Source organism: Scomber scombrus, chromosome 8 (genome assembly GCF_963691925.1).
Source record: "Scomber scombrus chromosome 8, fScoSco1.1, whole genome shotgun sequence".
Classification (NCBI taxonomy): domain Eukaryota; kingdom Metazoa; phylum Chordata; class Actinopteri; order Scombriformes; family Scombridae; genus Scomber; species Scomber scombrus.
In genome coordinates, this window is record NC_084977.1 from 23,392,251 (window position 1) to 23,453,198 (window position 60,948).

The 60,948-nt window shown below is 38.3% G+C and overlaps 3 protein-coding genes across 3 annotated transcripts; 1 reads left to right on the top strand and 2 right to left on the bottom strand.

Annotated features, from left to right (window-relative positions):
- Positions 1-221: 221 nt before the first annotated feature.
- pdcb (phosducin b) lies at positions 222-1,654 on the bottom strand. Its single transcript, XM_062423637.1, has 3 exons — positions 1,609-1,654; positions 1,102-1,250; positions 222-737 (listed from the first exon to the last, which is right to left on the bottom strand). The coding sequence occupies exons 1-3, from the start codon at positions 1,652-1,654 to the stop codon at positions 222-224; spliced, it is 711 nt and encodes a 236-aa protein (XP_062279621.1).
- Positions 1,655-32,363: 30,709 nt separating this feature from the next.
- ptgs2b (prostaglandin-endoperoxide synthase 2b) lies at positions 32,364-37,403 on the bottom strand. The gene is made up of 10 exons (XM_062423635.1): positions 37,289-37,403; positions 36,923-37,039; positions 36,687-36,830; positions 36,404-36,547; positions 35,807-35,988; positions 35,604-35,687; positions 35,267-35,513; positions 34,231-34,517; positions 33,979-34,126; positions 32,364-33,290 (listed from the first exon to the last, which is right to left on the bottom strand). Exons 1-10 carry the CDS (start codon positions 37,347-37,349, stop codon positions 32,878-32,880), a joined length of 1,827 nt encoding a protein of 608 aa, XP_062279619.1. The 5' UTR covers positions 37,350-37,403; the 3' UTR covers positions 32,364-32,877.
- Positions 37,404-38,509: 1,106 nt separating this feature from the next.
- On the top strand, positions 38,510-60,394 carry pla2g4ab (phospholipase A2, group IVAb (cytosolic, calcium-dependent)). Its single transcript, XM_062424601.1, has 19 exons — positions 38,510-38,798; positions 40,354-40,458; positions 43,335-43,416; positions 43,656-43,804; positions 44,157-44,270; positions 44,772-44,809; positions 45,276-45,420; positions 46,755-46,891; positions 47,315-47,537; positions 47,921-48,035; positions 51,022-51,159; positions 51,250-51,339; positions 52,339-52,404; positions 52,879-53,009; positions 53,151-53,262; positions 55,432-55,616; positions 55,708-55,897; positions 57,010-57,167; positions 58,067-60,394. The coding sequence occupies exons 2-19, from the start codon at positions 40,441-40,443 to the stop codon at positions 58,217-58,219; spliced, it is 2,244 nt and encodes a 747-aa protein (XP_062280585.1). The 5' UTR covers positions 38,510-38,798; positions 40,354-40,440; the 3' UTR covers positions 58,220-60,394.
- Positions 60,395-60,948: the final 554 nt, after the last annotated feature.

The following is a 60,948-nucleotide window of genomic DNA, read 5'->3' on the forward strand; positions in this document are numbered from 1 at the left end:
ATTTGAGAGCTCCCATATCTGGGACACCTGAGGTTTCTTCATCAGCTGTATGTAACAATTTCTCCTTTAGATAACGGTCCTCAAACACTAGTGATCTAGTGGAGATGTAATGTTTCTTCTATTTGCCATAGCCCTAACTTATTTTATAAATTGTCTTTCACAGCTCTATATCCAACCCTCCAAGACAGCTTCCTTTCTTCCTCAGCACATAAACTCTTTGTTTACTCTACATCGTTTTCTTCTTCATCTTCCAACATAGGCATCTCTTTCTCTGGCAGCAGGCCATAGCTGTTGAGGAAGGCCTCCACATCAGTAGCGAAGAACTCCTCAGTTAGGTTCTGTGTGCAGGCCAGGAAGTTCCCCAGTAGTTCTCCAGCCTTGTAGACCAGTAGGGTAGGCAAAACCTCATCTGAGAACCGCTCGGAAGCACCAGATGCAACAGCATCAATCCTGCAGAATTTTACAGTGGGATACTCAGTGGCCAGGCAGTCAAGGCAGTTGTTAAGCTCCTCACAACCTTTGATCCCAACCTTATAGATGTGGACCACCACCACTGTGGTGTGGTGCTCCTTCTCAATGACTTGTAGGAATGCCTCTCCACTGTCCAGGTCATGCACACCTTCAAACTTGGGCCCAAAGCTGAGTTTATCATGCATCTCCTGCATGCACCGCCGTCTGTATTTCTTCAGACATCCTTCGTCCTCCTCCTTAAGCAGTTCATACTCTTGGACACTCATCTGAAAAAAAAATATTATTACAACAATTACAATCTTTATCGGCACAGTGTTGCAAAATGTACTATAACTTATAAGAACACAAGGGTATCCTTAAATAGATGCAAGGGTATCCTTAAATATATGCATTTGTTCTTAAAGCAATAATTTTCTGAAATTAGGTTGTAATTCTTAGAAGCTCTCATTGCCAACATACTTCCTTTTTCCATTGCTTGTGCTAGACTGCGCAAGAGATTTACAATGGTATCAGTCAACAGGTTTATTTGTATCTGTTACATATTGCCCAGTGTGCAAAGATCACAATTAAGAGCGCAGTGTTTGCTGCCCATCAAAGTCCTGTGTAAGTACTGTGATCTTTTGGTTATACCTTGCGATTAAGGTTTGCTCTGGAGTCGTCTTTTGGCCCACCTGGGGTCGACATCTGTCTCAGCAGTTCCCTTTTTGCAGGTGGCAAGTTTTCCTGTTCCATGCTTTCCAACTTAAACCTCCTCCAGTCATTGATAACTCCTTTAGGACCTGTGGACATGACAAATAGCATTTTGTATTCAGTTTTTGGCAGGCAGACACAATGTAATTCCAGTCCTGCGGGTTGTGGTTTCATGGAGCACTAGCCTCAAAATGTACTCTCAAGGCACAAGTTATCAATGATATTTGCAATGTCAGGCCAAATTACTACTTTACTCCTTTGTAAAATGACAATGTGCAGATATGAATCATTGGCTGGTATTAGGGTTTAAGGCTCTATCTCAACCTGCCAGAAAGGATACTGATTGCACATATGTTGCATAAGAAAAACAGGATTAGAGCATGACTTTGCCTTAGTCTTCCTGTTAGCTGTTCGGTAGTATTGTTTGAAAACACTGCCTTTACTCACCTGTGTGGGTCGCGGTCTCCTCCAAGTCAATAATTTTGTCAGACATGTTTCTGGTTAGCTACCTGTGAGACAAAAAATAGAGAATTAGACTGAATTAAAAGAAGTCATCCATTATTTGATGTGAATGTGCTGATGTTTGACTGAATAATCATTGTACTTTTTCATAACAGTTAATGACTTGTAACACTTGTTAGTTCTAATTAGATACTTGTACAGCTACAGATTTTAAATCTTTTGGCTGTGACAGAGCTACTGGACAGCAAGCGAATCCCATGATATTTAATTCATTTAATGCTGCCTAAGAGGATTACTGCACCGAAACAGATCTCTCTTGCTTGTTGTCAACGCTTGGAGATACTGTTTTAACGTGGAAATGATGTAACTGGCAACTAACAATATGAACATTTAAAGAAAACAACAACAACAACAATGTTCTAAAATGATTAACAATAGTATTTTAAAGTATATAACACAATTGATGAATTTATTACTACATTAAAAGGAGAACAGAACGAACAAAAAGGTCTCATGTTATATGTGATGTCAGGTGCAGAAAGGTTGTAATTGTGCAGCTTCTTGAAATGTCATGTACGATATATTGGCAATAGATGTAAATCTGTAGTCAGCTTTTGATATACTTTGGCTGTCATGCTATGTTATGCATCTGACACTTCATGAGCTTTGTAATGTGCATGATGTCAGTGTTTGGATCAGTCGATAGTGTGACGTAAGCAGAGCAGATATCTCATTGGATTAAATAGCCTTTCCCCAGAGTTTCAATTAGTGTGCACTGTGCAGTCATGATGCTGATCTGGTCTGATGATCTTTGCAGCCACTTCTTAACCCTCAAATCCACACGAAGAGATTTGTCTTGATTAGTTCTAGCATGAGCACACAAAGTCATGTGTAAATGTTGAATTACTTTATGTATACTGTATGTGTACAGGAAAACGAGTGATACAAAGTGAATGCTTGTAGACAGCTGATACTTTTAATTGACACAAACCCATGACTAAACACCGAACCAAAAGAAAGTCCTCTTTGTTCTTATCCTTTGCAGAAGCAGTTACTTTAAAACAACAAATAAACTTAATCCATATTGGTAAAATCTCTAATCCATGTTATAACAGTATAAATGAAAAACATGAATAATCAAAAGGGCTCCCCAAATCAGTGTGAAAAACATTTTAAAACACACAGACAAAATAACCTCTCTCAAATAACACCAATTCAAAACCAAATTGCTTATTTCTACACATTTCTACATATATTTTTAGTTGATTTGACTACATTATCTCCAGATAATAAAATAAGTTTCCTTACCTTTCACACTCACAGTGAAGTCCTCCTTGTATCAGTAGCTAACGTTGCACTGATCTACACTCGATCACTTCTCTGAGCTATCTGTTGCTGGATGGTGTGTGTTTTTGTGTGCATGCGTGTGTCTTTTCCAGCCAATGAGCTTGGTCTAATGGAGATTTCTAAAAAAGACCCTATAGACCAAACAGAAATAGAGCATAGATCCTAAGAGGATTTCACTGCAGGAATTAGAAGCCTCCAGTTGATAAAGGCCCAACTACCCACATGAAGAGAGTGATAGAAAGATACAGAGAGAGAGAGAGAAAGAGCAACAGAACTTTTTTTTTCAAAACATTGAAAGTTTCTGTTTTTTTAAACCAGAAATCTAACACATCACTTGATCAGGCTGTTGAAGAGAGTCTCTCCTATTCAAGAACGGTGCAAAAAAACTTACAGTGCAGTCTTTCACTATCTTCAACGGCACATAAAGAGTTAACTGAAGCAAAGGCATTATATCCCCGAGATGAACTCTCAAATAAAGTGCTCTTGTCTGGAATTCAAAGATCTTCCAGGCATAAAGCTTCACACGAAATGAACACATGATGGGAATCTTTCTAAACACAAAACACCGCTAGCTAAGGGCGCGGAATGTCTAGTGATGCTTTATCATGTGCTTCCTGATTATTTTCAACACAAAAATCACACTGTAGTCTCTTCTCACTTCTTAAACCAACATTTCCCCTTTCTTCCCCCCCCCCACGATTAGCTCTTAAGTTTTGTAAAATACTCTTGATAAATGAGTTAATAAGTAAAAATGTTAAGTGTCAATGTAAATTTACAGTTAATGGCTGCTTCTTAAAAAATAAGGTCAACACTGATTATTCTACAGCAGGGTTTTGTAAGTAAAAACACACCAATCAATAAGATTTACATTATGATTTCATAATGTCAAAAAAACAACACTTTCTGTTATAAATGCAAGCGATCTTACAGCACAAATGTACAGCTGTTTAGTAAAAGTATTTTTAAAATTAAATATTATAAGTGAATTGTTTAGTGCAACAAAAAAATTAAAATATAAAGTCAAATAACGGTGATTCTACAAATGTATTTTTACAAGATTGTGTTAGCAGTAAATACACTAAAAACACTACACTGAATTGTTTACTGTTAAATGCCATACTGGCAAAAGTGGCAAATCTTTCTCTTAAAAATAATGTGAATTGATGGTGATTCTATGACATTACTGCATTTTTACAAGGATATGTTAAGAAAAATAGACCAAATGTACAGAGAAAAGATTTGATATTGTTAGGCACTCAAGTTTGTTAAATTATGGAGGAAGGGTCCACAGATTAATGACAAGCTTATGTTAAAATTGTTATTCTTGTTATAGTCATTTAATAAGATGCAAGTTTTATTTCTCCATAACTTTTTTCTTCTACGCACACCTTGGAAGTAGGTGAAGTTGTGCCAGAAACCTCCATCCTGTTTCTACAGCATTTCTCCAAAACTTCTCATCACACCTACAAATATGTGTAAAAAAAAGGGGGGTTGTCAAATTTGTTGTTGTTTCTTTATGCAGGCAGACAACATAAAAGAATGGATTATGTGCCAACACAGCTTTATATTCAACCATGAAAGTGGTTATTAATAGTGCAAAAATGTAGGTATCACCTTAGAACAACATACACCCAGGCAATAAATTTGAAGTGGTGTATTCAGACAGTGTTAAAAGAAATACCTCAGTTACTCTCATTTCTTTGTCTTTCCCTACATGCCTTATTGTAAGATTTCAATAAGTGCTGAATCACCAGAGTGCAAATAGGAAAGGTAAATGCTTTTCACACCCACATGAAATTTCCTGGGAGAACTAAAGCACCTATGTTGACTTCTGTCCTTCGTCTCTTTGTCTATGTCCTGTATTTATTGGCTTAAAGGATTAGAAGACTTTTTTATTCAGGCACACTGAGAATGCGGGTCAGGTGGGGTTTCATTTTCCCAGTACCACGGTAAGTATAGGTTGCTTAAAATGGAATTTGGCAGATTATTTAGCACTTTTCGTTTCTAAAAATGTCTGTCAGCAATAGCTTAAAGTCCAATACTATTCCCCCCCCCTCTCTCTCTTTCCTTCTCTCTCTGTCTCTCTCAATTCTTGGGAAAATAATGTTACAAAACTATACCAAATTCACGTGACTATGTGACAATGCTGTAAGTGCTGTGGTTTATAAATGTACTCATTACGAAAATGGTTCCTTGTGCGTTGCACACTAAAACATGCTTACACACGACAGACACACATACGGTAAGGTGGAGAAGGCAAATATACAAATTGTCTTATTTCCCCTTTAAATTCTTTTTAAGAGGCTGAAAGGTGAGAAATGATCATTTTGGAACTTATCGTTGCTGAAAATACACACAGGATGGGAATAGACTGAATGTGAATTTTAAAATACAACAATTGTCAGATTTGATTGAATGCACAATACACATTAACAATAACAGTAAATGTATTTGTAAGGGCAACAGCCACAGAGGATCAAGGCCTAAACCAAATTCTATAAAAACCTTGAAGCATAAGGAGAACTTGAGAAACCTGGACAGATGGATTCCTGTCTTTGTGGATGCACAGGACTGTGTTTCTGTCACTCTCTTACATGATCATGGATCAAGGGATAACCCTTCCTGAGTGGATCACAGGGTGATCCTGGGTCAGCTCTTTCACACCTTTTTTAAACACTAGAGGTCAGCCTTCTGCCTTCATGCACTATAACTTAGCATAATCATGCTGCTTTGCAAAGACACAGCTATTTTAATAAAAGTGTGTATAATCAATGAACGTACAGGGTGTACAGTAAAAATATTGGACACTGTTGGATATTGTTTCATTTCTGTTATCCTTGCAGTATGTCTATTAAATATATTTAATATTACTGTTCTATTAATTTTAGTTGCCTCTGTCAGTCTTGTTTTTATTTTTTATTGTTCTTATTCTTGTTTTTATATTATTTTACATGATGTAAAGCACTATGAATGTCCTTGTGTATTAAATATACTGGATGAATAAAGTTGTCGGGTTTCCTTAATCTGTTGTAAAGGCAAACTGACATCAAACTGGTTGTTCAAACTTTAGCCTTAACAGAGAATATTTGAACACACCACATCGTGCAAACACAAGGGTTTGTTGGTTCCCCATTTCTTTATGACACATCAACACCAGCACTTGTCTGTTTGCTTTATAAATACTCATTTACGTCTACCAGCATGTCCCTGACACACAGGGGCTAGAGGGTACAGAGAGTGACTATAAACTCAAAAAACCATGGTAACCAGTCTAAATAAAACACATATATTTCTACACATTAGTGGACTCTCCTGTGCAAGTATTTCTTCACTTTGACGTGTAGGTAAGGTAAAAGTGTGTTTTTATGATATGCAGATGTAAAATCGTGTATTTTTTGTCTAAAATAAAAATTACTAAACAACTTAGTAACTTTAGTCACTAAAAAAATATTTATACCAGGAGAAACTTACCGTAAATTAAGTGTTTGCGGTTTAGTGTGTGTGCACATGTACATCAGCTTGCCTTCCCCTTTTAAATACTTAAAAGCACATATTTTCATATATGAACCATACGTTCCATGACGTCCTTATGTCTGGAACTGGGAGTATTGAGTTACCCCATGTCACAAAGCCTGCAATTACAACCAGTCATTTCTTCCCATACATCCATCCACCAAGTGTCTGACTATCATGGTTTTCTTATAAGTTAGCTTTGTGTCACACAGATGAGTATCAAAATCTGTGGAATGTAAATCTGACATGCTGCTGTGATGCACATGTGGGACAAAGATTCTTTAATAGATCAAAAAATGTGTTTTTCAATGTAATCTGTTAATAAAATAGTGTCAATCCTAGCATCCTGGTGTGCACTGGTATACTTTTGTGATTATTATAATTTGCCCTGCATTAGCTGGCAACTAGGAGAGATGCACTGCAGTGCATAGGGTGCCTTCAGTTTTTTATTCTTCAATAGATCTTTAGTGTTTCTCCCCCAGACTGTATTTGAATAACAGAGTGCTTTTGGCCTCAAGTGAGTCAGCCTGTGTGCATTCCAAAGATAAGCTGATGCCTTGAAGTTAAAAAACAGCTTTTCCTAAGGCTATTACTCATTCATAGTATAATGATAGTAGCAGGAAATCACAGAGACAAAAACAACAGTGTGGGGCACAGTGTCATTTTGCTCTTCACAGGGTAGTTTCATTCCAATGTCAAGGGCCACACATCAGGGAATTTACCTGGTTAATATGTATATTTGCACCAAAGTTAATGTTTTACATCTGCCACAGATTGGTGGCAAATGTCACAGTGAAGGATGTTGATACTGAAACAAGTAACTACTGCCATTTCTTATGACAACCAGCTTCTTCCGTAGCCTGTCTATTTGGGCATTTACCATTGACTAATGCATTCTGGCGGGGAGCGTGTCTATCTTCCCACAGCCCTATGTTCCCTCAGTTTAATAATAAAATAAATAATTTCACCTGTCTTTCAGGCATTTTCATAGATGAAAAAACAGGTTAAGGGGGGGCAACAACAACACGTTATGTGAAATAGGGAATGGCCATACCTGTGCTGTGGGAATGCAAGCCTGAGGAAACATTAGGCCTAATTTGGTGGAAAATCCTTGAGGGAACATAAGGCTAGGGGGACATAGTTCTGTGGGAACATTGGGCTGAGGGAACATAGGGCTGAGGGAACATAGGTCTGTGGGAACATTGGGCTGAGGGAACATAGGGCTGAGGGAACATAGTTCTGTGGGAACATAGGGCTGAAGGAACATAGGGCTGAGGGATCATAGGGCCTTATTTTGATGGGAGGAACATTTCTTAGAAATGGGGGAACATAGGGCTGTGGGAACATAGGGATGACCCTGTCTGGCCCACTAACGTTCACTACACCTTTCCATTGTCCCTGACAAAGTGCCTTATTTGAGGTAAGTTGGTCTGTAGTGTAAAAAGGAAAACAGTTATGTTTCTGTAATTTTCCTGTGGCCAGGCTCTAACCTAGTTGTGGTTTTTTTCTGACACTTTAATCACCCGTATGAACAGGAATTGAGATCTTTCCAACATTATGACAGCTGTAGGCTATTACAGTGTTATGAGAGGCTGTCTGAAAGTCCAGCCTTGCTTTATTTGAGGCCCACAGCCAGCAAATGTCTGCTGCTCTGACTCAGGAGTTTTCACTTCTAGTTCATTGAACCAGACATTATAAATTGGCAGTGAGGATGTTTTCCTGTCTCGCACTGGTACCAGTTGTACTCTAGTTGTTCAGAATAGATGTGGATTTAGATAGAGACGTGATACTGAAATGGAGTGTGGAATTTTCGTTCTCTTCCACTTGATTTTCCTGGTTTAGCCCAAATTTATGGAAAAACAAACAGTTGATTCAGCCTCTGTGTTCATGCATTCAGCTTATCTGTTCAAATTTTACACAACCAACAGCCACATCCACTTTCTGGTAGTTCAGGCATACAAAAGTGTAAAAATGGGCAGAGGTCCAAGTTCTTACCCCCACAAATCCTCCTCACATTAACTGCATCATTTTCACTTTCTGTTCCTCTCTGCAGATATTGGCAAGTGTGTGACGAAGCCATACCCGGCAGCCTCAGTGATCAAAGCCAACATTAATTAAATCAAAACTTAATGAAAGGTCAGGTCAGTTTTAGTTTAATTTTTGTTTAATTTATTCAGTTTTAGTTTTATTTGGCCAGATTTTGAGATTTTACCTCCCACACTGGAGTTTTTGTTTGGGGTGCCCTTGAAATTTAAAATGTATATTAAGTAACTTTTTGGGCAACGTTTTTAATTCAATTGTTCTAGTTTTGTGTCATAATAACGACCCAAAGGAGGCAAAATACACTTGTATAAGGAAAATACTCTATAATTAAATAGCAAAATATATACAGACCCATGCACAGAGAAAACGCTTCTGTGTGTTGTGGTGAAGTGCGTGAATTGATGACACATTTTGTCGGTTAATTTAGGGAACTTGCTACCAGTTGTCAGAGTTGCTGGCACATTGTTCCTGGGAAAAACAGTTGCTTGGGAATTTTTAAAATGTGTTTCTCAATGTTTTGAGAAGCACAAGTCTAACTCCACGCACTTTAACTGTTTTCTGTTTAACTGGACAAAATACAAAAGACAAGAGATAAGTGCTTTTTTGTCATTTGCATAAATAGAACCTTGAAGCTCTAATGGACTGGATGAACACAGCTTCTCTTCATTACACTTTCTGACTTCATTTACAGTAAAAGTACACTAATGCGTTGAGTGCATGTTAGAAGCAAACAGATGGAAATGGTGATGATGTATAGATTTGGGACAGGTCTAAAATGGATAACCAGTGAGGATGAATCAGTGGAATGATTGTCTGAAACACAGAAAGGTTGTGTGTGTGTGTGTGTGTGTGTGTGTTTGTGTGCGCCCGTGTGTGTCTGCGTGTGTGTCTGCATGTGAGCTCTGGCAATGCAAGGAGAGCGAGCGGTCTGATCTTTAAGGAGCAAATTAGAAAATAACTTTGTTTTTGTTGAGTGATTCAGTGCGGGTAAGACTTTTCCTTTCCAAATATTCTCCTTGCATGTGAAGTGGCACGAATGTCCTGAATTGAAACTCAAAGCAAAAGGACAAAATAAGAAACCAACACAATTGTCCCTTCATAAGAAATTTATACTGAATGTCTTCTATGGATCAAAATATTATCTTTTTCTGTTTTAAAAGGGAAAACTTTCAGTTTCCTTTTAGTTTACAATCCTTCATGCATTGATTAATTACATATTCAGTCAATTTATCACTCAAATTGGATTAAAATCTTTTTCACAACACTGTGTAGTCTTGGCTGCATGTCAGATATAAGCAGTTTATAACAATGGTTGGTGTCATAGGACCTTATGAAATAGCTCTTGGAAGTCAATTGAATGTTATTAATATTTTTAAACTTTCACATTTATGATAGTCCTTGTATTTTTGTAGCAAATAGTTTTGGTGGTTTTGAGCAATATCCATTCCCAACCTTTAGTGATGAAACATATTTTATTTTTGATGGAAACCCCAAGAGCTTTAACAGAACGTAAAATTAGAGCATCTAGTTGCAAAGTGATTCCCTACTGCTTCTTTGGTATAAGGAGGTTTGGTTTGGATTTACTCAAAAAATAATATACACATATCACACTTGTTCATATATTAATAGAATGAACTTTTAGTAGCTTATATCATAAATAAAGTGTTATGCAAACAAATAAAGCATGACAAGATAAAAACACTCGAGGATAAAGCACTTCTGTCTCTCTCTCTCTCTCTCTCTCTCTCTCTCTCTCTCTCTATATATATATATATATATATATATATATATATATATATATATATATATATGTATATATATATACATTTATACACTACCGTTCAAAAGTTTTAGAACACCCCAATTTTTTCAGTTTTTTATTGAAAAAATGTCTTCAAGTTTACCATCTTGGTCTTTTTTCCTTAGGTAGTTCTGGCATAGCTTGGACTACCAACTACGTGCATAAAATATGGTACTGCATGGCGCTGCAGAATGCTGTGGTAGCCGACCCTGAATCCAGAAAAACAGCCCCAGACCATCATGCTTCCTCCACCATATTTGACAGTTAATGTCACACACTGAGGAACCATCCTTTCGCCTACTCGAAGGCGTACAAAACTCCTGCGTGATGAACAGAATATTTTACATTTTGATTATCAGTCCATAACACCTTCTTCCAGTCTTCAGTAGTCCATTGGTGGTGTTTTATGGCCCAGGCAAGCCTCTTCTTCTTATTCTGACGTCATAGCAATGGCTTTCTTGCTGCAACTCGACCTGTCAAACCTGCAACTTCTCTTCACAGTTGAAACTGAGACTTGCTTACTACGACCACTATGAAGCTGTGCTAGAAGCTGTTGTCCTGTGAGCCGCCTATCACGCAAGCTGTTGACTCTCAGAAACTTGTCTTTTGACTCTGTTGTGGCTTTGGGTCTGCCAGACCTCTTCCTTTCAGAGTTTCCCCCAGTTTCTGAGAGCTTTTTGAAGGAAACTGTACTCACTGATGCCTTGACATTCTTTGCAATTTCTCTGTAGGAAAGACCTACATTTTTAAGTGTTTTTGTATAATTATCAGTTTTGGGTAACCTTACCGTTTTTTTAACCTCTGGCAGTTCACCACTTACCTTTGTACCATTTCAAGCTATTCATTGGACTTGAACTGCTTGAATTTCAATAAAAAACTGGAAAAATTGGGGTGTTCTAAAACTTTTGACCAGTAGTGTATATATATATATATATATATATATATATATATATATATACAAAAAATAATACAAATTATTATTCTTAAGATCTACTAAAATACTAAATACACTCAGCTTTTGATTTCTTTAAATAAAAAATAAACTATAAATTATTTATAGTATCTCACATCATCTATCTGGCTCTTTTGGCTCCCACACATGAATAATTTCAGTGTGTGGGAAAGAGCCATACCAGTGAATGTTGACAGAATCTTGTGTGTGCGTAGTCAACGTTAGTCTCAAGTGCACTCAAACACCTGTAAATAGTTTGGTGCCTGGTGATTTAGGCAATCATATACATGATGTGCTGCTAAATACTGACCCCTGTTAGCAATGTTCAACCTTTAGTGATTTAAAATACCCTTTTCTTAAATGTGGTCTTAATTGTCATAAACATGATATAACATATCATCTTACATTTCCATCAGTGTGGCTGTTGCATAAAGAGACTTTTGTCAGCATAATTTTGCAAAATTGTGCTCCTGCACAGTATTTAATCCCGATTTGAAAATCAGCTCATATTCAGTTCTTTGAGTGATTTTTGAATTATTAATTCATATTGTCATGGAGTTTGTCTTGCTGATATAATGGAAACTATATGGACTATATGGACTTCAAAACTGCAGTTAGATGTTTAATGGAAGCATTGAAGGGTCAGTAGTTTTCCTTTTTCATCATCATCACATATCATCACTGATCATGCATGAATTAATGAGTTGAGAAAAAGTAATTTTTTTTTCTTTTTTAAAGCTGTGGTTAAATGGTTAAATATCTCGACAAACCCCCTGACTCACTCTCTATGTATGTGTGTTTGTTTTTCTATTGCGCAAAAGAAGCTAGTCCAGTGAGTAGTGCGTAAGAGGGAGAGGGAGGGAGTGACGAGGGAGCAGTCATCATAATATCGCTACCAATTCATAAACATTAGTCATCTGAGTGTTGTAGTGTTTTCAAATGAGAACCCCCCCTGACTTTTTCAATCTCCGGGGGAGGCTTGAGGAAAGTGACACAAATACTGTGCTCTATTACTCTCTAACATGCCACTGGGAGGAGCTGCGGGAATGCAGCAACACCGCAGCAGCGAACCAGAAAAAAACCTGTTGGCACAGTCGCTCAATGAGCAAAATGCAGCAAGTCTATGAGACAGTAATGAAGGGAGGACACACCGTAATCACTTCTGATCTCTACATGGTGCTGGGGTTTTAATTAGGGAATCACTGATGAGAACTTGGTAGTGTGGAGAGGTTAGAATTCAGTAAATATAATTATAACACTGAGCTTTTGTTTAGATGTTACCTCTCAAAACATGGTAAAACATTATTTACATGTACATTTGCAAACCCAGATGACAACATTTTGAAGCAAAAAAAACAGATGGAAAGATAACAGTAACACATAAGAAGAGGACCAAGAGAATACAATGGAAACAAATACAATTTTGCAGTAAAAAGTATAAAAGAACTAAAAACAAGTTAACATTTTGTACTTCTTTTTCTACTCAGTCACTTTCTGACACTTCAGCCTATTGTTTTAATATGCAATATAGCATTTTGTTTTGCTATTCATTTAGCTTTTGGTCTTTCGGTATTTAGTACGTTGAAACACATCAGTTGTGATGGTGAGAAATTGAGTTTTCCATTCATATATTGCGAAAGACTTATGGGAATGGTATAAATTGTGCTAATCAAGATACTGGCCTCATAAACAATACCTGTTTCACTGCCAAATCCCACCTGTTTTGTGTTTAAGACTTTGTGTGTGTACATGTTATTGTTATTGTTATTTATTTAGTAGTAGTATGGCTTGAAGTTGAAAAAAAACTGTTCCTCAGTGTGCTGGTGCATGATTTGAGAGTCCTGTATCTCTTACCTGACGGCAGCAGGGAGAACAGGCTCTTGTGTGGATGTGATTGATGGGTTGTTAGTGGCCCTCAGGGACTTCCTGAGGCAATGTTGGGTGTGCAGCTCCTGCAGGCTGGGCACTTGCAGCCCATGCTGGTCAAAAGACATCTCTAACAAAGAAGAACCTCAGTATTTCCCAGTAAAAATTACATACTTTCATAGATCCACAGCATGCTCTGACAGTGGTCCGGACGTCACTGCATTGCAATTCTTAGGAAAAAGCAGAAGCCCCAATACCAGTCATAACACACAACCTTTGTTGTGTGTAGTCATGTATAAGTCAGAAGTCTTGAAACAAGAAGGGCAAGAGAGAAAAAAAAAACTACTGCCAGATTTTCTTGCTCTTTTTGTTTAAAGGGGGAAGTGATATCAGCCTGGTTGAAACATGATCTCATTGGTACGGTTCTTTCCTTTCATGGAGGGAACGTCTGCAAATGTATTTCTGTGCAAGTGTGCTGACCATTCTAATTTATTGTTCTTGGTGATACCTTGGACTGAAACCAGTTGTCCTTTACCAAGTATAATTCTTCCCTACACTTCACTGCCCACTACTGCTGTCCCAGTTGTCTCCACCTTCACCTTCTTAGCCAGCTGACTCCCTTGTCGGGCTAAATGTGTGTACATGCAACCTCTACATTACGCTAGACCTCTGCTTTTCATGACTCATCCACTGTAGACATGCAAAAAACTGCTGAGGAATATTTTTCTCACTGTCCTGTATGTTTTCTTAAGCATTGTGTCATAAACGCAATCATAACGAGGTTATTTTTAAATCACTGTTCTGTAGACATACAAAATTTGAACACTAAGATTTATTCTTCTTAGTCTTATGGCCTGAGGGAAACAAACTGTTTCCTGTATGGTTTCTTAAGCATTGTGTCATTAACTCAATCATAACGAGGTTATTTTGAAACCACTGTCTTGCACTGAAGATCACACGATCACACGCACATCATTTCAATAACACTATTTAAAAATACACCCACGTTAGAAGAACAGGGCCTTGTAAAAAGGGAGAGGAGCAATCTTTTCACATTTTGCTATCAGGATAGAGAGATAGAAAATCAGTTGACCCCAAATGACCCAGATGGTCAATTTGAACAAATAAGTGACTTCCAAAAAGATAGTACTTGAAAGTCTTTAAGGCCCAATTTATTGCCAGGCATTCTAGCACAATGGCTGAACACCAGCTCTCTTAGCTTGCAGCTAATATAAGCCATGGGTTTTTGGTCATCCTTCCTCTTAAAGCAGGACAGCCCCCAGACCCACTTCTGAGGTGTCAGTCTGAACAGTGAAGGGCTGGTTGAAGTCTGGGCTATTCAATACTGGATCATTAGAGTTTCTTTCTTTTCTCAGGACAACTGAGCTAGACTTATGAGTAAAATCAGTTAAAGGGGCAGCTTATGTAGCAAATTGGAGCACTTCATGGGCTGAACAGTCAAACCGGCTTGGTGAAGGTGTAAAATCTATTTGAGATGCTGCACATGATCCTCCCACATAAGGCTATAGATGGTGATATCATCAAGGTAAGCAAGTGAAAAGTCCTCTGCACCAGCTAACACTTGGTCACAGAGTCTTTGAAATGTGGCAGGTGCACTCTGTAGGCCAAATGGCATGATGATAAATTGTAAGATGCCCTGAGGCGCTCTGAACGCAGTCTACTGCCTCAGGAGTTAAGGACACCTGCCTCCTACACAAGCTTAAGTGCTGATGTACCGGTCCTTGTAAGTCAATACAGAATCTGATGGAGCCATCTTTCTTCAAAACAAGAACTATTGGACAGGAGCAGGCCTCGCTGGGACTCTGGGATGATGTTGTGTTCCATAGAGGCTTTTTCAAGAAACAAATCTGGAGTGAAAAATAGCCAACAGCTGTTTCTGTTTCTCAGGGGACAAATGTCGAAGTTAATTTGATTAGAGCACAGTTTGTGTCTCGCACCAATTTAGCCATATCCTCCACTTCTCCCTCATTTGTAGACATACTGGAGGACAGGAACAGGCTGGGACCACTGTTCCCAGGCATCTCTGAGAACATCAAGGGGTCCTCTCTTTTGTCTCCCATGCATCAGCTTGAATAGAGAATAACCTGTGGAGGCCTGAGACTCCTCTCTGTAGGAGAACATTAGGTAAAGCAGTGAACAATCCTAATCTTTTCCATCTTCATTCACAAACTTCCTCAGCATCAACTTTCATCTTTGGTTATATCTTTCTACCAAGACATCAGTCTGTGGGTGGTAAGGAGTGGTCATGATCCCTTTAATCCTTAGCAAGCTGTACACTTGAAAGGGCTTGGGCAACTGAGCAGTGACCCGCCTTAGTAATCAAACACTATAAGTATGTACCACAATGAGTCCTTTCCAGTAGCCCTACAATATTCATTGCAATCATGGAAAATGGTACATCTATGATTGACAAAGGCTGCAGTCGAAATTGCTTGACCTTCTTGTGGCTGGCAAGTTAGGACAGGCTCCACAAAACTTTTGAAACATCAGTCTGGACAATACATTTATTCACAATGCCTTTTAGTGGTTTTACACTTCCAATATGTCTTGCCAAAGGTATTCTTTGGTCAAACCCTTTCTTTTAAAGTAGGACTACTAACCTCCTTATATCCAGTGGTATAACAACCCCCCTCGAAGGAAACAACTTTCTCCTCTCAGAGATGTAGTTATTCCAGTTTGCAGTCCATCTATATCTCAATGGTTTTGCGTAAGCTGCCTTCAGGGTTGAATCCTCCTTTTGCAAATCTTCTAAGCCACTTGACACTTCCCAGCAGCCATCTTCCATTGACTGGCTTGTCTGTAATAACTGAGGCTGCTCCTCTCCTGTTGTCCCTATTAACTTCTCCCTCCTTCTTTGTTTTCTGCTTTTTAAAGCTTTTCCATTATTCTCTGCAATGATCTCAGACTGGCTAAAGAGAAGCTGCTCTAGCCAGTTTGAGTAGGAACTCTCACTCAGGAACTGATCTCTTGTTCTCTCGTTGACTGAGTAACTATAATGTTAACTGTTTCAATGACAGCATTGACACAACCAGGCCTAATAGTACTGCATGATTAAGCCTGGTATAACTCTCACCTCTTAACACTCTGGTCTTATACCTATAAACAGGGACTGTAGGGTAACATTGTTTGTCCCCATGAACACAACACACATCCACCCAATTCCCTACCTGCTGTGACTGAACCAAATAAGGCATGAATAACATTTGTGTGCTAGCTGAATTTAGCAGGGCTGTGGCTAGAACACCATTTACACAATTTTCCACTGAACTTTTTGTATATATATATATTTTTTGTCAGGGGACACAATGCACAGTATCAGTGCCTGGATATCGTGGCTTAATGTTAGCCTCCTTTCCAAAAAAAATAGTAAAATGGTGGACCTTTATCTCTTCTTCTATACAGAACTTTAAGTAGCTCTCGCTGTAAAGGTTCTCTCTACTACACCTCTACCACCTTCTCTACTAAGGACCACTGCCACCAAATCCAGTAGTTTACCTTTTAAGTTGTGGGCTGGCAGTGACTCTTGTCGTATCTGAATTTGGGCCTGTCAAGTACCAATGTAGGCCTCAGTTCTGGATGCTCTTTGGGTTATGTTCTTTCACTCTCACCTTTATTTCAGGGGACAGTGTGCAGAGGTATTGCTCCAAGATCAGTATTTCTTCAATTTCCTCCACTGTTATCTTGGCAGGCTTGAGCCATCCCTTTTAAAGATGAAAGCTTAGGGAGTCTGCCCCTGATGAATGTCTGACTTTCAAAAACCTTTGTTGATACACTGTCATGATCTATTGATTCATTCATGTCCATAGCCACATACACACGTCTTGCCTTATCAGACAAGTGAGGGACAATATGCACAGTCTAATCTTCTTTGGACTAGGGATGGGCGACACTTATTTTTGTTTCGATCCGATACCAAGTAATACCGGGGTTAGTATCCTGATAGCGATATATCTGTATTTTTTTCTTAAATCAGACCGAAAAAAAGAAAAATCCGATTTAACTATTTTGTTTTTTTCATGTATTTAACAAACCAGCAACACAACACAGTTTATTCTTCACATACATTTAAAAACCCCCAGATAAAATAAAGACTTTCTTGGCCAGTGGTCCATTCACTTAAGCCAATTCCTATTACATTTTAGTCAGGTAGTATTGGACTATTAGTATTGGACTAGAGTAAACACTGAATTAAATTAAGCACTTGTGAGTATTACTTTTAAATTTTCAAACAAAAATTGCTTAAAGTGTGACTTTCTATTTGCGTTTAGGCAACTCATCATTCACCAGAAAAAGAAAAACTCAAACTCAAAAATAGGCACCTACTTTTTGATGTGTGCAAAAGTTGTTGCTTCACTAAACTCCAACATAACATTCAAATCGAAGCTCTATAGATCTTTGGCCTGTCCCATATTGTTGTTAAATTTACACAGTCAACCCTTTTGTGAAGTAAATAAAAGAAATAACAGAAATTAACAATGAAAAAAGAAAGAACTGAAGGGGCAGCAAATCTGCATGCTGATGAGGGAAATGAGAGAGAAGGGTTTGTGCGTGAGTGAGTGAGAAATAGTGAGAAAAGAAAAGAGAAAAAATATATAAAGAGAAAAAGAGGGAAAGAAAAAGTGAGATCCAGGTGTGAAGAGGTTCTTCACAAAGGTTCAAACAATAATTAAAACAACACTTACCGGTTACCTGGATAATTCCTGCCTTTCTGAAATGAGGCTGTTAATGAACTTCAATGAAGTGGTGGTAGAGTATCTGTCTGCTCTCTCACCTCACATCGTTTCTCTTGTACCTCGTCATGCACTTTTGGGTGGCAGTTTTTTAAAATGATTTATTAGATTTGTGGTATTGCCACAGTATCTCGGACTTTTGTCACATATATCACATTTTGATTTCGTGCTATTGACCATTTCAAAATAACTCCACACAACGCTCTGTTTACGTTCTGCCATTTTTGTAACCAGCACTTGAGTTTGATTTTGTGTGTGCCTTACTACAGCTGTTCTCGGAGCAGAGTGAGAACGCGGAAGTAAAAGTAGTTTCTATCCAAACCAACAATTCAAAGAATGAGCAAAAGTACTCTGAAAAATTAGATTTAATAATCTGATTAAATTATTAATTTATATCGATTTTTTAAGATGAGGATCGATCCTTAAAACTGAACTATTAGGATCGAAATATCGATATTTTGGTATCGATCCGCCCAACACTACTTTGGACCATTAATAAGTAGTGGTTAGTCATTCATATTGTTAGTTATCATTTCCGTGTTCTTTCATTACCATGAAGTCCAGCATACTAGTTTATTTTCAATCCTCTGCTGCAAGAAAAACTGTCCGCTGCTGAAAATAGTCCCCAATAGAAAAATTATTCACTCCTGTTTTAATAATGTATATATATATAATGAACAAAATGAAATTAAACTTTACAAATGAAATTAAACATTACAAAATGATTTTAGGTCATGTGAGTATAGGGGTTTGTTCGTTTTACAGTAAGAGGTGTCCATAAATCAAAATGATGACGTTAATTTATTATATATCGATTTAAAAAAATTCCTGATGGTTTTGTTGTTTTTAAAAAAACATTTTCTCTATTAGTGGTGAGATGCAGTGGGACTTCTGTGCCAATGTTCAGCACAGTCTTTTATTTTAAATAAACAGCATACTTGACTTCTAGAGATGAGAGGTTATTTGCTAGGTGCAAGTGACTTTTTAGATACTTGTATGACTACACACACTGACACATCCAACTGTTGGCTGCAATGGCAACACAAGGAAGTATTTTGCTCTGATGACAAGCTCTGAGCAGAAAGTTCTCGACTTTGTTACCTGTCACAAGACATGTTGTGACAACATAGCACAGAGATTACACATGACACACATGTCATGGAAACTTTTGCAACTGTTGGTGGAAGGTCACAGGTGAGTGTGACAGCTGATATGAAAATCACTGGAATCGGATGCTTGCTCATTATGTCCATCAAAAACCTCTAATTGTTATGCATGTGGAAAAACCACACTAAAAGCAAATATATCACTATCTAAACTTTAAATTTACCTGGCAAACAAAACTATCCTTGACATTAAGGAAAATGTTACTGCAAGATTATTGCACAATATTTATAGTTTATGCTATTTATAAGCAAGGCTGCTGAAGTATGAAGCAGCTAACAGCAGACATTTGAATCTTAGACATCTTATCATTCAGCCAATGTAGTTTGTGTTTTTGATGCCATTTCTACCTTATTTGAAGGTGGCTTGATGCAGCGTGTAGAGCTGTGGCTATCGCATCTTCAGTGGATCTGTTCTCACGGTAGGCAAACTGGTGTGGGTCAAAGGTAGGAGGAAGACAGGCTTTGATGTGTTGTTGGACCAGCCTTTCAAAGCAAATTTTCAAGATGGTGCTGCTCAGATCCGAAACTATTGGCCTCCGAGCAGCAGTCCACAAACCAATGGGTGACTCTCTAGCTTCCTCTTGTAGTCTGCCTTAGCATCTTTTATATCCCTCCTTAGGTCAGCACGAACTGCACTGTACAGAGCGCTATCGTCTGCTCTGAACACTGATTCATGGATCCTGAGGAGTGAACGGACATGGCTGATCCAGGGTATTTCGTTGGGGAACACACGTATGCATTTCTCCACAGTGACATTTCCAATGCAGAACTTGATGTAAGATAGAACAGTATTTGTATGTGTTGTCAGGTCCTCATGTTCAAATACATCCCACTCAGTGTATTCGAAACAGTCCTGTAACTGAGGGAGAGCAGCCAGGTTGTAATAGTCTTTGTGGCCGGTCCTGCTCTCTGTCTGAGGAGGATGTATGCAGGAACAAGAAGCAGTGAGAGGTGGTCTGACTGGCCCAGGTGAGGGATGGAGATAGCTCTGTAATCGTGCATAATGTTTGTATAGACATGGTCCAATGCAGGGGTCTCAAACTCAAATACCTAGGGGCCGCTGGAGGTAGAGTCTGGGTGAGGCTGGGCCACATCAGGTATTCCACAAAAAAAGCTTTGTTAAAAAAAATCCAATCTTCTCAAACGTCATTACTAACAGTTCTTTAACTTCAATGGGTTCTTCTGAATATGAACTGTCATGAACATGAATGGAATATTGAAGAACATGAATGGTTCTTCTGAACATGGCTTCTCTTGCCTACTTCTTGCTGCCAGAGACCTGGCAGCGCTTCCTCTCACATAGCTGAGCCACCAATGGCTTGAGGGAGGAAGCAGTTGGGACCCTCAGTATGGCTTGAAGATGATCATCAGTAAGTCTGGACCTGTACTTGGATTCCCCCAAAAATTGCCCAAGCTTGTCTGCTTTTCCACTCACCTCCCTGAACTTGGCTTTGAGGTCAGAGTTGCACTGCAGGTCAATGAGCTCCATTTGAAGCACAGGAGGGGCATCTTGCATATCAAAGGAGAAGGGGTCCGCAACAATTTGAAAAGTGGCTCTGTGCGTCTTGAAGTCTGCATATCTGTGATCAAATTCCTCATGTAGCTTCAAAATGGCATCAACATACTTCTCACCACTGAATGGTGTGCCTGCATCCATGAGTGCCTTGCATGCTGGGAAATGGCAAAGGTTTGTCTGAGAGAGCTGGGCTTTCCATAACACAAGTTTTGTGGAGAATGCTCTCACGTTGTCATAGGCAGCACTGACGAGCTGCCCCTGGCCTTGTAACTTCTTGTTCAGTACACTCAGCTCATGCGTGATGTCAACAAGAAAAGCTAAGTCCATGAGCCATTTGGTATCACTTAGGACAGGAACAGCCACCCCATCGTTTTCCATGAAGGCTTTCACTTCTGCTCTCAACTCAAAAAATCTCTTCAAGACGTTTCCCCTGCTGAGCCAATGTACCAAGGTGAAGTAGCACATCCTCATATTCTGACTCCATTTCCTCTAAAAAAGCACGGAACCTCCGGTGCTTTAAGCCCCTGGATCTGATTTGGTTGATGCATTTCACAACGACAGACATCACATTGTCAAACTTCAGGCATTTGGTGCAAAGGGCCTGCTGATGGATAATGCAGTGCATAGCAATGGCCTCCTCCACACCCTCCTCTTCCAGTTTTCTTTGAACAAGTGCCACCAGTCCATTTTTCCTCCCTGTCATTGACGGCGCTCCATCGGTTGTTATTCCAACAAACCTCTTCCATGGCAAACCGGCATTCACAATGGCATCACACAGCTGGCGAAATATCTCCTGAGCAGTGGACTGGCCATGCATTGGAATTACTGTGAGCAACTCCTCCATCCCTTCAAAATTGTCATCAACACCACGGACATACATTGTGAGCTGGGCAGTGTCAGTGATGTCTGTGCTCTCATCAAGAGCGACTGAGTATGCATCGAAACATTTGGCTTTCTCACACAGTTGATCATAAATGTTACTTGACAGGTCAGAAATGCTCTCTGCCACGGTGTTGGCAGAAAGGCTGATGTTGCTAAACTGACCCTTTTTTCCCGGACAGACTATACTTGCAGCCTGTAATATGCACTTTTTGACAAACTCGCCTTCTGTGAATGGCTTTCCCGCCTTAGCAATCATCTCACTAATCACATGGCTAGCTTCTATTGCTGCATTATTCTCTTTGGTTGCTGTCTTGAAGAAATTTTGTTGCCTCAGTTGACATGCTTTAAGATTGGCAACCTGGTTGGCTCTCTCATCTCCCTGGTATTTTGCATACTCCTCAGCATGTCTAGTTGAGCAATGACGTTTGAGGTTGTATTCCTTGTGCACATCGACTTTGCTTAGTCGATGTGCGCAGAAAGTACTCACTAATTACCTACATGTAGCAGAAAAATGGCAATTGGCAGAACCTAACCAACAATGGATTCTGAGAGTGAAGGAATAAATACCATATTAAACTATTTTCTTATTAACTTATCATAATAAAGTAAATGTTGATTGCACAGTGTAATGGCTACACAATAATGACACTATCTGCATTTAGATTGGTTCTTTATCCTTTCCTTATGCAGTTATGTATGCCACTAGGAACAATGTCCTTGGAAAATGAATGCCAAAAACCAAAAGAGGAAGAGGAAAGTAGATTTTTGCCATCCTTTTTTCTTTTTTTTTTAATGGATGGCTTTTTTGCAGTTACTATGGAAAGTAGTGAAGAGTAGCTAAACAATGAAATACTAAATATTGTGAAACACTGAGTAACGATGAATACTGAGGTAAACTGATTACAGTGAAACAATGAGTAACACTGAAGTAAACTGAAACAATGAGTAACACTGAAGTAACATGGAATACTGTCAAATTGTTTTGTTTTTCCAGTTTAATTCAGTTCCCAAAGTATTGATGGTGGCCAAAAAACTGTGAGAAACCTTAAGTTCAGCTTGTCTGGTCCTCCACTGGACCAGGCAGCTGAGGTCTTTAATAATGCTCTGCAGGTCAAAACACTGGTACATTAATGCTCAGGGGTTTTGTTGTATTATCCAAGGTTTGATCTCATAAATGTGTAATATTGCCAATTAATGGGCTGTTTCTGTTGCAGTTTTTAGCACTTAAGAGAGCTTTCTGCTTTTGCAAAACAAAACAAAAAACAACTTAAAATTGAAAAAAAATGTTCAATTAAAACTGCAAGTAGCGTTGGGCGGGACCTCGCACCCTTGTGCACGTCGGGCCGTGGCAACGTGGAAAGGTTTCTGTTAGGGGCATTTAGATGCCTTCAGACCTGGGCATTTATCGGATACTGCAATAAGTAGATATGAAGCTTAGCGAAAGATCAGTCAGAAGACTCTAAAACATACAGGCATAACTGGTAACTTCTGTCTCCTTCAAGCATGCTCATCTATTACCTAGATTTCTATGTCTAGGGCGTTATTCCAATTGTTGCTAGTCACCTGCCAATCTCAGCAACCAATAGCAAATCGCCACACTTCAGCCTTAGCCTATCATCCTGTAGCGGTCCGTTTAAATATGCCTCTCTCCCTTTGCTTCAGTCCTGTCATACAGCTGTTCCTGCGCCCCACCACCTCCCCATCTCCGCCATTCTCTACAGGATCTGCAGTCTATTCCCATCTGCCATCTTCTCTTCAGTCTCATTAGCAATCACCATCACCAGTGTCTGGACTTCATGGGGGATCTACATATATATGCAGCCGTTCAGAGATGATTCCTCATGGAGTTCAAGCGCCAAAGACTTTGTCATTACTAAGATTTTGTTCATTACATATTTACAATAAATATCTTTCTATTTACTTGTCTCTCCTGATTGAAATACATTACACACACACACACTCACACACACACACACACACACACACACACACACACACACACACACACACACACACACACACACACACACACACACACACACACACACACACACACACACACACACACACACACACTCAAACGGAAGTACTGCCGCTGTATGTCTAAAAAACCAGCTGATATCAGAGTTACATACTGATTTTGGACACCAATTAGGCATCGCCTTGCTGAATACGCTTCAAACCAATCTCTGAGTGTCCTTAATAACTCTGCTAAATCCTGGATCCCTGTGGATTCTGAGTCTTGAAGCTTTCGAACTAATACAAACACGTCATTTGGTTCTGACTGCCTGGCAGAGACGAAATGAAAAACGTGTTTTATTCTTCTTCTTCTTCGAAAAGGAAAAGTACTGAGATACTTTCTTGCTAGGAATACATCTAACCTACTGATTTGTTATAAAGGCGTAGAAATGGCATGGCTGTTGTTTTATGTTGATTATATTGTCAAATGTTAGTCAGCACTTTCATTCTCACATAATTTACAAATGTTGTGTTCTGTATCATCAATTTTCCACCTGTGTTACAACCAACAGCAGACGTTTTCAATAGTTATTTGTTGCTTACAAGAAAAGGGTTTCCAGAGTAACATTTGGTATCAGGAACACAGAGAATAACTAGAGAAAGCGCTTCGCAAATAGATAACAGAAATGCAAGGTGTGTCACGTTATTACGAACATGGCAAAGCTTTGTATACATCATATCAAGTAACTGGCATTCACAAGTCAGCATGCTGTTAGTCACCACAGAAATGTCTCCCAGTGTTACTCGTGAATTTCCTTGTTTTCTCTTATATATGAATCATATTAGTGGTATCACATGTCTGGTGTGTGTGCGTCCGTATCAGTGTGTGTGTGTGTGTGTGTGTGTGTGTGACTACTTAATTTCCAAAGAATATTATCAGATTAAATTGATGCTATCCTAAATCTTTGAAGTGAAAATAGCTGGAATCCTTTGTATCAACCTAGCAATAAAATAATGGGAAAAAACATGTTTTCTATTTATGTTCATGGTGATGCTAAATTTAACCAGCACCAAGAGATATAGTGATAACAGGGAAACTCACACGGAAATTACTGTGTAATAACCATAGACTGTATATAAGAATATAAGGTAATAACCATGTACCAAAATGCATTACTATGTATTTCGATCTAACTTCGTTGTTAAATGAGATTAAATCATCACCAAGAGTCACAGAGATTAGTTGATGCATTTTACAGCACTGATTCATACCTATTACACAGAAACTACCAGGTGTGTCTTAGGGTAAGATGTCACAATGTTTAAAAAAAAATTGTACAGTATTAGGGAGGAGGACTTTCTGCACTTTAATCGGATGATTACTCATTTTGACTTCAAAGAATTTTAATTTGGAAGATATTGTGCTCATAGTATTTCGAAAATAGGGACAGTATCACATTTATTTTTTCAACGTCACCATATTACCATTTTAAATACAAATATCATACAACCTTATAATTAGCAGCAGGTTACCATATTGTTAATTAAACATGACCTAGTTATACCCATTGTTAATACCAAGCTATTACTTGTTATTACCATAATATTACTTTATTATTACCTCTTTATTATTAAATTATTATCTCATTACTACCTAGTTATTACTGAGCTAGAATGTTTAATGTGTGACCCAAAATTTAACCTATTTAAAAGTGTTGAAGCATACGCTGTAAAATGTACATTTCAACTGTAAAATAATGCACTCATCCTTACACTGGTCTCTTTTAGTGTTCAAATATGTCATGTGGTAACATCAAGGCAGTGACCCAACTTGTCTACATGGGGAAACGTCTTAATATTCCACATCATTATTAGCAGCAGCAGAAGCATCAACCAACCAACCAACCAACCAATCAATCATATAGACTTTATTTATGTGGCACCTGTTATACAGGTTATTGTTCAAAGTGCTTCACAGTTGATCGACAAGCTGATAATAAGACAATAACACAACAAATGTAGACCAAAGAAAACATAAAGAAAAGGAACAAAAATGATGAACAAAAACAAAGAACAATCAGAACAATTTTTGACCATTTCACAGAAGAGAATATTATGAATGATAAACATGTAATAAAAAACATTTAGGACCTATAATAAAAAAACTAAACAACAATAAAATAAATAAGAGAAAATAAGACACAAGAAAGAATAAGAGAAAAGGTTTATTTCATATTATCTAATGTTTCCCGTATAGCTTTATTTGTGGTTGCAAGAGGACTTTAGTCATGGGTGTACTAAGAAGAACATGGTTCTACTTTCTAAATTAGCCATTCAGTCCTGTGAAAGTCGGTCACTGGGTGCATGTGCATCCAAAGAGCCTGCACACTAGATTTCACACACTACAGTTTTTCTCTGTCTGAGCCTACAGACTTCTAGTTGGCATAAAATAACGTTAATGATACAGTTCTCCCAGACTTCCCAATCTTTTTGGATTTAATGGATGAAATTCTGATCATACAAAAAGTCATTTGAGGATGTCTGTGACGCTCAAAGACTTTCCACTGTTATACAACTGCTGTTCTTAATAAAAGGTATAGGAAAAAGCCTTTTTGGGCCAGTGTGCAACCACTATGCCAACATCGCCTCATTACCCAAAGTTGTTCCTGGAAATTTTAGGTGTTTGCTAGAAGCAGCGATGTTGTAGCGATTTTTTGTCACCATTTTTGATCTCCAGGAAACCACACTGCACACATAGACTGACTGTTGTCAAGACAATCAAGTCAAGTCAATCTAGATAAACATGTTCATTACTGAATTAAAGTGTTACTGGCAGTACTTTTTTTTAAACGTTTGGACTGTCTTTATGCTGGAATGTAGCTCCATACTTAATACATAGACATATGACATTGAACCTAGGAAATCAAAAATGCATGTGTCAAAATGTTTAACTCTTTCTTTAAAAAATCAATACAGAATAAAAAAGTAGGCCTCAGTCCTGGAAGGCTTAGGGCTTACATGTATGTATATGTATTATACATTTTGAATTGGCAAAGCACACAAACCACAGGCGTAATAAATTACATTAACGATGGCTTGATTTCTGTAACTGTGCCAGTAAGTGATGCCAGTGAGTGAGCAGGAACAATACCGTCATCATTACTGTCATTGATTCCACCTGTGTTTTCCTGTTTTGACAAGTCATGTCTGACGTGAGAGTGTATTCACCTGCTGCTAGGAAATAAAAAGGAAGGAAATAGATACATACTGTGAGCAACTTAATGTTCAACAAAAAATGTAATACACATCAAAACCCAACCATACAGTAATGACCAGCTACTCAAAACTCAATTTAACAACACAATCTGTAGTAGGATGTTAACAATGGTAGCCCCCAACAGCAAAATCCACACACATAGCCGATACCTGCTTCGAGAAGATTGATATTGGTGATGTTTTTACACTAAAAATCTGCCCACAGTACCAGCAACTCCAAAGTTGTGGTTTAATGTATTTCTATGTGTTTCTTGTATTCACTAAACTATTTCTGGGCTACTCACAGTGTTGCCAATCATGTTTATGTAAAACTCAGGACTTGGTTTTCAAATTTGATCAGGTGAAAAGGACACAAGATGTAAATGTGTCATGTATAAGTCAAATGTGGCAAGACACTTGAAAGTCACTTGAAACTCAACTTTCAGGTCTGAGAGAATGATTCTTACCAGGTGAACTGAAGATATGAGACTGGTGTTAGATAAACAGAGATAATCTCCAACATCTCTGGTATGCAGTGTCATCCGCTGTCTATGTGTCTTTAGGCCCTTGAATGGTCCTGTATAACGTACAATAGTGATGAGTATGTCTAATAGATGATTAGGTGTGTGCTATGAGTAAGAGTGTGTAGATGATATGATATGACTGTATATGAAGTAACATTTAAGACAGCTGTTTTGTGTTTTGTTGTTTTGTCATCAGGTAACAAATTGCAGTATATGGTTAAAGCTACTTACCCCATGTGTGACCTTAAAAGGTTCTGTTACATGCAGGTTGATTAGAAATGGAAACAATGAGGTGCCAGACAATCCTCTCGCAGAAATTCACAAAGACATACAGAGCATGAGGGTCAGCCCTTGGCAAGAGTGAAGGCAAAAGAGCCAAATTCATTCTTTCATTTATTTTCTTTTACTTTATTCCTATCCTTCTGTCCTTCCTTATTTATTTAGACTATGCAGAGACATATTATTTATTTTTATTTGTTTGAATAAACCGCTTGTTTCTGTCCTTCTTTGTTAGCAAATGATTGTAAACACATACACAGATGAAAATGATTCATAACTTCTTCCTCTTTCATTATGTGTGCATTTGTTTGGGGTTTTTTTTTGTTTGTTTTGGTTTTGGGTTTCTTTTTAGCTCTTGTCCTTCCCATCTTTCCCCACAGTGGCTTCTTTCTATTCTGCCACTATTTTACTGATTAATCCTATCTTATCTATCTGCACATTGCAAGTTTACATTTTCAAATTCACTGGATCACACTGGAAGCACTGACTGACAACGAGTTATACAGACAGATACTAAGAAACAGGTATTCTTTCCGGTTTCTTACAGTAGTCACTATGACCTAAACTCTAGTGTGCTTGTGAAAGTATGAAAAAAATGTCATTAGTGTCAGTATGTCAAGACTTGAGTGAAACTAACACAACACTGAAAGAATGATATCATAGACAATGACTGATGGAGATCTTCCCTGTGGTAGTGCGGGCACCTAACACCTGCGGGTGATTACACGTTAGATACAAGTGTGTCACCATCATGTAGGCTTTGATTTAATCACAGACAATCTACCCAGTTACACCTGTTACAATATTTACAATTACTTGTTGTTGCTTTGGTGTGACCCTCGAATAAAAATAATGTTTCTCAAAATATTTTTCAAATTCACATTTCATTTTCTCAAAATGCTTTTCTTGTTCAGTACAATTATCTTCAGATGATGGTGATGCACTGAGTTTGCTCTGGCGACATGGGTTGCACTGATTTTCTTATGAACTGTGTTACTCTCAGATGCCTTCAAAAGCATACTTATATAAATTCTCACATGAGATAAGACATGCAAAACAGGCAAATCTTGCTCACATTAAGTATCGGCACTGTAGCAAGTACCTATACATGTTATGGTTAGACTAAACAGTACAAGTTCAAACAAGTTCCACATTTAGTGAAACTGAGTTATACATTTGTGGGAACTTTAAATACTGAATGTGGAGCTTAGAGACATCAGAGAGGGACAGCTCAGTTGTACAGAAGGAACGATTTGTCAGTTTATGTGCTAGTTTGGCCAGACAGTGATGACACAGAGGGAGGAGACTGTGGAGACACGTAGGAGGTTTACACCCGCCAAATGGTTTTTGTGTATTACAAAAGTGAAAATTACTGTACAACTCCATATTTATTTCTCGTGTCTCTGTTATACATTATGGTTTGCTGTAAGATGGTTGATGTGAATAGGACATTTGACTTTATTATTGGGCAGTATGTCTAACAATGAAATAGAGAGGGACATTTCACTGGACTATATATGTCTCAGTTCCATAAACTTTTGATTGTCCTGGTTTAAGCAATGATAAACAGAAATGCCATTTTGGTGGCTATAAAGCTCTTGAGTTATGAATTAATTTCCTTTTTACACATTAGTTAAATGCACCCTCCACTCAACAAAGTGCCTTGACTATTGCTATTTCACTGTGCAGAATGATGTATATGTGATATATGAGTTTGACACTAGAAAGCATTTTTTCACAATTATCTGCTAAAAGGGGAAAGTTTCTCTCGCCTGACTGTAAATCTAAGATTAGAACATGCACGTACAGTAGAAGCATGATTTTGTGAAACCAGTCATGGTCTAATATGTAATTTCCACAGAAACTTGAAGCCTCTAGTGTGGGAATTATACACAGGGAAATATGGTAATTCTATTACTATTTTTAAGCAAATTTCACTTCACTTTAATGACCATGTGACTGACGTTTGTAGAATTTGTGGAGAAACCATATTAGATTGAAATTATTATTAGATAGATAGATAGATAGATAGATAGATAGATAGATAGATAGATAGATAGATAGATAGATAGATAGATAGATAGATAGATAGATAGATAGATAGATAGATAGATAGATAGATAGATAGATAGATAGATAGATAGATAGATCCACTTGATTGAACTAACTTGGACTGCTGAAGCCTCATATTACTTGTGTTTTCTCATGGGGGAATGTTGGGTCTCTTTGAATTGATTTAAAGAGTACGGTCTAGACCTGCTCTATGTGAAAAGTGCCTTGAGATGACTTTTGTTGTGATTTGGCGCTATATAATTAAAGATTGATTGATTGATTGATTGATTGATTGATTGATTGATTGATTGATTGATTGATTATCTTTAGAGAAACTTTTTAGTACAATTTTGAACAAAATGAGGACTATGGAACTTGACACCCTAATCACTTTCAAGCACATTTGAAAGTGATTTTTTAATGGCCAGTTTTTTGTTGTTCATATGTGCAACTGACTTACATTTTTAACCTATGTATGACTTGGACTCTATGGCAATTGGCTCCCGTTGGGTTGGTGCCAGTGTGTCACGTGCGGAGGTGACTGGTGCTGGCTCCCAGTTGACAACAGTTCCTGCCACCTGCAAGGCGTCACGTACCTCGGGTCTCGGATCACGGCCCCCACACCAGGTCTGGTTCCAGAGAAGTCCAGAAGCGGTCAGAAGGAAAACACACATTGAAATCTCCTGATCTTCTCCCACACCAGGGCCCACGTCCTGCTCATGCTCATTACACACACACAAAGCAAGATGTGTTCCCTTGCTCGATCTCATAGACAAGGACCTGAGCATGCCACACATTGCTGCACAATAGAATAATAATACGCACCCTTGGGCACCCTTACAATGGGGAAAACAAATGATGTGCACACTCAATTAGGTCATTTTCATGCAGTCATGGGCCAAATCCTTCTGACGGGGAATCCTACGCCTGGTCCTTTGAAGTAGAAGACAAAGATTATGAGATTGAAGAACTGTCCATCAGATTTACTTGAGATGACAACTGAAGCACATGACTTAATTAATGTAATGTCCTTGCTTGTGTGTGTGGTTTTGTTTTCAAACTCTGATCGTCCAGTGTGAGGGGAGAGAGTAAATGTGCTCTCTGTATCTTTTGTGAGAAATGTGTAAATGGATGGGAAAATTGAGCTTGTCATTGTCTGTGTTAAGAAGAAATGATGCCTGGGAGGCTGACTCACCACTCTGTGCCGCCAGTCACGTCAACATTCCTTCCATCGTGTTTATTTTGGAATGAAAAAAACAACAAAAAAAACAACTTTATTCCTCTGTTACATTGCCAGCCTGCCAGCCTTGGCCACTGTTCATTGCACCTCATCTACAGTAAAAAGGCGTTTTTCCTCCCTCTGCATCTTTTCTCGGCAAAGTGTACATCAACTAATGGAAAGTTTTAGGGATATGCATATTACCAATGTTGGAGAGTAACTAGTTATTAGTTAGTTTTTCTTAATTTATTATCCATATACTGCTTTTTTTAATTCTCTGAAATCAATAATATATATTTTTATATTTTGTAAAGAAATCATGACGTGGACCTTTTTTTGGAGCATACATGGGCTTAAATGGTGTCACAGTACCAATTAAGACCATGCCAGGCTTTTGACTTTTTTCATAAAATATCTTTATTTTATATTACAAAATCTACATGAACTAATTAATACATTTTCAAATGAGAGATAAATCTTGCTTTATAAGAAAATGATCGGGTGATCATAATGAGTACACTTACCCTAACGAATGTTAGGAAAGTAATCAAAAAGTAATGAAGTGTAATAAGTTACATTACTTTGTTTAAGTAATAAGTAATTACATTACTTATTACACTTTAAATAGGATAACTAGTAATCTGTAACCTATTACATTTCCAAAGTAACCTTCCCAACCATGCATATTACCACAGTCTGCACACAGTCATTTCCTCTTGGTGCACGCCACGTAGCATGTGTTATGTTAAAGTAATATAAAATCAGCACAGCACTGTCAACAAAGAAATATCAAAAACAGAAAAAAACAGAAGCTGTTACTTGGAATATAGCAGAATTACTCAGGGGCATTCTTACTTAACCTCAGAAAAAACCACTGTATAACCTCAGGTTATACAGCATGGACTTTTTCTTTTTCCTGTAATTAACAGGCGTACAATAAAAATGAATGGAAGGGATTCAGTGAAATATTCATGATCCGTTTCATATAAACTGATTTACCTCATCATGACTTATCAGTGTGATCCAGACGCTCGTGCTGCGTTGCTCTACAGCATGAAGATCATTTTCAGCTTGACAAGTGTCTGCAAGTCTTAACTCGTTTGCTGAAAAGTGAAAGCACAAAATGCATGTGTTTGTGTGTGTAGAAGGTTATCACTAATAAACAAAGCAAGCAACAGCCTTCCTACATTGGTTGTGTTGAAGTTAAAGCTCAGTGTAAAAGTTCATTTTTGACCTTGAGATGAGTTGTAGATAAAATATTCTTAACCCAAGGTAACATCGCTGCCTTTTCAGGAGCTTTCAACCATATTGTATCTCCTGGTCTTCTGTGAGATGTGATTACAGCCCAAAATGCTGTTCAATTCCTTTCTTTGATTTTTCTAAATTGTCTGAATTCATTAGACAAAATGTTTATTTTGCCCTTTTAATCTCTCTAATCTCTGTTACCATACAAATATGGAAAGGGAAAATAAATATGACATAACAGTGAAATAGATCTAATGGTCTTATATGAGCCCATTTATGCGTTTTTATGAGTGTGTCAGTGGAGGAGCAAAAGTGAAATGAAAATGACAACTATATTAGCTGATTTCTGAGAAATGTAACATTTATTTTTGTCAACCTTGTAGTCAATAGGTATTTATGACATAACAAATTGCCTAACAAAAGGAAAGAAAACGGAAAGTTTTCTACAGAGCAGAAATGTAATTACAAACAACCTAGGCAGCTTGAACAATTCAACAAAATTAAATTATTTCAATAACACATACAAAGAAGCAGATAAACTCTTAAAAAATAACAGTTAAAAAAAGTTAATTATATTGCCGCACATTGTATGTTAATGTGATTTTGTACAAACCTTACACAATGTTGCTGTTACAGTCAAAGAACATTAGCAGCACTCAATCTAAAAAAATATTATACAGTGAACCTGTAAACTAATTTTCAAGTATAATTTTCAACATGTTTTAATAATAATTACTTTTAAAATAAATAAATGCAGACAAGATTTAAAATGATTCCAGATGTGTAGAAAAAGTCCATATCATAAATATAACAATAAATACAAAATAAATAAATAAATAAATACATAGATATATAAAAAACTGTATAATATGAAAAACAACAACTTAGAGCTCAGTAGTCCTTTTTTTCAAAATGACTGTGGGGTTGATGTCACTGCTGCGTGAGTGGGACGAGCTTGAGTTGATGATCATGGACCCTGTCTCTTTAACATCGGGCACATGAAAGGATGCCACAGGGCAGGGGCCCCGGACGTTATTGCAGACAAGCTTCTGTAGGGAAGCAGTGTTGATAATGTCGAACCCCACGCTGCCTCCAAAGGTGCTGGGCTTCCAGTACTCCGGGGAGCAGATGGGATTTCCCATTAAGCCCTTGAGGGAGAAAGGGGCACCCATCTCCACCATGGTCTCCCCAAAGATGGCATTTTCCCTGGGTTTCTCCACCAGCAGGCCCGGGTAGAGCTCCACAGCATCAATGTGTCCGTACATCTCCTCCAGGATTGCAGCCATTTCTTTCTCTCCTGAGTAACACAAAGGACAAAAAAAGTTTAGTTAACGTCTCAATCTGGCTTCTCTCACTGGCTCAGCAGCTGCAAAGCTTGCAGCTAGTCTAAATACAAGCCCTGTGTTTTGACTGAATCAAATCCATCACAGGTAAGTTAAAAAAAACCACATCTCTTTTAAAGCAGTTTAAGTAGTTTTCTCCTCATCCTCTCTGTCTTTCTTACATATAAATATCTTGTTTTACTCACACATCCTAGTTCTTCTTTTCTTTTTTTTTTTTTGCAGAATTCAAATCTACTTTCCCAAAGTGGGGGGCCTTTCTTGAATGTTTATATCTTGCTCTCTGTGATGACAATCTGCTTACACTGTCTCAAGATGAAATGAACATCTGGTTCTTAGAGTCACGGAAATAAATTCCTAACCTCCAAAGCTGCAGGGATTAAAACTGCACCAGAACCATTTCCTCAAAGAAAAGGTATGTGTGTCAAAATCCGCAACAAACTCTGGTTGTAAGATCTGTAGCTTGCATTTAATTCCTGCAATCAGTTCATGACAGTGCTATTAAACATGTAGGAATTATGACATACTAGGCCTTTGGCAATGTTTCACTACATCTTGCCAACTGATAATAACCTTTTCACTAATCCTATGATGTCATTTTTCCATCTACTCATACTTTTTGGAGTGATCTTCACTTCATCTCACCTGTCAAGTCTTCAAAAGAGGTGTAGGGCTTCATGGAGAATCGTTTCCTATAAGCGTTCATGGACTGGTAGCGCATTTGTCTGCTGTTCTCTATGGATTTAATGGCCACGTACATAATAGGTCCTGGGACATTTCGGCCACCTGCAACCTAAACAAGTAAAAGAAAAGTCAGTTATGCAGCCTTAAAGCAACAGCAGTGTTTCAATTTCAGTCTGAATGTTTTCTGCAACAGTTAGTACAAACAGCTCTTACCCGTCCAGCAATCTGTTTGGTAAACGACTCCACCAGATTGTTGATGCCGTGCTCGGTCACCACAGAGGTGTTGAAGACAAACTGTTTATAACTGTAGTCTTTCTCCTCAATGTGGAAAGAATCAGGCATCAGTGGGTGCCAGTGGTACAGCGTGTTGAACTCGGATGAAATGCGGTTCTGGTACTGGAAGCGCTGGTTGAACAGCAGCTCAGGATCAAACTTGAGCTTGAAGTTATAGCCACTCAGGTGCTGCACGTAGTCCTCAATCACAATCTTGATGGTCTCTCCTACAGGAAAAATTATTAAATATTTTATAAAGCTGACATTATCAATATTGAAAGCCCCCCTCAACTCAAAAATAATATTGTCACTGAAGTTGGAAGTTTGAGTTTCTCACTGGGAAAAGTACCCGTGTCACACTGTCACACTGCATGTGCATCAGTCTTCACAGTGTTTAACACTTGAATACAGGCTATTCACATTCAACTGCAGTTTCCCTGTGCACAGCCTGAATTTGAATAAAATATTTCCATGTACAACCATGCTTTCTTGTCAGGTAATTCAACATTTGAAACAAACAAACACTTGTATGTTCATATATTCAGATTTTGTCAATAGATTTTGTTCAGAGCATGTCAGAACCAAATTATTTCAGTTTTTCTTTTGTCTTAAAACATTTATAGTTTATTTTGTGATAGCAATATAGCAATGGTTTGATTGCAGTAGTTGGAACTGAAGTCCAGAAAAAAAACAACTAAACATTTCCTCCTTCTAATGTTGTGGAAAGAATGTATCATGTCATGCAGTGAATCCTGTTTATCACAGTAGAACGTTTGTGGTCAATGTGAGAAAACAGTGTTATTAGTAGGTGATAACTTCCTACTCAAAACTCCACTGCTGAATACATTAATACCATGACATGTGTTTTCTTTTTGACACATTGTGTCCATGACGAGTGCTTTTATTTTCCTATCGTGACGCGTGTTTCCTTTCTCAGCAACTTTTCACAGCCGGAACACTGAGAACATCAACTCACCAATCAGAATGAGCCGTGTGGTCTGAAAGAGCCTTTCGTCGTCCCAGTCAGGGTGGACCTCCTTCAACACATCACATACTCTGTTGTGTTCACGGAGCCAGATGGTGGCGTACATCATCAGACCAGGGACCAGGCCGAACGCCTCGTGGCCCACGGCGAAGCGGTGAGAGTCAGGGACATGAGGGGGGTAATGCATCTCAACACCCACTTCCTTTACTGTCGGGGGGTAGATCTCTCCTTCTAGAACCTGCACAGTGACGCAAAAGAGGAAGCAACCGTTAGACGTGTTAAGTCGGAAGTTTGTGACTGCTTGAGCTGCATCTGTCTCTTCTCATACCTGATATTTCAGTTTGCCATCCTTGAAGAGTCTGAGCTTGTGTTGCCTGTCCAGGGTTTCTCCATAAATGTGGTTGAGGTCCACCTAAAAAATATAAACAACCCCATTAATACATGTTGCATTGTTATGTAATTATTCATTGATAAACGTGGTCTCTTTGCCCCGGCTGATATCTGATGTAGTCTGAGATCTGCTGTCCTTACCCCATGACCTTTAGCTTGTATGAAGGCAGGTCCTCTCTTCATATCAGATTTGAAGAACTGGTGTGTGAAATGCTGTGCGAAGAATGCAAACATCAAGCTGGTGCCTTGTGGGTCGGGAATAAACTGTCTTCTCATCAGGAGCTTCTCAGCTAAAACCTTGGCATCAGGTAGCTCCTTTTTACCTGGAGAAACAATTGAGAACACACATCTAAGTATCAAACAACACAAAATCAAGCCATTCACATTTGTTTGTTATTTTATTTTTTTATTTTTATAATATTTTATTATTATTTTATTTTGTATAATACAGACTGATCATTAAGGTGATATGATTCATTTTTTTATGTGTAAGAAATAACTGCTGAAATTTACTTTAAATCAAATGTGTAAAAACTGGTTTCATGTCATTTAGTTTTGGTTTTCTGGTACAGATTTTTCTGTTTTCCCTTAGCACATTTCCAGTCAATTCATCCAACAATAAGATCATTTGCTATGAACACTACCGACGATGTAATGAGGCCAAGCCAGTCTTGCTCAGTATTCAAGAATCTGAGAAAACCAGTTTTCCAAAAGCTGAGAGAGAGAGAGTGGACTCACCTTCTACTCCCATGGGGGTTGGGCAATCCTCTGGCACAGGGGGGAGGGACCGCGTATAGTAAGAAAGGTTGGAGTAGGCTTCCCAGCTCTTGTAACCATAATCCACATTGAAAGTTGGAGGACTATCAATCAAGTGGGATCGGGCTGGAGAGAGAATAACCGTGTTAGTCTGTCATTATTAGTACAAACACTACGAGTGCTTTTCTTCAACTTGCTGTACAAATTATTAAATGAAGTGTTTCCGATCCATCTCCTCATTTTGCCTTCAGCTAGAGAGACTTACATGTCAGCACATATCTCATGATGGCATCCCTGAGAAATGAGATGTTGTTGATGATATTCCAGAAACCTTTGAAGTGGGTGAGAATGTAGTGGACTGCGTTGGGCGATGGCTTCAGAGACACTTTGACCCAGGTGAGGAATTCAGCTGTAAGGGTTGAGAGGGGAAGTGAACGACTGAACAAATACAAATAAATACTTTCCAAATTAGATCTGCCCGTGTGTTCTGTTAATACTTACGCGTTGTGCAGTTTGGTCCGAAGAACCCTGTACGTGTGCAGTCACACTCATATTTATCTGTTCCCATCGCTGTGCAAACACCCCTGTTCTGGCATGGCTCTGAGCAGCAGGGGTTACCTGAAACATACAATGTTGGGCGGCTGCTGAAAATTCACTTCAGATACCAACATAAAAAGTTTTTGTTTTTGTTTTTGTATAAAATTCTCAAAAAGACTATACAGGTGTTAAAATATGCTACAGAATACCTAAAAACGATGTATTGTCCAATTGCTGTCTTCTAATACAAATCCAAAAAGAAAAATTCCTCCTAAATCAGAGCAGCTCCTGGTTAAACTATTAGAGAGATGTTCAGTTTCCTCTACTTACCCTCCACGCAGACAAGATACCCCAGAGCCAAAAGGAAAACCGCAAAGGTGAATCTGATCATGCTCCAATGACGTTGTGTGAGCTTCTCTGTCTCTCCTGCTCTACTCTCGCAGCCGTGTCGCTCTGTGGCTGAAAGTTTGAATGCTTGGACGCCCTGTGCACATCTCTTATATGGTAAAAGGTGACGTCATTTTTATGAATAAGACAGACGCGCTATGATTAAAACTAGGACTAATAGCTTACCTATGACCCTAAGGAATATCTTTTCTTACACAATGTATTGCTTATGTGAATTTTGGTGGATATTGATTTCTGTTTGTTTGTTTGTTTGTTTGTTTATTTTTTAACACTCATCACTCTGTTAATTGAGTTATAAATAGAAAACGTTAATAATTCATGACAAGAGTCGGAAATGTTCTACCCATGCATAGCATGATGTAAAATATGGGACTTTATAGGATTTTAGTACCGTTTAACATTTTTTTTAAACGACTGTTTCTATCGGTTAAAGGATGTATTGGGTTGAATTGTACTGTATTATAGGAATGCCTTTTAAGAAAGCCACTTAAACAACATTAAAGTTAGTACTAAAAATGTCCACTTGATATCCTAATTAAAATTTAATAATTAAAAAATAAAAAATAAAAATCTATTTCCACGTGAAGACGACTGTGATTCAAGCTAATAATAAAAATATCATTTTAAATAAACTTTTCAAGGGCCAGAAATAAAGAATAAGATATATAATGTATTTATACTAAATCATGAGAAATATTGTGTCTGTTTAAGGGAGGCGGTCTGAAATGAATATGCGTACGATTTATCATGGACTTATGATAAGACACAGCTTCATCTATCTTTATTTTTAAAATGAATCTTAGGATAACAGGGCTTCGTGAGAACATTTATAAATACTGCAGGAAGGAAGAATTATAACTGTAATCCCACCATAAAACGTAGAGGGTCCTCTAACCAATGTCTGACTTAAAGAACGTGAGCTGGAAAAAAAACAACAACGAGATGACCCACAACGGAATATTTTACAACTTAACTTATCCAAACTTTAGAGTCAGACCGATGGCATTTTCGCAGCAAATGCCAAAAATTGCTTTATTTAGTCAGCACAGTCAGTCCCTTTATGCGCCCGCCTAGGGACACTGTTGCGCGTTAGTTGGCATTTGGAGGCGCAGCTTCCCTCTGAGTCTGGTTGTGACTCTTGCTCGGAGTTTTCCGTATATCATTCTTGCCAGTAAAGTCTTTTTTTAAATTTGATTTTATTAGTAATATGGTTTTTGTTTTCGCGTAGTTGACTTTTAATTAGCCTACATATTTCCCAACTTAGTCTGATACCACAAACTACGATCCTCCTTACCTCCGTGTATGCGTACTGTACATCTCCGAGAAGTTGAAGCACCTCCTCCATCTTCAATTCTGCAGTGGCGGAAAGATACTCTCGACCAGCATGTTACATTTTTCAGGATTTGTGAGTTGATATCGCGCTCCTATCAAGGTATGTTGCCATTTCCATTAAATATATAAATATATATAGGAGACGAAATGTGTTGGGCAAATAGGGAGGGGAATGTGGACAGAAAGATCAGTGCTAGAGCCTGCGGTTTGTGGGAGTTTAACCAGCGTCCTCTCAAACAGTTGACTTTACGCAACAGAGGACGAGGAAATTAAAAACGCGTTAACACTTAAACATCATCTACACCTATTAATCCCAGTTCTAGCCTATATTCAGCGTGAAAAACACAAAATACTGCAGATCATTGTGAACAAATACAGTTAGTAAAGAGAATGACATTTCAATTCCTGTTTTTTATATGTACGTAAAGATGTTTTATATCATATTATATGTTTATATATATTATATTGATACCCTATTATATGCGTAAGTACAAGTGAATAGATTCCACTGCAAACTGTACTGTCTTTCTCAAATTATTTATTATTGCATGTCACACATTCAGGCCTAGTCAGAGCTGACCTAATTCTGCTCAGCCAAAAAAAGAAAAGAAAAGAAGAAATCAGGCAAAACCTGTTTACATGGGTCTGATAACAAGTTAGTAAGCGTTACCCTGTAATGACGTTTCATTTTAATATGTTTTTTGGGAAATGCATAATGATTCATAGGGATTTGTTTTACTTCTTACCTTTACCTTTCACTTCCCAGGTAATACCTTTAATTACTCCAGCTGTTTTGCATCATGGCTGGTTGCTGTGTTTCTGTTTCACATTCTACATCCTCATATAAAAATTACGTGCTGTGAAGACTGGGATATGTTGGCACACAGACAGGACTACTTCAACAGCCTGCATGCACTCATTGTATGCTGTAGAACAAGGGCAGTGTGAACTGGCACTGTCAAAAGTTGGACCACTGATGCGAACTACGTGACCAGTTCTGTGAACACACAGACTCTCTACGTGCTCTCAGTCCTCTCAGTAATAATACGCTTTGGTGAACAGCTGAGAAAAGGCTCACTGACCTTGATGTGCTATCTCAGCACTCGCAAGCACGCACACACACACACACACACACACACACACACACACAAACACACATTCAAATTTCTTATCAACATATCTTATTAGCTTAGTAGCTTATTCAACCATCATAAAGAGAAATGCTTAAAGCAGCTAAAAATAATCTTCCCACCACCTCTTCTGCAAATGAACGCCCTTCTGCACATGATAATGGTCACGATGTCATACACTCACTATCTATGCTCAGTCAGATTGGCCATTTGACATCAAAGATACATCTCTTTTTACTGGCGTCTTTCTGTCTTCCTGCGCATGTGGAGCATTTACATTCGCTTTCTCACAAACACTCTCTATCAGCCCAGTCCTCCTATCATGAGTTTGTGGCTCAGAACACTTCCCCCCTGTCAAAATGCAAAAGAGTTCGCAGATGTGTCTTAAGCAACTGTCCTTCCTTAAGAAATTACAGTAATAACTCTGACTGTTGGGGCTGTGGCAGCTCTCAAAAGTGGATAAAAGTTGCCTTGCTAAATGTGAACAGGCGAAAACCTGTTTAACTGATGTGTTTTATCTTTCAGGCTCTAAATGTTTCATTTCATGACTGAGATGTTCTCCTGAGTTTAAGTTCACATCTTGACAAAGGCTTAACCTTCTGACAGCAGACAATGGCTTCCAATATAATTGTAAGTATTGACGTAAGTTCAGTAAAACCAGCTGAAGTGGTGAGATTCTTCAATTAATGCACCAAATACTTCTGTATTAGGCTTTAGCTTTTAGGTTCTACGTAATAAGCATAAAAAAATTCAAAGCAATTTTGGACAAAAATGGCAATACACATCTCAACTTCACAGACATGTTTATTATCACTGTGGATTTTACAAGCAGCAAAGAGGAGAATGAGATCATGTGTTTGATATCTGCATTACAGCCCTGCGGGACTGTTAAAAGTCTCTCAACGCTTTCAGTTTTAAAGGTTTGTGCATAGTTAATCATAACCAAACTGTATCACGTCCATTACAACATAACACACCACAGGCCTTCACAGACAAAGTGTGTGAGACTACATGTGTTCCTCATGAATAGTCACACCTTAAAACTGCTGTGAACATGAACAGATGTCTGAAGATAGTTTTATTAAAAAAAAAAGATTGCATAAAACATTGACACAAAAAACAACAGAAAAAAAGCAATATAACTTCTGTTCTTTATCATTGCATAGAATCAATGATGGATATTTATGTTGGACAAAAGGGACATTTCTTTATGAGATTAATGTACTCCAAAAATGCTTGAATTCATGCTTATATGTTGCATGTTGTTTATCACTGGAGACATTAGCACAGACTGCAGTGTAGCCTGTATTTTAGCATGTTTTTAAAGTGAGTATTATGCCATTCTCATGTTATCCAGATGGGAGAAAGTAAATATTAATGATGTGAACACAGCCAGGAAATTAATTTCACAGTGAATTTGACAGTCAGTGTCAGCTTGCCAAACACAGCAGATGTTCTCACTGATTGACACATGAACCTGTGGTGAACCTGCTTACATAATGTGTAAATTATATTTCTCATGCATTATAGGTTATGCTAATGATTAGCTCTGTGATTTGTATCATCCTAGATACTGTCACTCCATTTAAAATCATGCGTTGTTAACCTAAATCTGAACCACGGTTGAATGACACTACTCGTGCTGTCAGATGAGAATGCAGGAGAAGTTGTAGATGGTTTTTTTTGACATTTTAAAGGACAGCTGGTGCACATGATCAGAAAATTGAATCGAATCTAGTGTTCTTTTTAGGTCCATTTATGCTTTTCTTTATACACCCCAACATGCTTGTCCTGCTAGTGGTTTCCTCGGAAATGTGAAAAATTCCAGTTTGTTGTTGACAAAATTGTGATCATCAAAGCACACATGACCTGTGACCTACCTTCGTATGATCCATCCATCACAGTCACTGTTTTTACACAGTTTGAGCCTGTCTCTTTATCTTCTAATGGAAGTTATTGTTAGGCAAACAGTTGGACCAAACAGCCTAATAATTAACGAACAGCAGTCTTGCTTCATGTGTTGTGCCAGCAAATTTTAAGCATGCAGTAGTGGAACCACTGATCCAACTCGATCCAATCTGGACATGTCGAGCCTCTCCAATTTTAGACCAATTTCAAAACTCCTGTTTCTTTCAAAAAAATGTCAGAATGTTGAACTCACACAATTGCCATCTTTATACCTACATGGCATTCTTGAGGTTTTCCAGTCTAGTTTTAAAGCCCTCCACAGCACTGAATCTGCACTTTTAACAGGTTTTAATGATCTTTTATTAGCTACTGATTCTGGGGATTTTTGTGCCTTTAGATCTCACAGCTACATTTGACACAGTAGACTATAGTGTCATCTCTTGCCTGGAGTATTGTGTTGTCATTGAAGGTAAAGCTTTGTCGTGATTCAGGTCTTACTTGTCTGACAGAGGTTTTTCTGTCAGCCTTAGTGACTCTGTATCCTGCTCAGCACCTCTCCGTCATGGAATCCCTCAGGGTTCTTGAGCCAATTCTTTTTTTTCTTTACATACTCCACTTATGGTACATCCTTACAAATTATGGGATCTCATTTCACTGTTAAGCAGACCAGACTCAAATTGACATACCTTTGAAATGAGCAGATGCAAACTCTTTAAAGCCTTTGTTGTACTGTTAAAGCCTTTTTTAAACTTTAATGAGAGTAAAACTGATCCTGATATTTGGACCCAGTTGTACCTGTGCTGCCCCTCACTTGGACCAGTGTGCCCTGGGATCATATTTAAAACCCACTGTAAAAAATCCGGGTGTGATAATGGACTATGATTTTAAATTGGACAATAAGATAAACTCAGGGACCGAATCAAGCTTTTTCCAGCTGAGGCTCTTATCCAATGTCAAGCCTTTTGTATCTTTTAAGGATTTTGAAAGGGTCATACTATACATGCTTTTATCTTACGTTGATGATAGCTAGGCCTCTTACCACGCTTGCAGTTGGTCCAAAATGTTGCAGCTGGTCTTTTAAAAAGGAGAGCACATTTCACTCGTACTGGCCTCCCTTCACTGACTTTATTGTTTGCCTGCAAACAATCTACTTCTAACCTCAAGGTTACTCAGGTCCACTGACCAGTTGCTTCTGTTTGTCCCAAGATTATGGTTGAAGCATTGGACATTATGCCTTTGCAGTTGTAACCCCCAAACTCTAAACCGAGTTGCCTCTGCATGTTAGGCCGGCCCCTACGGTGCCAATTTTTAAATCCTGTCTTAGATCACATCTTTATTCCTTTGCTTTTAAATTATTATGCAAGTTGTTTATCTTTTTCTTATGGTCTTATTGCTTTTATTATTTTATTGCCTTTTTGTCTTTGAAGCTGGTCTCTGCATTTTTATTGTATTGTTTTATGATTTTGGCTTTTTTGATTGTACAGCACTTTGGTCAACTGTTAATTTTAAATGTGCTTTATGAATAAATTTGACTTGACTTCTGTGGTTTGATATGTCTTATATGAGGCAGTGACACTAAACTGACTGTTGTGTTACAGGTGGAACAACAGTTCTCTCACAAATTCACAGTGACGGTAGTTAAAGCAGAAAACGTCACCAAAGGAGCACTGGGTGACCTGCGTGAGTCTGAATACATTTCTTGCTCCTTTTGCATGTGATTCTAACATCCTTACATATTGCTGCATCAAAATATTTAAAATACACTGCATGCACACACCAGGTAAATCTATGTATTTGTGCTATTTTTTATTTTACTCCAACAAGAATCTTGTTCACAAATTTTATTTTGCTGACTGGGGGGGATACTGTGAGTTTGGGGAATTCACAAACTTAAATTCAGTTTGAATGTGTGTTTGCAGTGGACACACCAGATCCCTATGTAGAGCTGGTCGTCCCGACAGCTCCGGAGTGCAGAAAGAAAACAGCACACATAGACAATGACATCAACCCAAAATGGAACGAGACCTTTCACTTTATATTAGACCCCAACCAGCAGAATGTCCTGGAGGTAAGAACTGCATTTTCTGGTTTATTTTAATCCAGTATAATCTATCCCTGTATAGATGGCAGGGATCTAGTGGAGAGTAAACACAAATTAACAGTTTATCATTCTTTATAGCCTGATATGGGATAATCAGAGATCAATAATTACAACATAATAGAAATTAAGGTCAGAATGACTTATGCAGTGTTAGTTTAGAGCCATCAAAGAAAAAACGTTTTTATTTTATATTGATTGTTTAACTAGACTGGTTGGTCATGATTTAAAGGGTTGCATTTTATTATATAATGCCAGAAAAATGAATGTGTTGCTCTCACCATGAACTTAACTTTACACTGCTATTGTTTATTTCAATCAGATAACATTAATGGATGCCAATTATGTGATGGATGAGACCCTTGGGACAGCGTCCTTCGACCTCAGCAAGCTCAAAGTAGGCCAGACAAAGATGGAGACTTTCCTCATTGGCAAAGTAAGACATTTCACCTTAGCATGAAAGGCGCGTTGTGCAGCCAAGCACTGTCAAAACTTATAGAGGGTTAATTTACATTGTAATTAAGATTCCATAGTTTCCAAAGAAATGAGATATTTCAACATTTGAAATAATGTTGTTATAAGAGCTTCAGTGAATCACTGCAGTGACAGAAAATACACTATACTGCATGTGTATGGAAGCTAGAGTGTGCCATCAGAATAATGCTAGACTTTTTTGATACTTAATCATAACAGATTAATCATAAAGATTAAAAAAAGTGATTGATTACATTTTCTATTTAATTAATGCAATGATTATGCTAAAAGGTTTTAAATCCACCTTTATTGTCTACTGATCATTCCCCTCTCTTTCCTTCTTATTTTCATTTTCACCTTGTTCATTTATTCTGTTTGTAGTGTTTGCCTGTTGACAAAAACACCAACCAAAATCAGCAGCTTCTTTACTGTACTATAACCATGTGTTTCATTGTTTTGACAGGCAACCAAAGTGTACTTAGAGATGCTACTGGAAATCTGGTAATTATTCTAATCACTCACTTATTGTTATTTAGTTTCAATTATTAGTATTCACTCTGGCATAAACCTAAAGGCCCTCATGTGAAATGCAGTACAGGTAGTATCTAATGCTGCATGTACTAATCCGTCACTGGTTCAAGAATACGCTGGCATTTAAGTACTCTATACACAGAAATTCACACGAAGCAGCACAGACACTAAAATTAGAACTTAAAGCGGCGTGACTCAGTAACAACAATGTACGTGTGTAAGTTAATATGGATCACTCCATAGAGGTTGGTGCAAGGGTTTGGAAATTCCATACATATTTGAAAGATTAGTAATTACGGAAAGGTGAGTAGTGAGAGAGGTATTGACTGTTTGTCTGTTGACGTTTGCTTCTCACCCTCCTCTCTGCAAACATGTAAAATGTATTTGACTTCCCAGTCCTATCAGAGAATCTTATTTCCATTATTTGTATTTACAGCACCAAACTGGACCTGCGGTTCAGCCTGGCCCTGTGTGAAGAAGAGAAGCAGTTCAGACAGACCCGCAGAGAAAGAGTGATGCTGGGCATCAAGAAGCTGCTGGACATGGAGAAGCCTCGTTTCCTCCCCAGCTCTCCAGAAGAGGTGCGTGCAGAGCAGCAAAATGTTTTAACATCAATATGAAAACATTTTGTAATAATTTATGTAAATCAGTGATGTGATCAAAACATAAAAAAATATTTCATATGACATGAAAAATAAATTGCTGCTGTGAGCTGACAGAAAGCCATTCATGTTGCAGCAACATTGGACTCATACTTAAAGGAAGAGTTTGACCTTTTAAGAATAACTTTTTTGCAAAGAGCTAATTGAGAAGCTTGATATGATGAAGTTACAACCAGCAGCTAGCTTATAGTAGTTTAGCACAAGGACTGGAAACTGCCTGGTTCTGTCTAAAGTTATCTAGTTTCTTAAGTCTGGAAACAACTTTATACATCTTCAGTTTAATCAGTTTAGACTTATTTCACCTGTTTTTTAATTCCCCAAAATGTCTAACTAATGTATTAATAACACCCACATTGCCTCCATCACCCTACTCTGTTAAAAAATGTTACTGGTACAAGGCTCACTGCCATGCCTGCTACCTCTCACCTGAAAGCTATGCTGACACGTAACACACCTCTGATTCTTGTACAGATTCACTCTTATTTATGAAACATAGTGTTTATGAATGAATATGAAAAAATGTGCATTAAAAATAGTAGAGAAAACTTTGAAATACAAACAAACATTTGAACATTTGTCTGTTGCTTTTAGGTAATGTAACCAGAGTTGCTGCAGACTTGCTGACTTGCTAAATTCAAAACTGTGAACGTGCGCTTTGACAAACTGTGTTCTCAGCTTATAATAACACATCAATGTTTTTCACACATGAGGCATGCAGTGAGCTTTAAAAGCTTCTTGCTCTGCACCCCCTGCTCTGAGCTAAGCAAAGTTTCATTTTCTCACTGGTTATAGCTTTGGCTAGACGCCTCTGGGGCTGGCTGTAATCTCTCGCCAAGCCTGGTCATGTCTGCAACATGTGCCGGAAGCTCTAGAGGAATTAGATAACCAGCTACGGTCTTCCACTGTGCTCCAACATATCATAACTTGATAACAATGTTTGTCAGAATATACATAACTGACTATAAGATTAACATATATTGCAGATAGGAAGCAATGTTGCACAATGGCAATTAAGAAATAGTTGAAAATTTTGAAGGGACAAGTTTAAAAATGTTGCAAAATGTGACGCAACTGACATGGCTCTCTCATTGTTTAGAGTCAAAGGAAGGAAGTTACTCCAACTGAGAGAATGAGATAAGAGAAAATACAAGACTCATACTCAAAGTAGTGTAAATTATGCGTGTGTGTAAGTAAGCCCCCGTCTACTGTTTTTCATTATGACACTATCCTGTTTATGTGTATGTGTGTTACAGGTGCCAGTCATAGCTATAGTGGGTTCAGGAGGTGGTTTCCGTGCCATGGTCGGCTTCTCAGGTGTGATGAAGGCCCTGTTTGAGTCTGGTGTCCTGGATTGCGCCACCTATGTCGCTGGTCTCTCTGGATCCACCTGGTCAGTTTTACCTCCTCTCTTCAGTCTTTTCTCCTGACCCCTTTTACACTTTCTCTTTTTTAATCTTCCTCTTTGTTGTCACTGCCTCAATTCTTCCATCCTAAGTTCTCTCTGACTCTCCTTCGGTGTCGTCTCCTCCCTCCTCTGGCAAACTTTCCTGCCATCCTCTGCTGGTATGAAGCTGTCAGCAAGCGAGCACTTCTGGCTTATTTCAGTCTCCATCTTCATGTTTGTGGAGTGACTAATTGGATTTGACTCCCTTACAAGTACAGTAAACCTCTATGGTCTCATAAAGAGCAGTGTGTGTTTAAGCATGTATTGAGGGACTCCACAACATTTCATATCAGACTTACATTTGTGCAATGCGTCTTTCTGTCTGATTGCCTCAATGGGCCTATCTAATGCTTTTTTTTACCCCTATAGGTACATGTCCACTCTCTACTCCCACTCTGAGTTTCCAAATAAGGGTCCAAAGGAGATCAACATAGAGCTGATGAAAAGAGTTAGCAGTAACCCGCTGAGGCTCTTGATGCCCCAACACATCACCAACTACATCCAGGCCCTGTGGAGCAAAAAGGCCTTAGGGCAGCCTGTAACCTTCACCGATATCTTCGGTATGCTCATAGGAGAGACGCTTATACCTGCGGTAAGAGCCGTCTGAGAGCTGATGTTTTTTTTAATGTTGATGGAATTTCTTATTTCTCTGTCTGCTTTTTGCTCACCAGTACGTCAATCAGCTTCTTCCAGTAAGCCTGCATTTCATTTCCTCTCTTTTTCTTTTTAAACTGATCTCACCCAAACCTAATTTAAACTTTATATTTTCAGTTCTGTGCAGTGTTTCTTCCCCTTTATTTATATTTCTGCTTTTTTTTATTTTACTCTCAAATAAACATGAAAGTAACACTGAGACCTAAATCTGATTCCTACCTGCAGAGTTTTGCATGTAAGAATAATGTTTGATCATCTACTTTGTGTGTGAATAAATGAATGTGAGTGTAAATGATTCAAAGACTGTTTCTCTTCAATCAGAGGATGGACACCAAGCTGAGTGAATTTCAGGAGAAAATAAACCAGGCCCAGAGTCCCCTTCCTCTCTTCACATGTCTGCATGTCAAGCCAGATGTTTCTGAGCTCATGTTTGCAGGTAAATATCTTTAATTTTGTGAGTATTTGCTTCTGTTGCGTGCACTCTACAGTATGTCCTTCACAGAAGTATTTTGCATATGTAATGAGTAACTAGAGGGAGCTCAGATGAGCTTGGCCACATGCAAAATAACAAGCGATACATATTTCCTTGTAATGATACTATGCCGCCACAGAGATGATGTGTCATGACGTTGTGGACTGTCATCTAAAAACTGCTTTGCGGTGGCAGATAGTAGCTGTGTTATATCAAGGAACCGAGAAATGTGCAAAAAGCCACCACAGACTCTCGGTTATTCCCTTCTTGCGTAGTACTTCCTCATTTTTGTTTTAGCCTACACAGCAGTAGTTCACCATGCATCACTGGAACTGATATTTGGATAGAAAATACGATCAAGGAACGACATCTTTGATAGATTAGTGAATAAAACGATGAGCTGCTGAAGCCGTAAACCATTGTGATAAGAGTCAAGTTTATGATGTGCCGATGAGACTGTCACAGAGTATGTTTTAGTTTTACATTCAAAATACATTTGATATTATACTAAAAATACCAAGAAAATGTAATCACAGTAGCTGAAATTCCACTTAAATCTTTGTATGCTAATACGTTGGATGACATTACACACCTGACTCTGTCTTGGTGAGGGACGATTTTTTATATGCAGAATTTAATTTTACTGCATTGTATGACTACTGCAAACATTTATAGCAGTAGTAGTGATTTATTTTGGTCCTCATTAACAGTATTCCAAAAAAACAATGCACTTAAAAATGAATTAGATAAAAAATAAAACAATTTTTTTTTTTTACATTGAATTCATTTTAATTGCATTTCACTCAGTAACGCTGCTTCAACTGAAATGTCTTCAGAAGTTTCGCTCTTAATCATCATTTTTATAAACTCACTCAGATTCAGTCAGCAGCTGGTTGAAATCGCTGTTCAGAATAAATGACTAACCACATTTAAATAACAATAGATTTGTGGCTTTTGAGAAAAGATTGGGGGTTGCAGCTCCAAAAGCCACCCTCTAGCTCCGCCCCTGATGTTTAGAGAAGCAAAAATGACTGCTTAGCTATGTCTGCTTGAACTCTTGCATAGATAGAACAGAAACTTAAATAAACACACTGGCACTATTCAAAGATAACAATGATAATAATGACCTACTTAGAGACCCTTATTGAAAACATCTCACTCAGGGTGTTGGACACACCCTCATTGTGAAGTATGACACATCACATCCATTTCACACTAGCGCTGTCCCTAAGCAGTGGCCACTAGCAGTTTGCTATTGTAGGTGTCAGTATTTTGAAGCTTCAGTCTGATATGCATTAAACTGAGGCCAAACTCATTCCTAATCTATAATCACATATTGTTTTTCTCCCGTTACTTCTTGTTCACACCTACACTTAAAAAGTCCTACATTTGACACAATGGAAAATACCTCAAAAGTAAGCTTAAGTAAAGTTAAGCCTTGAAATAATCTGCACATTTAAAAGGCAATTATTGGCTGAAAGGTGACAGAGACTCAATGTGTCTGTGTGTTTGTGTGCATTTGTGTCACTTGCATGCCTGAGGGGTTGTGTGTATGTGGGTGTTAGAGGTGTTGCAACATGTGCGCTGTCACAGAACCATGATTCCACTCCCCCAACACACACACACACACACACACACACACACACACACACACACACACACACACACACACACACACACACACACACACACACACACACACACACTCCTGACGTAGTCATTGATGAAATGAAACTGAGTTATCTATATATGAAAACCTGTTGGTCAAGTTAGATTGATTGAACGTTCATCCAGCCAATCACAGCCATTTGACCAACCCACCAAGTCAGAGAAGAGCCAACATGGTGTTTCTATCACTCATCACTGTCTGGGATGATAGATTAGGGAATAACAGGTCAAAGGTATGACTAGACAATAAGGAGAATGTTGCCCTTTGTTATTTCTGTCACTGGTTTTAAGTAGAGTACTGTTTTTATAATGTGAAAGCTGTTGTGTTCGCTGACACTGGTTTTAAGTAATGGGTATGGTTGAGTTGGACAATGTAGCTCAGTTTTCATCTTATTTTGTATTTTGGAAGAAATAAGATAAAAGAGAATGGAACCTGGTGTGGAATTGATTTGTGGGCCATACAGCCTCTCGGTTCCTCCCACTCTCTCTGCATTGTTCTGTTGAGAACTATCACACAGGTACAGTGCACACTGCAGACAACACAGAGGCCCAACCAGCCAGTGGAATATTGTGCCACCCTGGGCTTACTGTGTGTCATTTAGTTGGGACTATGCAACACGTAAGAAATACATCAGCTGAAGTGATTTTTTGCATCAGTGGTGGATATTCCCGATGAATTAAACTACCACAAACTCATTACCACACAGTGAAGCCTTGCTTTGTGATCCAAACTTAGATACAGCTGAAAAGATTACCCTAACCGTAATCCTTTTAAGTGTAATTTATTGCACTCTTGTGGAGTTTTACAATATAGTATATAAAGTCAGTGTTAAAAAAGTTCTTAAAAATTAAATTTAAAGTCTAAGTTTAAATCAAGTATTAAAGGACCAATGTGCAGGATTAAGTGGCATGTAGCGTGTAGGAGAACCTATCGTGGCTGCGAAACTCACAAAAAATGTGAAAACCCCTCTCTAGAGCCAGTGTTTAATACAAACCCAGCTGCCAGAGATGCAGGTCTAAAGGAATTTTATTCCCTGAGTGTTGACTTGAAGGTGTCCAGTCCAAGAATACAGACAGTGCTTATACATGGCCTTTTTTATTCGGTGCCTCAATATGACATTTTCTAACCACGTATGCTAACTGCACATTTATTGCATTTTCGGACAACAAAAACACCCTGTTAACAACAGTGCTGACACAGTGGTCGGTGACGGGTGCTTTTTCCAAATATGCCAAAAAAACGTTTACATTATTAAATTAAAACTGAGGTTTTGACTTTCAGACTGGGTGGAGTTCAGCCCTTATGAAATTGGGATGGCTAAGTACGGCACCTTCATGACCCCTGACTTGTTTGGAAGCAAGTTCTTTATGGGAACTGTTGTGAAGAAATACGAGGAAAATCCTCTTCATTTTCTAATGGGTGAGAGACATGTTTTTTTATCTACGTCCACTGAACACAACGGTCAGACTTTATATCATATTTAATAACTGTATGTTTGTGCTTCGCCAGGTGTGTGGGGCAGCGCTTTCTCAATCCTTTTCAACAGAGTGCTGGGGGTCAAAGACACAGTTGGTGGCAGCACTATGGAGGAGGAGTTAGGTAAATGATCTCTGTTTCTCTTTCTGTGTTTTGTACAGTACAGCATTTTTTCTTTATGAATTGAAAATAGTATAAATATACTGCAATAAGCTTATAGCATTGTGGTGTAAAATAATGTAATTTACATGCTCCAATAACGATTCTTTTGACAAATTTTAAAAAACTGGCCAAATACACAAAGTTTTGTGCATATACATTGCAACAATTCAAAAAATATTTTACATAGTTGTGAATATATTCTTTTTTGTGTAGGAGAAAATGTGTTACTTACATCCAAAGTATGATTTGAATGATTATTTTACTAATTTCATAATCATTTTTGGAATTTTGGACCTGGAAACTAATCTCACATCTCATCATAGTCTGTAATTTATGTTAGTCATGGGTACTTTGCGTAAGTGAGTGTAAGTGTTTCTAGATAATGCCTTTGTCTTTGCTATGTATTGATCTATTGATGAGATGACAGTTTGATTTAAAACACAAACATGTTACACCCTTCTAGTGAAAATGGCATTCAGTTGTGTCTGAGATTGGCCTCTGTCTCTTTGTGTCTCTCATGCTATTATTATCTTAACACAGTAAGACATGATTAGGTATTTTCACACCTGTAAAAATAGCCTTTCTAAAATAAGCTCCATTTCTGCATAAGTCTGTGTGCTTTTCTGTGTGTTGTTATCACAACAGTGAAGGTTCCTGTGATTGTGCTGACAGCTCATCGGATGTTTGTTCTAGTTGAATGCATTTGTTTAGGGTGACACACCTCTGACAATGCATTGCTGTGTTATGAATGTCTTCACCCAGTTAAAGAATGCATTTAGTTTATTAGATGTATTGCATTTCTGCCAGGGCTTATTTTGATAGGGATAAACAATAGACAATAAATTTGATAATGTTATGTCGCTGAACAAAAGCATTCTATCAGGTGCAGCATTGGTGTTTGGTATATATATCTTTTTTGGTTCTTTAAGCTGGTGATTTAAACTGTTGTGTATCTTACAGAGCAAATCAAACCACAGCACATCGTCGGAGAGGACAGTCTAGACAATGACGATGGGCCACGTCAAGGTGAGCTAAGAGATGCATGATTCATAGCACGCACTTTACTGTGCAGTATAGTTAAATTCATTATAAAATACAGTTTGTATCCGAGGGATCTAACAATCATGTTGTTGTATTTTCTTTCACATAAAACACTTTTTTAAAAATACAGATTTTTAAAATACATTACATTTTGCATTGTTTACATCCATGTTTGCTAGCGCGCAGTCTTTTTTTCAACCATCTTTGTTGGAATATTACTAAGTTTCTGATCAGTGGAATAGCTTGAAACTAGTGGCACTAATATTTTTTTGCAAAACTCCCGGTTAGGGTAGTGACCTCAGTAACCTCATGTTGCCTAAACTATGTTTCAAATTCTTCTAGTAATATTGCAAGAAAAGTCACACTTCCTAGTTCAATTCTTTGCACTTACATTGAAGGACGGCTCTCCTGGGCAAGGCATGCTTAATAGTATTTCTCTCTCATTGTGTTGGTGTAAAGGTGGCACAGAGAACCAGGAGGCAGAGGATGAGTACCATCGCACCGCTCAGGCCAGCTGGGTTCAACGAATGGTCACGTCACTTTTCAGTGACTCTTCCTTGTTCAACACAAGAGAGGGCCGGGCCGGGAAGGTGCCTGAAAATGTTTACCATGACCAAACCATAATAATATATGACACCACATGTGCTCACATTGCTTTCTGGTTTCACCTTTCCTATATTCAAATTCACAACAACCTTCCTCTTTATCTCTCCATGTCACCCTCTAACCAGGTGCATAATTTCATGCTGGGCCTGAACCTAAACACCAACATCCCGTTCTCTCCTGTGACTGAGGTCACATGCCAAGCCCCTACACCGGATGAGGAGGTGGACGCTGTCACAGGTGAGATGGATAAATGATTGTCACAATGCACTGCTTTAAGATTTCATTTTTGCAGTAGCCAAGCAAACAAAAAACAGGACATGATCATTGTACATCCTGTTGTTTCTTGATTATTAAGAACTGTATACAATCGCAATAGGATTGATAATGAGATATTTGGAAATGGATAATCATAACTGAGCAGTGCACTATGTTTTAATTTGCAAGTCTATGCATGTGAATCTAATTATAGTTTAGGTTGTGTATATCAAACCTTACCCACATTCAATATATATTTTAATACTGACAACATTATTCCAAAAAGTCATTTCGCATAAAGTCCTTATGTTGCTGTTTCAATTAAAGATAAACTAGTCAAACTTGTATTAAAAATGTTTTCTTATGTTAAAGCAACATGAATTGATTTTTGGCAGTGTAAAAAAACTGTAAACACAACAGTGACACAACTATCACCTTATAAAGTTGTTGTGGGGAAAACAAACAGCTGCCTATTTGCACATCTAGCAGACATGGATCAACATTAGCATTTATTTGGAGTTGCATTTCCTCCTGATGAGTGAAGTCAAATATTCACTCTCCTTTTGGCTCTGTTTTGATCTCAGCTTAACTGCTAAATGCTCCATTATTTTAATCCATCATCATCTGTTTGGTTTGGTTTGGTGCTGGGTAGGTAGTGTACAATTGGTTTATCAGAGTTTTTTCAGTGAAAACAGCTGCCTGTTGAGGCTGGAAAGAAAATTTGATGACTATATGGTAAAACCAAAAGAGGGAGCTGAAAGACATTGAAAAGCCCTGTAGAGCTGAGGGGAATGGCAGGATTATTCTCTGTGGGTTCATAAATACACGTTTACTTTTAGATCAGGTAATAATCTTAGCCCAACATTGACATTAAGAAATATGGATTTGTACAGCTTTTAATAGGAAGAGCTATTAACCTCTTTCACTCCCTCCCTTATCAGAGACCCATTTTTGTCTTTTGAGGGATGGAACATTTTTAGGGGGAGATAGCACATCAAACATATATGCCACATAGAAGTGGTATACATCATCTGAAATCTGGAAACCTGAAGATTAATTTAAGATGAAAATGTATGCAGCTTTTAAATTTTTCTAGTCATAAAACATTGTGTTTTAGTTAAGCTGCTCAAATTTTGAAGGTTTAGAGTTCATAGGGGCTTAGAACATTATGATAGAAGGATATGATGGCCAGAGTTGATAACATTTGTGATTTGGTGCAAAATTTAACCATCTTTGACCAATTTAGAATTGATAAAAATGTCCTTCCAAAATAGCACATTAAGACATTAAGACCCTCAGGAACACCATTAAAAAAATGCTGTGATGTGGTATCAAGGACCTTTGACATCTGGAGATTTCTGGAAGAGCATTCTTCAGTGATTGGATGGCGAGTGCTTCTGTTCTGGAAATTGCTCAAAAACGTCCTTATTGTCAATATACCCAGAAAAACTGTCTCACTACAATGAAATGGCTACTATGGGGATTATTATCATTATTACACATGACTATTATTGGGCTTATTGAATCCACAAGTGTCTTAGCTTTCCAGACATGCAATTCCAAGACTGTTAAGGGACCCTAGTTAATTAGAAATATTCAAATACACCATTTTCAGAATAGGCTAAAATAAGATAAGAACTGTATGGGATTAGCAAAAAGTGGGCATCTCTGTAAAGGGTGGACTCTTGGGTACCCTTAGAATACATTATTATTCAAATATTTTGAAATGAGAGGCCAAAGGGACCTCTTTGAAAATGGCTATACCAGTTTTGGGGCGCTATTTAGCCCCCTTCTTGACTTGACATGGTTGGTATCTCAGATCTTCTAGTTTAATATGATATCAGTATATTCACTGTAGCTTTACACGCTACAGCATCTGAAAGATATGGTAAATGTTGGCCAAGGATAACAGCGTTCTTGGGGAGTTTGAGAGGTTAAAACATGTTTGTTTAGCAGATCAAGGTAGTTTTACTACAGGTACTAAACTGCAGATGTGGTATTGGCACCAGTATGAACATTTTTTAAAATGATGCTTAACTTAACTTCAGTCACAGTACTGTTCAATCAGCAGTATAATTTGTGTTGAATAAAATGTGCCTGCAGACAATCATGTCTCTTCATCATTTAATTGATTTTGTGGAATTTTCTTAGATCCGGACGAGTTTGATCGTATCTATGAGCCTCTGGACGTAAAGAGCAAGAAGATCCATGTGGTGGACAGCGGCCTAACCTACAACCTTCCCTACCCCCTGATCCTGCGACCGCAGCGTGGTGTTGATCTCATCATCTCCTTTGACTTTTCTGCACGACCCAGCGACTCCAGCCCCCCGTTTAAGGTCAGAGTCCAACTTTTTGCACAGTCAAGAATCGCAGAAAATGATTCCTGCAAGCTGAAAATCAAGCATAATTTGTAAATTTACACTTTAGGAGCTCCTGTTGGCAGAAAAGTGGGCTCGAATGAACAAGCTCCCATTCCCCAAGATTGACCCAAAAGTCTTTGATCGAGAGGGCCTGAAGGAATGCTACGTCTTCAAACCAAAAAAAGGCGAAAAGAACTGCCCCACTGTCATCCACTTTGTCCTGGTCAACATCAACTTCAGGAAATTCAAAGCGCCTGGTAAGTGCGTGTGCATGTGGTGAGGTTTCCACATGTGCGAGGGGGAAAATATGCCAAGGCTATCTGGATTATTATAATAATGCTGTTTTACCGGCATGGCACATGAGGCATCCCTTCCGCGAAGTTGCACTGGAATTCAACCATATTCGGTAAGCCGTGGACAGATTTTTGTGTCTAGTCAGAAGCTGGGCCCCTCATCTGAGTGACCCTAATGAAAGAAGTCTGCTCAGGGTCAACGTGGTAAATGGTACAGAATGGTGTGTCTGTCTTTAAGCGCACCTGCATTTTGCTGTGTGTGAGTGTGCATGCACGCACAGACGTGAACCACATTCAGTGTTTTATTGAGCTGTTAGGGTGAATTATGGTGCTAGAGGAGCCAGGTGGTGGTAGGGAATCTCTCAGTCCAGTGGGAGACCTCTGTGTGTAAACAGGCCATACATCATGAGACATACAATGACTCACTTCATCTCCTCCTCCCCACCTCAGTGCCTCTTTACATACAGTAGGCCATCTGCCTACATACTTCCGCAGTCTGTTTATGGACATTACATAAGGGTTTTGCACTCAAACTCAAAAGATGTGTAAAGGAATCACACCATATATGGACTTCCCCTCTGTGGAAAAGGATATTGGAGACTGTAAACCATTACAGAATCAGTTCAGTATTGAATGCTTGCATTTTCCAAGCTGTAAGTTTTTCCTTCACATGGCCTTTCATATGATGATAGAAGTTTTCCACAAAAAGTAGCTGATGATCCGGTGTGAGTGAAGCAAACTAACTTCAATTCTACTTTTATATTCATATACAATCACGCACTATTAAGCTGTGAACTCTTTGTGGCATGCCTAGTCTCTGGCTACAAAGAAATGATAATGAACGTAGATGCTGTCTTCACCATTAGATAAGGTCAACACACGATTGTTTTTTATTGCCTCAGTAAGTTGTACATTTAACATTATTTAGACTTTGAAACATTTCAACTCAGCTTTTTAGCCAATGTTGATGAGAAATGCAAAAAAAGGTGGTGAGATTGTTGTGTCAACTACTGTTTTCAAGATCAATAATAAAACTGGCTCAGCTTTTATTTACTTACTTACTTATTTATTAATAGGTGTTCCCAGAGAGACCGAGAAAGAGAAGGAGTTGGCAGATTTTGACATCTTCGACGACCCAGAGTCGCCATTCTCCACTTTTAATTTCCAGTACTCCAACGAGGCCTTCACCCGACTCCATGACCTTATGGAGTTCAACACTCTCAACAACTTGGAGGTCAGTTCTTTCTTTACTGGATAATTACTGGCACCAAGCAACATCAAACAGTAGCAATGTCTGCAGTGTACTGTATGCTACAGTTTTGTCGTACTTAAGACCATCAAGAGGTTACATAGTCATCACTACCTCATCTTCACATGATTTGTTGCGTCATTAATTGGTATTCATTTTTGAGCTACCCTTATTCAGTGTTGTCCATGGGGAAGTTTTGCATTTTTGTGTTGTCACTACACAAATATTAGTTTATTGCACAACATTGAAAATTTCATATTTGGAAAGCCCTCCTAAGACCAGATAGTACAGGTTTGGTTAAGTCTCTGACTGACTTTCACTTACTGTATCTGAGTCACATCCGTGCTGAGTAAAGGTTCAAATGTGATGCTTATTTAGACAGACCTGCACTGTCATGTTTTACTGAACACCACAATACCGGTGAATTTCAGCTTAATTATGTGGCACCAATAATGTATGGAAAACTACATTCTTGCCTAAATATCAGTTCAATTAAATGGTATTAACATTATTATTTGAATTGCTGGAAAAAAACTTACTATGTAGACAGAGGTCTGGAACCAGGCCACAAAGTTTCCACTATTGTAATGTGCCCTACAGCATGAGACTTCAAACACATGAATGCATCCTGATCTTTATATATTTGATAACCTGAAGGTCCCAATAATATATCAGTCAATGTTGCAAAAAAAGTTTGATTCAAGTCAACGACCTCTTCTTGCAAAAAACCCCAAAACAAAACAAAATAAAGAAAACACAACAGAAAAATCTCAGAATTGGCTTATTTTGAAATACAAATTAATACATCTAAGGTAGCATTATTTTTCCTTATTGATGATCAAATATGGCATTTTGGTATTCATCTCTGTATTTGTCCCCAATAGGTGATCAAAGAGGCCATGAAGGACCGCATTGTAGCCCGGAAAGAAAACCCCTCAGGCCTCTCTCGCCCCTTCTCGCTCAGTGAGATCCCGAAGAAGAGATTTCTCAAAAGAGAGCCAAAACCCTGGAATCTCCTCGGAAATGATAACCAGTAGCCTGATTTAAGGTAGAGACTTTGCATAAGCAGACTTTAGGGATTTTTTTGGGGGTGGGGAATCTGATCATGTGTTGATCTCTTTTCTCTGTTTTTACCCATGAGGACATGTTAAACTCTGGATTTTAGAAAACTGCATTATAAGGAGATTTTATTAAGAATCTTAATGTTTACTGATATGAAAAAAGGGGAAAAAAAGAAAAAGAAAAAAAAAAGTCCCATGATAACTTTCATACAAAACACAGTGAGAATTTTCATTGTGCTTTACAAGTTTGACTTCTGGGAAACCTGACTTTGCTGTCAGTGTTTGTTGCCCACAAACAACTGATGGTTGCTTTCACTGTGGCTGTGAGAGAGGCTGGATATTGAAAATCAGCACTTTTCAAACACTGCAATGTGACTGGATTGGTGGCTCCATCATAAACAGCAAGAGACGGTTTGTGAGGCCTACCTTTTGTTTTTGATACTTACTGAGAATCTCTGAACTACACTCTTAGTTCTTCATGTTTGAAAGAAATGTCCCAGTGCTCATTTCACTTTCATGCATCATGTGAATTTTCTACTCGAGCTGCAACATTCCCATTTCTAGTGGACACCTCTCGGCCTCAGCTCATGCTGCTGGGAGTTAATTTGTATTTTTCCTGTGACCTTAGATGCAATCATGCTGTTTTTAAACATTGCTGTCAGTTGTTTGAATGCACTTCAATAAGCCTCACCTGTAGTGTACCTGTTTGTCAGCGGGAACTTTTTCCATCTTAAACGTGTGGCTGCAGAACATGCTAATCTCCATGTTTTTGTTTTTTCACTAGATGGCTCGTCTAAACATGTAAATCTGTTTGATAACATAGAAGAGGCGCTCGTAACGATTGGTTTTGTTTGATGGCAACTCCTAAACACGCCAAGTGCACCCCCTCTCGATACCTCAAACATCTCAATGTTGTTTACCCACTTACAGGGAAGGAGCACTCCCTGCTTCCCTGTAGGGAGTGTCTCATATTAAAGCGACCATTTTGGAAAAACAAAACTTGATACCATGGAAACAGCCCCCGCTACTTCTCTCCTTCTCTCTTTCTGTTTCTCTCTCTCCATCGGGATGAAGGCGTGTTTATTTTCCTGACCGTGTTGTTTCAGGTTGCCTTTTAGATACCGGCACAGTTTGTTTTTCTCGGGCCATTTCCTCCTCCCACAACCCAGCTCGCTGCAAGATTCCTCAAACTCCCTCATGTGCTGAATGGGAGCTTAAGTCAGAGAAAAGACAGGCTGGGTAGAGTGGCGAGTGTGATTATGAGACCCACTTGCAGCAAAAAACAATGGCTCTCAGCGGCACTCAGTGGAATTTTACACACTACACCTACACCTGCAGAAGCGGAGGCCTGGAATCTGACACACTACACCTATACCTGCAGGGGCTCAAAGGCTGCACAGAGAGCAGTGGAATTTTACACTGAAGCACTTCCAACCCCTATATGCTCATACTTCAGCCCCACTGCTTTGGGAAAAAAAGGAGAAAACTGAAAAGAAAGTTTTTTGTAGACTTGCTGCAGGGATTCATGGTCAACAGACCTTTGCAACCTGTAGTTTCCATTGATTTCCTTATTAACAATTGGGTTGTGTCAGTTTTTTACATTTTTATATTTCATATTTTCTTTAAATAAATAGTTCAATACATTTTGGAAAAATCCACATACAACACCAACATACAAAACCTGTGTGAGATAAGATAAAACATGTTAGTGACATTAAGAAGTGTTTTTAGGCAGATGTTGTTACCTTTGGACAGCCTAACCTGTTTCCAGTCTTTATGCTAAGCTAAGCTAACCAGCTGTTTGCTGTAGCCTTATATGTAGATTAAAAGATGGATATGACTGTGGTATGGATCTTCTCATTATGTATTTTTCATATTTTGTGTACAACAAAACAAGCAGCGGACATTTTTGACACTTCTTACACTTTTTCTTTTTTCTTTATAGCATTAGGCTGATTAATTGAGAAAGCATTTTAAGAGTTTTAGCATTTTGGTTTCTATTTTTTTCTATTTGTATTTGTATGATCTTTGACAATGTTTACAGATGTTTAGATGCTGAAGCTCTAGGGAATAATGGTGAATACTGCTGTGATCATTTATTCTTTGTTTTATAGCTGATGTGCATTGTAAAAAGAAGTAAATAAAAGACAGATATTATCTTCTGTGTAATGTTTTCTGTTAAAATATTTGACACCCAAAGAGAAGCCTCATGAAATAACACACTCATGTTTGAAAGTTTTTTATGTAAATACCAGTGACCACACTTTAGGGTGTGATGATTACAGTCTGTCTGTTGGTCAGTCGTCGGTTCACCAGACCAAACGAGTTTTGGATGGATTTCCTTCAAATGTTGTACAGTCATGAAACATACAAACAGACATTTCTTCTAGCCCCACCATGAGACTAACATTTTTGTTTCTATTAAATGTCTCAACTGCTTTGTAAATTTATCCATTACTCATGACCAAATACTTGTGCGTGCTTACTTAGATGCTTACAGCTGTACTTTATGTTTAGTGCTGTAGTGTTTTTACGTTACATTTTTTTAATTTACGGATGCTTTTATCCAAAGGAACTTAAAAGCCATGAGAAAAAGTAGCTGACTGGGTACAGGAAAGAATGCTAGACAGAAGCTTTTTTAATATATATGTCTTTATTAAGTAAGAAATGACTGAAAGTAGACAAGTAAATAGACCGCATTTCTA

Excerpts from the sequence above, each read along its gene's own strand:
- pla2g4ab (XM_062424601.1), top strand. Across the intron at positions 51,160-51,249 it reads TCCTCTTCATTTTCTAATGG|GTGTGTGGGGCAGCGCTTTC; the intron begins GTGAGAGACATG and ends GTGCTTCGCCAG. Across the intron at positions 53,010-53,150 it reads GAGAGGGCCGGGCCGGGAAG|GTGCATAATTTCATGCTGGG; the intron begins GTGCCTGAAAAT and ends CCCTCTAACCAG.
- pdcb (XM_062423637.1), bottom strand. The coding sequence starts at position 1,654 with ATGTCTGACAAAATTATTGACTTGGAGGAGACCGCGACCCACACAG. Across the intron at positions 1,251-1,608 it reads GGAGACCGCGACCCACACAG|GTCCTAAAGGAGTTATCAAT; the intron begins GTGAGTAAAGGC and ends TCATGTCCACAG. Across the intron at positions 738-1,101 it reads GAGCAAACCTTAATCGCAAG|ATGAGTGTCCAAGAGTATGA; the intron begins GTATAACCAAAA and ends TTTTTTTTTCAG.
- ptgs2b (XM_062423635.1), bottom strand. The coding sequence starts at position 37,349 with ATGATCAGATTCACCTTTGCGGTTTTCCTTTTGGCTCTGGGGTATCTT. Across the intron at positions 35,688-35,806 it reads TACAAGCTAAAGGTCATGGG|GTGGACCTCAACCACATTTA; the intron begins GTAAGGACAGCA and ends TATATTTTTTAG. Across the intron at positions 34,127-34,230 it reads CCAAACAGATTGCTGGACGG|GTTGCAGGTGGCCGAAATGT; the intron begins GTAAGAGCTGTT and ends TTACTTGTTTAG.